General features: G+C 46.4%; 1 protein-coding gene across 2 annotated transcripts; it reads left to right on the top strand.

The window, feature by feature from the left end:
* The first annotated feature begins 22439 nt into the window (after positions 1–22439).
* On the top strand, positions 22440–57790 carry CNDP1 (carnosine dipeptidase 1). Of its 2 annotated transcripts, XM_010336720.3 has the most exons (12): positions 22441–22580; positions 28795–28920; positions 32191–32340; positions 33751–33913; positions 34946–35034; positions 40360–40560; positions 44263–44347; positions 49522–49682; positions 50810–50974; positions 52931–53072; positions 56295–56442; positions 57240–57789. In XM_010336720.3, exons 1-12 carry the CDS (start codon positions 22503–22505, stop codon positions 57331–57333), a joined length of 1602 nt encoding a protein of 533 aa, XP_010335022.2. In that variant the 5' UTR covers positions 22441–22502; the 3' UTR covers positions 57334–57789. The 2 variants fall into 2 exon arrangements, with proteins under 2 accessions (XP_039319786.1, XP_010335022.2); XM_039463852.2 differs by lacking the exon at positions 32191–32340 and having other exon boundaries at positions 22440–22580; positions 57240–57790.
* The last annotated feature ends 13709 nt before the right edge of the window (positions 57791–71499 follow it).

Raw genomic sequence — 71499 nt, 5'->3', positions numbered from 1 at the left:
GAAATTCCGTGTTTAACTGCTTGGGGAACTGCTAGACTGCTGTCCGAAGCAGCTGCGCCATTCTACGTTCCCACCAGCAGTGTACCAGGGTTCTGGTTTCTCCACACCCTCCACAGCACCTGTAATCTTTCTGATGGTGCCATTCTAGTGGGTGTGACATGGTATCTCAGCATTTCTCCTTGGACCCAATCAATACAAAAATGATCTCGCTTCCAGATCCTGAAGGTTAGAGATAAGACAGTCAAATGCCTGTAGAATCCTAGACTTGGAAGGGCAGAGGTAGGGAGCAGCCACGACTCCCGAGACAGAGCGCCCGAGGAAGAGCCCCTCCTCAGGGCTAAGTCCAGACCTTGCTGAAGACAGCGTGGCCCTGGCCCAGTGCCTGGCAGGAAGTCCCTGTGGAGAACTTGCTGGAATATGCCCCCCAGGGATGCCAGGGAAGGTGTGCACAAGGAGGTGTCTTGCTGAAGGCTCTGCATGAAGAAGGCACTTCCCCAGCAGGGTGTCAAGGGAACTGCTGCCTTCCGGATGCTGCTGGCCACCATGCTTCCAAGAGCTGGGGCCAGCTGCAGGAGCTCCTCTGCAGAAAGCTGTCCTTAGGGGGTGTGCTCTGTTTTGTCCCTCCACCGGTGCAGTATGAGGCTGCCTCATTCTGGGACTCAAAATAGGATTGTCTACACATATGATGCACACTTTAAAATATCAGCTTAATTAATTACAGTTCACTCTGCTGACTATTTTGACTCATAGGCCAGAACTTGGATGGGAAAAAGAGGTGCCATTGTCCAGACCTATTGCGCCTAGCACTTACTAGAAGAGGGGGAAGAAACTGGAATACCTCTGCCTCCCAGGTGCCTGCCAGGGGCTACTCCTCAGGGTCTTCAGCAGCAGATGTTTTCCTGTTTCCTGAAGTCCTCCATAAGCCCTGCAGCTTATCCTTAAAAAACAATTAGGCTTACCCTAAAAAAGCAATTTGATAGCAATTGTTTCACAGGCTTGTGTAACCCAGATCTTTGTGCTGTCTCCCTTAGGGGTCTTTACACTCCTGAACAAACAGTTTCAGGAGACACTGCTTTGGGAGCCCTTTCCCTATGGCCAAAAGCAGAAGCCTGTTCTGTATCCAGGTTACAGCAGGAAGTTGGTCACTAAGAAAAACACCGTAATCTTGATTGATGTAGAAAAAGACAGAACCTGCTGTGCTTCATTCTTAACCTGGAAGAGAGCCAGCTGAGTGAGCCCTTCTGACCTCAAGGAACAGTTAACTCCCCCATGTGACTTAGAGAAAGTCAAGTTCATCTGTTCTTGTTATTTATTTATTTATTTATTTATTTATTTATTGGTGTCTGGGCCAGAAAAAGTCATGCCAGAAATGTTCAGGATTTTCAATTAAGAGTGTATTAATTAGTGAGGATAAGTCTAGGCTACTGTGACCAAAATGATTGAGGCTTCCACAGGATGAAGGTTTACGCGTTTGTTCTTTACACAGAATTCTGAGCAGCAAGTTTGGGGCTGGTGTGGGGGCTTCCCTATCACTTGGGTCCTGGATTCCTTCCATTATGAGCCTCTTCCCTCCTCTGTTTTATCTCACAGACCATGATCTCTGCACCAGCTCCTGCTACAGCAGCCAGTGGGAAGGAGGAAAAGAGAGGGCAACACGTGATCCCTCCCTTTAAGGGCACAAGCCAGAATTAAAAGTTTCAACCACTTGCCTCTACTCTCCAGAAAACATTCACATGGCCACCTTGAACTGTATGAGAGAATGAAAATTTGCCCAACTAAAAATTCTATGTAGGAGACGGAAAAGAGATGTTGGAAAACAATAATCAGTTTTCTGCAAATTGGATGTCAAACTTTAAGTTCCTTATTACATCAATTATATCATAACATCTGCGCCAAGAAAAACAAATAAAAAAAATTAAGAAATAAAAGGCATCCAATATGGAAAGGAAAAAGTGAAATTTTCTGTTTGCAAATGACTTGATCTTACATAGAGAAAACCCCAAAAGAACTCCACCAAAATACTCTTAGAACTAATGAATAATTCACTTACTAAATGAACTCAGTAAAGATTTTGAATACAAAATCAGCACGTAAAAATTAGTTGCACTCCTATACACTAAAAATAAATTACTCAAAAAGAAATTAAGAAAATGATTTATAATAGCATCAAAAAGATAAAATACTGAGGAATAAATTTACCAAGGAGATGAAAGATCTGTATACCAAAAACTGTAAGACACTGATGAAAAGGAAGACACAAATGAAAGAGTATCCCATGTTCATGGACTGGAAGAATTAATATTTTTACACTATCCATAGTACCCAAAGTGATCTGCAGATTCAGTGCAATTCCTATCAAAATATCAATGGCATTTTTCACAGAAATAGAAAAAAAGCCTAAAATTCATATAGAATCACAGAAGACCCAAATAGCAAAAGCAACCTTGAAAAGCGGGTGGCATCACACTACCTGACTTCAAAATATACTGTAAAACCACAGTAATCAAAATAATGTACTGGCATAAAAAGACATTTAGACCAATAAAACAGAATGGAAGACCCAAAAATCAATTCACACACTACCCTCAATTGATTTTCAACAAAAGGACCAAGAACAAATGGGAAAGGATGGTCTCTTCAATAAATGACAATGGGAAAACTGGATATCCATATGCAGAAGAATGAAAGTGGACCTTTATCTCACATCATACACAGAAATTAACTCAAAATGGACTGAAGACGTAAATGTAAGATCTGAAACCATAAGACTCTTGGAACACAGAAGGAAAGCTTTATAACATTGGTCTTCGCAATGATTTTTTGTCTATGGCACCAAAAGCACAGGCAACAAAAGCAAAAATAAACAATTGGGACTTCATTAAAAATTTTCTGCTAACAAAAGAAGCAACAAAATGAGAAGACAATCTATGGCATGGGAGAAAAATATTTGCAAACCACACCCCTGATAAAGGATCAGCATTCAAAATATGTAAGGAACTCACATAACTCAGTAGGAAAAAAAAAAAAAAAAAAGAAACCAAAGAACAAACAAAAGTAGTCCAATTTTGAAAATGGACAAAGGACCAGTTTTCCAAAGAAGATACACAAATGGCCAACATGTATATTAAAAATTACTTAATATCACTAATCATCAGAGGAATCATCAGCAAGGGCTCACCCAGCTGACTCTCTTCTAGGTTAATCATCAGAGAAAGGCAAATCCAAACCACAGGGAGGTCTCACCTCACTCCTCTAAGGCAAAGACAAGAGATAGTAAGTGTTGGAGGTGACCTGGAGAAGAAGGAGCCCTGTTGGGGGGAATGTAAATTAGTGAAGCCATTATAAAGATTTCTCAAAAAAAACAAAGCTGGAACTACCATAGGATCCAGCCATCTGGCTTCTGTGTATTTATCCAAAGGACATGAAACCAGTATGTCAAAGAAATGTCTGCACCTCCGTGTTCATTGCATTATTCACAATAGCCAAGACACAGAAACAACTACATGTCCGCCAGCAGACGAATGGAGAAAGGCGATGTGGTATATATGCACCACGGACTTCCATGCAGCCACAGAGAAACAAAGATATCCTGCCGTTTGTGACAACACAGATGATCTTTAGGCGAAGTTAAGCCAGACACAGAAAGACAATGCAGTTCAATCCCACTTCTCTGTGGACTCTGAAGTCAAACTCATAGAAACAGAGTAGGATGGTGGTTGCCAGAGGCTGGAGGGTGGGGGAATGAGACAGTGACCAGAGGCTACAGCCTTTCAGTTACAAGATACACAAATGCTGGGGATTTACGATACCGTAGGGGCGGTGACGGCGTGTTCATTAATTTGATTGGGATAACCAGTACACAATGCATACATATATCAGATGATTACATTTGACACCTTGAAAATATATGATCTTTGTCAACTAAAAATTTTTTTTTTTAAGACAGGGTTTCACCAGGCTGGTCTTGAACTCCTGACCTCAGGTGATCCGCCCGCCTTGGCCATCAAAGTGCTTCGATTACAGGTGTGAGCCACCACGCCCAGCCTGTCAACTAAATTTTTTAAAGTATATATAACAGATAGAGGAAAGACTCATGGAACACACTTTGTTATCAGTTTTCCAAAGAAAATTCACCTTCTGCATCAGCCCCGAAGCTGTGGGAGGCATGGGGTGTGGGGAGCGTAGCCCTGGTCCACGGCGCTCACGGCCCTCCTGTTCTTTTCACCACTGCACAATCAGGAGGCAACTGTGGACCCCTCGGGTTGGCAGGTGGCTCCTCATTGGTTACTCCTCAGCATCGTAAGACACCTGTGTGTGGTAGACTCTGTTACTACTCTACATGGTGAGAAAGCGGAGTTTTCACTCACTTGTGAGTGAAAGTACGGTTTGCAGAATTCTGTCAGTCTGCGTTTCCTCAAATGGCCTTCGATACGAGGCTGGCTCGACGGACAGGTGCCAAGTCAAAAGAAACAGCGTTTCAGCCACAGCAGAAGTTCCTCAGCATCACAGATGCTCACGACTAAACCCCACTCAAAAGGGCGCAGAATGGGCTTTGACTGAGATGTCTGCATGAGAGGGTCCTGTGGCCTGAATTCCTGGGGTTCGGGGGACCAGCTAGGATGAGCCTGCTGGAGCCACTCAGGAGGAGGTCAGGGCCTGGCCTCCCTGTGGAGAGGAAAAGGCCAGGAGAGGCGAAGCCCCATCCAGTCCCCGGGTCTTGCGTCCTGCTCTCTGCTAACGGCAGTCCTTCTGAGGAGCTGAGTTTCCTGCTTGCCCGAGCTGCAGCTCCATCCCCACCTGGAAGCCCTGGCTTGCTCTGCCCAGCTGTTTCCCATCTGCCCATCCCCAATTACAGTGGGTCTGGGTGCGGCCTTTCTTCAGCTCCCAGGTGATTCTAGTATGCTGCCCGCTGGAGGGCCAACCTCTCCAGTCCCACCTGCCCTCCAGGATGGTTCACCTTCCCCAGCTCCCCACGCCTGCCCCCGTCTCTTCCCAAAGCGTCCTCTTCCACTTTCAAACCCAGGACTTCTGTCCACATGGGTCACTTAGCCGTTCGCCGTGTGCCGCTGGGCCATTTCATACGTTTGTGCTGTCTCCTTGAGGGCAGGGCTTGGACACCTGCTCAGCCATCATTGTACCCAACAGGGCAGCATCCAAGATGTGCTCGTGAAATCTTGCTGAGGTGGGTGAGGCCCGGAGGAGTCTGGGGTGAGCTGGAATCACGTCAGCACCACGCATTGTGCACCTACTGTGTACCGGGCCCGGCGCTGAGTGTGATGCAGTTTCCACTGCCCGGACAGGAAACACCTGCTCCCAGAGGGCAAGAGGTCACGAGGTGCAGCTCACACCTGGGCTTGCCTCTTCTGGGAAGGCTTCCAGAGAGAAGGCAAGGCTAGATTTCTGCGGGATTATAGTCGGAGGGACAGACAGGAGAGTGTGTGCACAGATGTGTTTCCCCAGAACTTGAATGGAAGTTGTTACTGTCAACTTTATCCCTTAACAGCCCTCTTGGGCATATTTTAATGTTCCAAGATGGAGCAAAAGATCTGTTTTCACCTCTAATCATAGCAATAACCAGCTTTGCCTCGTTGAACCCGGAGAAGGTAAGTTACTTTCTTCTCTTACTGGGGAAGTAAATGGAAGACTTGGAGAGGTGATTCCCGCCAGCTCTGTTGAGAGCCCTGGAGGCAGGGAGGACCGCAGACCGAAGCACAGCGCTGCAGCGCTGCAGGATTCACAGGCTGGTCAGCGCAACGGTGCACCATCACGCAGATCCTCGTTGGCAGTAACTTGGTCTACACTGCTGAGGAAGAGGAGAAGGTGGAAGCTGGGGAACACTGCTGGGGCAGCAGCTCCTTCCCTACCTCCTGGAGTGCAGGCTCCCCAAAGCCCATTTCTCTCTTCACTGGCTGTGACCACTGGCTGTGACCCTCTCTTCACCACGTGCTTGTGCTACACCAGATACGAAAAGACGGCACACTGCTGGAAGGGGCAACGGCATGCTCCAGAATGCTTAAGGAGCTCCAGCTAGCTGGGATCATGAGTTTCAGCTCTCCGCTCCAGAGGTTTCTTTTCTTTCTTCGTTTTTTTTTTTTTTTTTTTTTTTTTTTTTTGTTACAGGGCCTCTGCTCAGGCTGCAGTGCAGTGGCACAATCTCGGCAGCTCACTGCAACCTCTGCCTCCCAGGTTCAAGCAATTCTTCTGCCTCAGCCTCCCGAGTAGCTGGGGCTCCTAGTGCCGGCCACCACACCTGGCTAATTTTGTAAATTTTAGTAAAGATGGGGTTTCACTGTATTGGCCAGGCTGGTCTCAAATTCCTGACCTCATGATCCACCTGCCTCGGCCTCCCAAAGTGCTGCGATTACAGACGTGAGCCACCATGCCTGGCCTCAGAGGTTTCTTGGTTGGTAAAAATTATCTGTCCTTTCATTCAACAGTTACAGAGTAACTTCCAATATGTGGATCCCTGCAGCAGTTATCAAGAGAGAAACGATGCAAAAGAAGACAGCATGTAAGTGAGCGAAGTGCCGGCTGGGGAGGGATGATGCCTTATGAACTGTATAGAAGGCGCGAGGGCATCTGGGCGAAGAATCGTGATGGGATTTTGACGTAGTGAGGTCTGTAAATGGGGCCTGTCATTGGCACAGAACTTATTTAGCCGGCACAGACCCGGGCTGTATTTCTCTCTGCTGATGTGGTGTACGCCATACTCCGCTGACGGACACAGGGGGTGGCCTCTGACTCAGCAAGTTAGAGGAGAAACGAGCTCCAGGCATCCCCCCTCGTACTCTTAGATGGAAACCTGGGAAGCTGAAAGGCACAGCCTGGCTTGGTTCATGCGTGTCAGGGGTAGGGAACCCAGAGTGGCCCCTCAGTCTCTCTCTCCCTCACTGTCCCTCCCCCTCCACCGCCTCTCTCCACCACCACCTCTCTCCCCGCTCTCCCTTCCTCTCCTCTCTTCTCTCCACTGCATCGAGATGAAGATCCTTGCAGGTGAAAGAGAAGGCGAAATAACGCGTTCTCGGGGCGCACTTTCGCCTGGACCCTGTGTTTGCCTTCCGTTCTTGCTAATATCCATTGGCGTCTTTCCTTCCTACTTTCTAAACTGTATCAGCAATAGAATCAGATGTCTTCTTTTGTAATTAACTGACAAAACATTTTTTAAATTTTTATTTATTGATTTTTTATTTTTATAAAGATGGGGACCCACCCTGTTGCCCAGGCTGCTCTCCAGCTCCTGGCAAGGAGTCCTCCTGCCTCAGCCTCCCGGAGTGCTGGGATTCGAACAAAATATTTGAGCCAGTTGTTTTCCTCTTTCCTGTTTTCTAAAAAAAAAATATTGTGAGAACATTCATCTATCACATATTTTCTGCAAGGAAAGAGTAAAGTGCATTCGACAGAGGCCGGGAAAGAGGCACTCTCTGATCTGAATTACGTGCGTGGACTTTTGAAGCCCTGGGCTTGTCCCTGCCTCATGCCCTTGCCAGAGGTGACTTTGGCTGAGTAGGGGCACGGTTGTCCGCTGACAGCCGCTGCCCTCCCAGGGTCTCAGCCCAGCCTCAACCTCTCCTTCCTTTCTAGCCCTCGGAACTCTCAGTATGATCCCAGAAACTTGGTTTTCAGGAGAAAGGCCAGGCATTCTTCCCGGGAGCCACAGTGCTGGGCCTGGAGCTCGAGGGAGCCCAGCCTGGCAGGTGTCTGGGAAAAGGCGCAAGGATGGGGAGAAAGTCCAGAGACACAGCTGGTGGAGATGCTGCCCCTCTGCAAGGGAGAGGGCCGGGCTCCGATAGCCACAACTGGCCTCCACTAGCTGGGATAATGAGTTCCAACTCTGCCATTCTGGAGGTTTATTTGTTGGTAAAAATTATTTGTCCTTTCATTCAACAAACAGTTACAGAGTAATTCTCCAGTGTGCCAATCCCTGCGAGAGTTATTGAGAGAGAAATGAGACGAAAGAATCCTAGTTCCCCAGAAAAGCCCCAGGAGCCCTGAGCCCAAGGCTCTGGCCTGTGCCCAGGTGCCTCCTCTTCTCTCTAGGACCCTTAGGTCGTGTCCACAGGCCCAGCTCCCAGTTGGGAATTCTGGGTGCCCAGGGAGCAGGGCAAGCCATGATGCTGTGGTCCCAGTTTCCCTATCTGCAGAAGAGGGAGTTGCTAGAACAGGGGTTCCCAGTCCTGGCTGCACTTACAATCCACTGGGATCTTTCAGCAGGCAGAGACTCAGTGCTGCCTCATGGGGCGTGACTTCACAGGTCAGGGCCTGGGAGCCACAGCTGGGTGGGCAGCCAGGAGGCGCGGGGCGGCCTGCCGGGAGGAGTCACTGGAAAAGTGACCCAGGGCTCACCTCCAGAGACACGGGCTTGTGGGTTTGCGGCCAGGTGTATTTTGAAAGGTCTCTCTAGGAGCCTGAGAGGCTCACAGCCTGTTATGGGTAGAACTGCCCCCTGTACTTCCCACTGAAATTTACATGTTGACATTCTAACCCCCAAGACCTCAGAATGTGACCTTATATGGAGATAGGGTCCCTGCAGATCAAATCACTTATCTTTAGATAAGGTCATATGGGCATAGGACCCCTGATTCCACATGACTGTGTCCTTACAAGAAGGGACAATCACACACACACACACACACACACACACACACACACAGAGACACACACATGGAGAATGTCACATGAAGATGAGGGCAGAGATCTGTAGAAGGTTGATACGTAGAAGACCCTCAAAAGACATACTGAATCAAATACATGCAAACTCAAGGGTGGAGACACAGTGAGAAGACAGGCAGCACTCTGACCGCAGCCAGATTCTAGGAGAGGCTTTGCCCACCTGCAAGATCACAAGATTCCCATACTATGCTGCAAAATCGCTGTTCTAAGAGAAGGAAACTCACAGCCTGCAGCCTGGACACGCTTTCCATTGGTGACTATTTTTTTAAGAACCATGACTGTCCAGAGTACTAGGGTGGAGATTAGAAATAGATATTTTACTGAATATTGTTTTACTTTAAACAAAGTTTTAAATTGTGTCATATTAATATCTATTCAAAACATTAAAGTTAAAAGCAATATGAAAGAAAATAATTTCCCTGGCTGGGCACAGCAGCTTATGCCTGCAATCCCAATACTTTAGGGGACTGAAGCAGGAGGATTGCCTGAGCCCAGGAGTTTAAGACCTGGGCAACATAGTGAGACCCTGACTCTACAAAAAATTTTTAAAAGTAGCCAGGCAGGGTGGAGCACGACTGTGGCCCAGCTACTCAGGAGACCAAGGTGGGAGGATGGCTTGAACCTGGAGGTTGAGGCTGCAGTGAGCCGTGATCACGCCCCTGCACTCCAGCCTGGGAGGCACTCCACCCTGTCTCACACAAAAAAAGAAAGAAAATAATTTCTGTTGGACTCAATATAGTACCCTTTGACATGAAAGAGAAGAAGACATTGCAATATATATTCTCCCCTTTGCTATTTTTTAACTTTTATTTTAGGTTTAGGGGTACATGTGCAGCTTTGTTGCATAGGTAAATTTGTGTCGTGGGGATTTGTTGTGCAGATTACTGGATCACCCAGGTATTAAGACTAGGACTCGTTAGTTACTTTTGCTGGTACTTTCCCCCCTCCCATCCTTCTCCATTCAATATGCCCCAGTGTATGTTGTTCCCCTCTGTGTCCACGTGTTTCCATCATTTAGCTCCCACTTATAAATCAGAACAGGCAGTATCTGGTTTTCTGTTCCTGCATTAGTCTGCTAAGGATGATGGCCTCCAGCTCCATCCATGTTCCTGCAAAGCACATGATCTCATTCTTTTTTATGGCTGCATAGTATTCCCCATGGTGTAGATGTACCACATTTTCTTTACCCATCTGTCATTGATGGACGTTTAGGTTGATTCCACATCTTTGTTATTGTAAATAGTGCTGCAGTTAACATTCACATGCATGTGTCTTTATGGTAGAATGATTTATACTCCTCTGAGTATATAACCTAGTAATGGGATTGCTGGGTCAAATGGTAGTTCTATTTTTAGCTCTTTGAGAAATTGCCACACTACTTTCTACAATAATTGAACTAATTTACACTCTCAACATTGTATAAGTGTTCCCTTATCTCTGCAACCTCTCCAGCATCTGTTATTTTTTGACTTTTTAATACAGTTATTTGACTGATGTGAGATGGCACCTCACTGTGGTTTTGATTTGCAGTTCTCAAATGTTCAGTGACAGTGAGCTTTTTTTCATATGCTTGTTGGCCACATGTATGTCTTCTTTTGAAAAGTGTCTGTTCATGTCCTTTGCCCACTTTTTAATGGGATTGGTTTTTTCTTATGCATTTGTTGAAGTTCCTAGATGCTAGATACTAGACTTTGTCAGATGCATAGTTTGCAAACATTTTCTTCCATTCTGTAGGTTGTCCATTACTCAGTTGATAGTTTCTTTTACTGTGCATAAGCCCTTAAATTTAATTGGATTCCATTTGTCATTGTTGACTTTTGTTGCAATTGCTTTTGATGTCTTTGTCATGAAGCCTTGCCCATTCCTATGCCCAGAATGATATTGCCTAGGTTGTCTTCAGGGTTTTTATAGTCTGGGGTTTTACATTTAAGTCCTTAATCCATCTTGAGTTGATTTTTGTATATGACATAAGGAAGGGGTCCAGTTTCAATCTTCTGCATATAGCTAATGGCTAGCCAGTTAACCCAGCATCATTTATTGAATAGGGAGTCCTTTCCCATTGCTTGTTTTTGTTACTATTGCTGACTTATTAGCATCACCTTTTTTCTAATACTGAGAGAAAAAAGGAAGTCATCAGTTCTATTCTTGGGATCTTGAGCCCAAGATTGGCCAAACTCTTTCTTTTACTGTGGCACAGATCAAATGCCCACCAACAGCCAGAATGGATCCCTGACTGTGGTCCACGGGGACTGGATAAGGTTTCGTGAGGGGGACCACAAGATGCAGAGGTGGCTCTGTGCTGTGGGCACTCACCCTTTGGATGAGGCACATGCAATCAGCATGTGTGATGTTCCTCCTCTGTGCTCTGGTGCCTGGACACAGTCACTCTGGGCAGACAGTGGTACCTGGGATGTGGACTCAGGGACCAGAAAGCTTCTCTGGGGGGAATGAACCAGGTCATACTTCACTACACTTTCTCCACACTCCTCATTTCTTTTCACAAAAAGGGACATTCTTGTTAAAACTGTAGAGTAGAACTTCTAGGTGCTGAATACAAAAGGCAAAGTACAATTTAGACGAAGGTAAGAAGTTACCATCCAGGTACAATTTGCTGCCTTTTTCACTAAATCCCAAACTCAGAGTTTTTTTCTTTCTCAAACTTTAGTGTGAGTGGTTTTAGGGTAGAGGCCCAGGAATCTGCACTTTAAAGAGCATCATTCAATGGCTATTAGTATATTCACCAACATGTGCAACCATCACCACAGTCAATTTTAGAACATTTTCATCACCTCGGAAAGATACCCCACACCCTTTAGCTATGACCCTCCTAGTACACCCTGCTTCCCCTTATCCCTAAACAACTACTGACGTGCTTTCTGTCTCTATAGATTTCCCTACTCTGGACTTTCATATGAATGGTTTCATACAATATGTGACCTTTTGTGACTGCTGTCTTTTACTTAATGTAATGTTTTCAAGGTCCATTCATGTCATACCATATATCAGTGCTGCATTTCTTTTCATGGCAAAATAATCTTCCATTGTGTGAATATGTCATATTTTGCATTTATCCGTTTGTTTGCTGATGGACATTTGGGTTGTTTCTACCATTTAGATATTATGAATACTGCTGCTATAAACATTTGTGTCCCAGTTTTTCTTTGGTTATGTATTTTCATTTCTCCAGGGTGTGTGTCTGGGAGCGGAATTGCTGTTTGATATGGTAGCCCCATGGACCAGTGTCTGAGGAACCACCAGACTGCTCTCCACCCTGGCCGCACCATTTCACATCCTCGTGAGCAGTGTACGAGGGTTCCAATTTCTGCACATCCTCAAAACACTTGTTATCTGACTTTGTGATTCCCAGCATCCTCCTGGGTGGGAAGTGGTATCTGGTTGTGGTTTGATCTGCATTTCCCAATGTCTAATGATACTGAACATTTTTTCATGCACTTCTTGGCCAAGGGATCTACCATTTTAACAATGACCCTCCACCTCACCCCAGTCCAGGGATTCTGACAGAGGGCTTCCACCTATCACCTTTTGAGAACATTTTCAATTTCAAGTATAAAAGTCCCCCTAGATTTTTTCTTGGCCATTCCAGGGTGTATCTCTTGCTCCAAGGTTCTGAGACTAAGCTCAGTTCTTATTTAATCTAGGGCTCAGCTTATTTCTAATTAATCAATTCTGCTGTTGATTTGCACAAGATAGGAGCTGGTATTTTCTCTCAAGCAGTTTGTTAAAGCTGAACAGGGAGAGATTATGGCCAGAAAACACATGTACATTCTCTGCAAACACTGCAAAACACGACAAGGTATTTCCCCCCACCTCAAAAAAAAAAAAAAAAAAAAAAAAAGCCTTCCCTATCCATCAGGGATTTGACTAAGGAGATCTACACCTGTTTGTTCCCACCAGCTTTTAGTTCTTTATGTTAATAGACTGCCAACTTACTATGGAGGAACGCAGGCTTTTCCTGGAGCCTGGATTTCTAAGCAGGTGCATGCTAATTTCCCATTACCCATTTCTCCTGCACACAGTCTCATGAAGGGTCTGAGGATGCAGGACTGCGAGGTGGGCTCTTTCCAAGCTCCCGGAGGCTTCCTCATGTCTCATCCCTAGTGCCGGCAAATCCCAGAGGGAGGTATCCTGCGTGTGAGGCCACCCGCACCACCACCCTTCCTTGGCCAGCCCTGCTCATCCGCAGCTAGTCTCCCTACCTGCAGGATTCCTCAGACCAAACGCCCTGTCAGTGTTGATGGTGCAGATGGCCCCCAAGCACCACCACTTTCCTCCCCCTCCACTTTCAGAACCTACAAGTTTCCAGTGTGAACCCCAGAAAAGTATTTTCCTGTGTCCAACGACTCACAGGGCTCTCCCAGAATGCTTCAAGTGGCTGTCTGAAACCCGGATTTCACTGTCTACATCAGTCTATGCTAAACCACCCACGTTACAAGAAAATCAGCATCCTGAGCAGCAAGTGGTTCCTGGGATCAGTGTCGTGACCGCAGGCACGGCGGCCGTGAGCTCAGGGTGGCCCAGGGCACTGCCTGCTTGTCAAGGCTCAGCCTGCCCCAACCCTGCTCTCTCATTTTAATGGAAAGTTTCAAACATGCACAAACATAGATGAGGCTAGTGAGTCCCCATGTGCCAGTTCTGTCAATTACCAACACATGGCCCATCTAGTTTCCGGAGATCCCCTCCCAGGCCCCCCACACTCAGCAACTGGATAATCCTTCAGCAAATTCCAGACATTGCATTGTTGCATCTGTAGGCTGTTCAGCATATAACTTTAGGGCAAGCATGTGTATGTATATCAACAACACCATGAACACACTGTAAAATAGCAATAATTCCTTTACATCAACAAATATACAACTTTATCATATTGTCCCATAAAAATATTTTTACCATTCGTTTTTCAAATTGGATCTACACTTTACATTTGTTTGGTATACTTTTTTTTTTTTTTTTTTTTTTGAGACAGACTCTTACTCTGTTACCCAGGCTGAAGTGCAGTGGTGCAATTTTGGCTTACTGCAACCTCTGCCTTCCAGGTTCAAGTGATTCTTTTGCCTCAGCCTCCCAAGTAGCTGAGATTACAGGCACCTGCAGCCACGCCCCACTAATTTTTGTATATGATAGTAGAGGCAGGGTTTCACCTTGTTGGCCAGGCTGGTCTCAAACTCCTAACTTCAAGTGATCCACCTACCTCATCCTCCCAAAGTGTTGGGATTACAGGCACGAGCCACTGTGCCTGGTGTCTGACCTGAATTTCTGATCTGACCTTGAGTGCCTGGAATGGGCACCCTGCCACAGTTTGGCCGCCTGTACAGGACATAAAGGGAATGGCAGTGCTCTCTTGGGGACCTCAGTGAGAATTGGAGAGCTAGTTGAGAAAGGAGAGCCATGTTTGGATGGGTATGTGTGTAACCTGCTCGTCCTGGCTGTGTGAGCCCAGGCGATCTCTTGACCATTCTCATGCTCCAGGTCACTGTGAGGCCCTGCTTCACTGGATTTTCAGAGTGATTGGTGACATCGTGGCTGTGAAGTGCTTGGCCCAGTGCCTGTCCTCCATGTGTGTAAAGATGCAATAAAAATGTAAATGTGACGTTATTGCAAATGGACACGACTCCTACTAATCAACAAACCACATGATGTGTAGAATCCCTAACACTCCAGCACTAGCATCTGAGGAGCACTGCAAACGTCACATCCCTAGCTGGCTTCTCATGAAGTGATGCCAGTTTTCTTGTAACAGGTGCTTCAGCATAGACTGATGTAGACAGCGAAATCCTGGTTCTGGACAGCCACTCGCAGCGTTCTGGGAGAGCCCTGTGAGTCATTGCGCACAGGGACACACTTTTCTGGGGTTCACACCAGAAACTTGTAGGCTGGGGGTCAGGTGCCATCACCCCTGGAGGTTCATAGTGAGGGCAGTCCCCATGCACCTGGGGCAGGAGACGGGCGGAGTGCAGAGGCACCGTTTAGCTGCCACGGAAGCTGCCAGGAAAGGCACAGAGATCAGATCCTCCCCTAAGCGTGCGCTGGCTAGGGCATCTGTCCTAGCTTCTCAGCAGGTCGTCATCTGTGGCTCATCAGAGAGAGATGCTGTCCTGGTGACTGCCACTCTGCTGGCTTGGGACCCTGGCATGTTCAGAAGGTTCTCCCATGGCACCCTGGCTCTTACAGCACACCCTGTATCCCAGTGAACCAGGTGCCATCAGGAGCTCATGGCACCTGGGGGGTGGGTGGCATTTGTTGGCTGGAGCTGAGAGCCAGCTCCTGGAGGAATCGCAGAAGGAGAAGAGGTGGGTGGGTCCAGCCCACATCTACTGGTCCAGCACAGAGCTCCCGCCCAGGAGGAAATAAGTGCATGCGGTTTGTTTGTGGGAGGGAGGCTGCATGGGCTGTTGCAAGGTTGGTCTCACTGTCACACGGCAGGCAGCAGCAAGGCTGGAGCAGGGGGCCTGAGCCCTGAGGTCCTCCCCTGCCCTAATGAGGAGGTGGGGGCTCTCTGTCCCCAGAGCACGTCTCCGAAGGCCCCTCAATGTCCCAGTGTTCCCAGTCTCAATTGCACTTTCAAGCGGTTACCATCCCCCACTTCTTCAGAAGCACTGTGGTTGGGACAAAGGCGCCTTTCATGGCACAGAGAGCACAGACAGGGACGCATGCTCAGCTTCCGGTGCCACAGCACAAGAAGTTGAGGTGCTGTCCCCTGCTAACTTCAGAGGGAACAGGAAGCATTGTGAAAGGGAGAGAAACAGTGCTAAGACAAGGCACGCACAGATGAAAGTCCCCAAAGACTGCAGAGGAGGAGAGGCCCCCTGCTCCTTTGAGGACGAGCTCAGGTGACCTGGGATCCCAGAGCGCAGGGTGCTCAGGGAGAAGCGTTTGCAGGTTTCAACTTCCCAGTTTGCCTGGGGCAGTCTTGTTACCCAGCTCTGCACCTCCTCCTGCCAGCGGCGCTGGGAGGAGCACTGCCTGGCGCTCACCTGGAGGCTCTGTCCCTGCTGAGCAGGCAGGGTTTGCTGGTTGAGCTCCTGGTGTCAAGGTGCAGGTTATTAGTCATTCTTAGCCCATTCCTGGAGGCTGGGATTATCCAGGATACAAGCATTTATGCCTTGTAAGGTGTACTGAACAGAGCTTGTGAGCTTTTAAGTGGACCCTTTTTATCTTCACCTGAATCTTGCTCTCCCCCGGTTTGGGAAAGTTTGCATCAGGTGGTGTTGGCAGTGCTGAGCCTGGCACTGGACCTCCCAGGAAGAAAAGTCATCGTAGGACAGTCCTGATCAAGACACAGTATGAGTTTACCCTTAAAACTCCCCATCCACTTCAAGCAAAGCAATTGCATATACTTCAAAATTGTTATTATTATTATTATTATTTGAGACAAGGTCTCACTCTGTCATCCTCAAGCCTCCTTCGTTGCTGGGACTACAGGTATGCACCACCTTGCCTGGCTAAGTTTTTACATCTAATTTAGTTTATGTGGGCACTATCTTTATATTGCCTGGGCTGGTCTCGAACTCCTGGGCTCAAGTGATCCTCCTACCTTGGCTTCCCAAAGTGCTGGGATTGCAGGTGAGTGCCACTGGAACACTGTTTGAGAACTGCAAGCCACCAGCTTAAGACCTGCACCTGGAATGGGCATCGTAAAGCACCGGGTAGAGGCGGCCATTGCATTTTAGGCAGAACTCACAACAGAGAAAGAGAATAAAATGACTATCATTTAAGTCGAGGCTACAAGCCAAAGTTCTGAAGTGTGTGAGAAAGACAAGCCGAAAGAAAAATGGCTCTTGCGATGGATTTGGAAATGGGTTTACCACCACTGACGTCCAAAGAGTAAAATGTGTTCAAAATGGATACAAATCAAGTATGTTTAAATTCTCAGAGAGAAAAATGAAAGATTAACACCCAAATTAAAGAATGAGAAATGGGCCAGGCGCTCATAACCTGTAATCCCAGCACTTTGGGAGGCCCAGGCAGGCGGATCACGAGGTCAAGAGATCGAGACCATCCTGGCCAACATGGTGAAACCCCATCTCTACTAAAAACACAAAAATTAGCTGGCCGTGGTGGCGTGTGCCTGTAGTCTCAGCTACTCAGGACACTGAGGCAGAAGAATTGCTTGAACCCAGGAGGCAGAGGTTGCGGTGAGCCGAGGTCGCACCACTGCACTCCAGCCTGGCGCCTGGCAACGGAGCGAGACTCTGTCTTTAAAAAAAAAAAAAGAATGAGAAATGACAAAATGTAAACGGGCATCTACGAATCAGAAGCGGAAGGGGGTTGGGTGTGGTGGCTCATGCCTGTAATCCCATCACTTTGGGAGGACAAGACAGGCAGATCACTTGAACCCAGGAGTTCGAGACCAACCTGGGCAACATGGTGGGACCCTCACACCATGCCTATTTTTTATAAAATATAAAAATTAGCTGGATGTGGTGACATTCACCTGTAGTCCCAGCTACTTAAGAGGCTGAGGTGGGACAATCACTTGAACCCAGGAGGTGGAGGCTGCAGTGAACCATGATCAGACCACTGTCCTTCAGCCTGGGCAACAGAGTGAGATCCTGTCTCAAAAATAAAATAAAATAATAGATGGGTATGAAAATCAACCAAATTAGACATCCTAAAAATGTAAACTAGTCAGTGAAATAATTGAACAGTATAAATTCTAGACTGGGCACAGTCAAAGTGAGAATTGATGAATTGAAAAATATTACAAAGAATATGCCCAGGAAGCATAGCAGAGAGATAAAAAGAAAAAAGAGAAAAACTAAGAGATTTGGAAGATACGTGATAGATGGAAAGACTCCAAATGTGGCAGGAGTTCTGGAAGAAAATAGAGGAAATGAGGCTGGGCCCTGTGGCTCACACCTGCAATCCTAGCACTTCGGGAGGCTGAAGGATGAGGATCGCTTGAGCTCAGGAGTTCCCGACCAGCCTGGGAAAAAGAGACCTCATCTCTACAAAAAATTTTAAAAAATCAGTCCAGGCATGGTGGCTCGTACCTTTAGTCCCAGCTTCTCAGGAGGCCGAGGCAGGAGGATGGCTTGAGCCGGGAGATCCAGGCTGCAGTGAGCTATGATCACACCATTGCACTTTAGCCTGGGCAACATAGCAAGACCCTGTCTCTACAAAAAGTTTAAAAATGAGCCCGGCTTGGTGGTGCACACCTGTAGCCCCAGCCACTCAAGAGGCTGAGACAGAAGAATCACTTGACACCAAGAATTTAAGCTTGCGGTGGGCAATGGTTATACCACTGTGCTCCAACTTGGGCAACAGAGGGAGACTCTGTCTCAAAAGATAAATAAGTAAAATAATCGCGAGTTGGCATCTTTTCTGTGACAGACAGTACGTAGGCACTTTGGGCTGTGGAAAGAAGAGAAACGAAGTCATGGCCCTGCTGGAGCTTATGTTCATGACAGCCAGACAGATCATCATTAAGTAAACAAGTAACAGAATATTATATAGTGATAAGAAGGCCGGGTGGCTCATGCCTGCAATCTCAGCACTTTGGGAGGCCGAAGCAGATGGATCACCTGATGTCAGGAGTTCAAGACCAGCCTGGACAAGATGGTGAAACCCCATCTCTACTAAAAATACAAAAAAAGCCGGGTGTAATGGCAGACACCTGTAATCCCAGCTACTCAGGAGGCTGAGGCAAGAGAATCGCTTGAACCCAGGAGGTGGAGGTTGCAGTGAGCCAAGATCACACCACTGCACTCCAACCTGGGCAACAGAGTGAGATTTCATCTAAAAAAAAAATATATATATATATATATATATATATATATATATATATGTATATATATGTACACACACACACACACACATATGTATATATTATATAGTGGTAAGAAAATAATAACCAGGCTGTACTGGGTTAAATAACATTCCTCCAAAAATGCATGTCCGCCTGGAACCTCAGAACATGGCCTTATTTGGAAACAGGGTCTTTGCAGATGTGATTAGTTAAAATGAGAATACTCAGGAGTAGAGTGGGCCCTAAATCCCAAACCCAGTGTCCTCCTAAGATGAGAGGACACAGACACAGAGAGAGGCTGGCCATGTGGCAGGGAGGCAGAGGCTGGAAGGACCCGGCCGCAGCCAGGAGTGCCAGGGACTGCCGCCGACACCAGAAGCTGGAGGGGCAGGAAGGGCCCTCCCCCAGGGCCTCCAGAGGAGCCCGGCCCTGCCAGCATGTGATTGAGGCTTCTGGCCTCTAGAACTCTGGGAGAATGAAGTCCTGGTGTGTGGCCCGGTTGCAGGTGATTTGCTCCAGCAGCCTGAGGGAGCGAGCAGAGACGGGTGGAAGAGCCCCGCCCTCTCCTCCAATCTGCCTTTGTTCTTGACTTGACTTTTCGTTCGTTGAACTTTAGTTCAAAGCCAAAAGGTGGCCTGAGATGCCATCGCCAGAGGTGGCCAAGCCCTGGCGTCCACCCTCCCTTTTAACCAGGGCCCTTGGTTTGCAGACATCAAGGACGCCTACAGCTCTGCACTTTGAAGCCAGAGCGATTTTGCTGTGAGCTGAATGTGTGAGATAATACTTTAAAGGCTGTTACATAATTGCAGGTTTCTAGAAAAGAAACTTATTCTTTGGTGCTACGTGCATCTTGGTGTCTCACCAAATCCCTGCCAGGCCCTCCTCTCCTGACTCCGTGAGAAATCTCTGCTCTCTTCCTCGCCACCCCTCTCCCGTCCTCAGTCCGGGTCTCTCTCAGCTCCCCACTCCCTCTGACCCTTCTCCTCCTCTCTGCTGTTCTGTGGCCGGAACATCCCGATTTCATGTGCTGTCCCCCAAGATTGCACAGTCTCCCCTGAGGTATTCTGCAAATATCCTATCGACACTTTGACACAAAAATCACTCTAATGAGATCTAAAGGAAGAAGAGCCAGCGGCTCTGGTCTGGCCAAAGCTACAAGATCTCCAGAGGGGAAAGTTCGCCCTGGGCTTTGGCTCCAGCATCAGGCACGGCCTGATGGACCCCTTGGGATTTACACCTTCCACCCCTCGAAACCGAGAGCCAAGCCCTGTTCGCCGGTTGGAAACATGCTCCTGCCTCTGAAGAACTCACAGCCCAGCCGTATCTGATGACGCTACTGTCCTGGGTACAGCGTACTTCAGTGTATCGATTTAACTGTCATTAGATTCTGGCCTGTTGGAGAAATAACTGAAATCGCTGGTTATTTCATTCACTTTTTTTGTCACTGTTGTTTGGCTGGCTCTGTCATTGTGCTACAAGCCACTGTTTGGTTTCTAGATGACGGAATATTCTGGAAGTGGTGCGGAGTGGTGCTGTGCTGTCTCCCTGGCTGATGTCTGGCGAGGCTCAGCTTCCCATCCAGACTGTGGGGAGTCAAAGTGTCTGAAGGGACACCGTTCTCATGTAGCATCACACCAGCCTCACACCCTGACAATGCGAGCTCTTCCCCACCGCCTACCCATGAGGACCCCAGGCACAGGTGGGAGCACCAAGGGCCCACCCGGGCGGCTTGGTGGCTGACTCGCTGTCTTCTGCCAGGAGAGAATACGCTGTACAGTGCCTTGGGCTGTGGATGCCAGATGTGGTATTCTCTCGTGCCACCCCCCTGAGGGCGTGTGCTAGGTGCCACTGTCCCTGCTTCAGATCCTGAGTCTGGAGCCAGTCAGTTCCTAAGTGCAGCTTCTGAGCTCTAGGCCAGCTCTCCCTGCAAACCACGAAATCACCCACCCCGTGACTGCCACCCAATTCCTCCTCTGTCGCCTGGCTTCTGCTGGTCTCTGACTTCCTGCAGCTCTGCTCAGCGTTCAAGGAGCAGCTCAGTCAAGATCCTAGGGAACTGGGTAAACTTTCTCAGCATTTCCAGCCATTTCACGGTGTGCGGTCTCACATTCTGGGATTGAGTCTCAGCTGAACTTGGCCTCAGCCAATGTTCTTCTCCGGGGTCAAACTCACAGGTTAGGCCAGACGAGAGGCTGATGGAGAGTCTCACAGTTCTGCGGACTTTCTGGGGAGTTTTGCTCTCTGGAGTTTGTCCAGGCTGCTGGCTGAAGGAACCCATGCCCTCGCTGACTCCTCCACGAGGACTTGCTGCCAGAGGGAGTTGGTCAATCCACAGGAGCCACGCTGGCTCAGCTCCATGCCTACAGGAAATCAACAGAATCCAGCAAAGCCTGTTTTTGTTGTTTTTAAAAATCACATGACGGTGAGATAAACTAGGCTAATAAAACATTCTTTTCTGTATTGTAACAAATTTATCAGAGCAGACCTAAGAGCACCCTCTATAAACCAGTCCCACAAGGACTCTAGACTACCAGGTATATAGAATTCTTGGCATCCAGGGTGACTGACCCGGCACTGAGGTTTCTTACCCTAGATAGGGGCCTGGCTGACGGGCCATTGTGTGGACACCAAGGAGCCACCCTCGGCCTGAGGCTTTGTGGGGGTGGAGGCAAGAGTGCTTTCATTTTCCATTCTTTCTTCTGTTCAACACGCAAAATAAACAAAACAAGCAGTCCAGAAGCCAGAGCGGGGTTTTCCCACAGCACCCCTGCTGCATCCTCCTTTAGGGACGCCTGCTCCTCTCCTGGCAGAGACAGAAGTGTCCCTAGTTAAGGTATCCAGGGCCACTGTCAAGGCCTCGATCAGCTAAGCTCACAGGGCATCCAGCTCTCCGGTTGTTAGCGAGAGCTGGGAGAGAGGTGGAGGTGAAGCTCGGGCAGCTGTGGGAGGAGAAAGAAGGAATGAGCTGTTAGACACTCAGAAGACCCAGGAAGTGCCCCGGGACCTCTCGCTCGGGGGGAGGGACAGGCTGTGACAGTAACGGCAGAGGACGTAAACCTCCTCCTACAAGTTACAGTTTTTAGAGAGAAAGCTTAGCACAGGGGCACTTGGAACTTTTGTTCCAAATCTAAAAGTCTAAGAGCAACCAGCTGGAATAAACACAAGCTTATGGAGCAAGTGGGGTTCCCCTCAGGGTCCCCTAGCCAGTGGGAGCTTACCACCCTCAGCTGGCAACTGCCCACCCCTGCCAGAAAGACTCTCAGTCCGGGACTCACCCTAACCCCCCACCCGCACCCCCCAGTGCAGCTTCCTGTTCTCCACTTCCTCTCTCTTTCTTTTTGCAAGGTCAAAAGCCTGGCACAACTTTTCTAAATCCCCAGATTCTCACGGGGTGGTGACAGTTTGGATCTGTGTCCCTGCCAAATCTCACGTTGAGATGTGATCCCAGAATTGGCACTGGGGCCTGGTGGGAGGTGTTTGGGCCATGGGGTGGGTCCCACCTGGCTGGGCGCTGTCCTCACAATAGTGAGTGAGTTCTTACAAGATCTGGTTATTTGAAAGTCTGTGGTGCCTCCCGCTCTTGTCTTGCTCTTGCCATAGGAGGCGCCTGCTCTTGGTTCATCCTATGCCGTGAGTAGAAGCTCCTTGAGGCCTCCCCAGAAACTGTGCAGATGCTGGCACCATGCTTTTCCAGCCTGCAGAACCACGAGCCAGTTACACGGTTTTTGTATCTTGGAAGTAAATAACTTGTTTTTATTTTACAGGTGAAGAGGTAAGAGGAACTCATCTCCAGATGAGACTTTGCTCTTGGACTTGGGACTTTGGAGTTAGCGCTGGAATGAGTGAAGACTGGGGAATGGTTGGAAAGGCATACTGAATTTTGCAATGTGAGAAAGACATGAGATTAGAGGGATGCGTGTCTGCGTCTGACTCTCATGTTGAAATGTAATCCCCAGTATTAGAGGTGGAGCCTGGTGGGAGGTGTTTAAAGTGTGTGGCCCTTCCCCTGACCCTCTTGTGCCTGATCTGGCCACATGACGTGGCTGCTCCTGCTTCACCTTCTGCCATGAGTAAAGATTCCTTGGGGCCTCCCCACAAGCTGAGCAGATGCTGGCACCATGCTTCCTGTACAGCCTGCAGAACTGTGAGTCAATTAACCCTATTTTTAAAAATAAATTACCCTGCCACAGATATTTCTTTATTGCAATACAAGAAGAACAACCTAGTACGGGTAACTAGTTCAAGGTCAAGTGCAACTGTAATACAGAAAAACAAACAGAGGCATTGAGGAACAGGAGAAAAGTGGACGGAGTCTCAGATCCCTCTCAGATGATGAAGGGGGATTCATGCCCAAAGTCAATGTTCGTGAACCTGGATGGCAAATGGACGACAGCAGGCTGCCCTGCTCTGTGGGGAAAGGGGGGCGGAATTCATTCAGGGAGGGAGGATGAAGTCATGCCCTTCCCTTTGTCAGACCCCTGCTGTCAGGGCCACACCGTCAGGTCAGGGTGTCAGGTCAGTCTTTGATTGGAGACCCGGGCTCAGCTGCTCTTCCCGGCCAGAGGAGGAGGCTCCTGCTGAATCCGAACTATTTTTTCCTTACAACAATCACTGTTTTCCCATAGCTTATTTCCTTCTTCCAATTTTCTTTTCTTTTTAAAAATTATATATATGTATAGTTTATTGGACTTTAGGTTCTGGGGTACGTGTGCAGAACACGCAGGATTGTTGCACAGGTACATACAATGTGGTCTGCTGCCTCCATCCCCCCGTCACCTGTATCTGGCATTTCTCCCCATGTTATCCCTCTCCAACCTCCCTACCCACCACTGTCCCTCCCCTATTACCCTCAACAGACCCCAGTGTGTGATGCTCCCCTCCCTGTGTCTATGTGTTTTCATTGTTCAACACCCACCTATGAGTGAGAACGTGTGGTGTTTGATTTTCTGTTCTTGTGTCGGTTTGCCGAGTATGATGGTTTTCAGATTCATCCATGTCCCTACAGAGGACACAAACTCATCATTTTTTATGGCTGCATAGTATTCCATGGTGCATATGTGCCACATTTTCCTTGTCCAGTCTATCATTGATGGGCATTTGGGTTGGCTCCAGGTCTTTGCTATTGTAAACAGTGCCACAAGGAACATGTGTGCACATGTCTTTATTTTTCACTGGAGAGGAACACCACATAATTTTTTTAATGGAACTTGTCTGAAGGAAAAATAAAACCTCAAATTTAATGCACATGGATCAATCTCAAAACAAAGTAGCCTCTGTTGTCTTTGAGAGCCTTTATTGAAGCCTCCCTCTCACCTGAGCTCCCTCTTCACCCACCAGAGGCCGGAGGAGTCTCTCCCACTGGCTTCTTCTGCTGCCCCTTGCTCCGGGCTCCTGGCTCCATCCCATAGAGCTGAGCTGGATCGGGCTTCAGTCTTCTGGGTGCAGGGCAGCCAGGGAGATCATCAGCGGCTCATCAGCACCACCTACTGGACTCCGTTCTTAATCCACTCATGAATGGGCATTGCTCACCTTGACCTTGATTTTAACCACTGCGTAGCTTCCTCTATGACAGTTCTCAAACTCAGTGTATTTGTATTGCCAAATAGTGGTTGTAGCTATGATTTTTTTTTCAGACGGAGTCTCACTCTGTTGCCCAGGCAGTGGAGCAATCTCAGCTCACGGCAACCTCCGCCTCCCAGATTCAAGGGATTCTCCTGCCTCAGCCTCCCGAGTAGCTGGGACTACAGGCATGTGCTACCATGCCCAGCTAATTTTTTGTATTTTTAGTAGAGATGGGCTTTCACCATGTTGGCCAAGATGGTCTTGATCTCTTGACCTTGTGATTGGCCCACTTCGGCTCCCCAAAGTGCTGGGATTACAGGTGTGAGCCTCCGCACCCAGCCTAGCTATGATTATTTTTATAATGACGATATTATGATATAATTCTTATACTTCACAACTGGCCCATTTAAAGTGTACAATTTTAATGGTGTTTGTTTGTTTGTTTGTTTGTTTTGGTTGTTTGTTTGTTTGTTTGTTTTGAGACAGCGTTTTGCTCTTGTTACCCAGGCTGGAGTGCAATGGCGCGATCTCGGCTCACCGCAACCTTCACCTCCTGGGTTCAGGCAATTCTCCTGCCTCAGCCTCCTGAGTAGCTGGGATTACAGGCAGGCATGCGCCACCATGCCCAGCTGATATATATATATATATATACTTTTTGTATTTTTAGTAGAGATGGGGTTTCGCCATGTTGACCAGGATGGTCTTGATCTCTTGACCTCGTGATCCACCTGCCTTGGCCTCCCAAAGTGCTGGGATTACAGGCTTGAGCCACCGCGCCCGGCCAATTTTAATGGTTTTTAGTATATTCAGAATTGTACAACCATTGCCACAAAATTGGTTTTATAACATTTTCATCACCCAAAAGCCACCCCTATTCATTAGCACTCCCTTCCTATTTTCCCAGTAGTAATCAATAATCTACTTTCTGTCTCTATGAATTTACCTACTCTGGACTGTTATGTAAATGGAATCACCATACATGGCTGTTGTGTCTGGCTTATTTCCTTCGTACAATGTGTTTAAAGTTTGTGTACATTGTAGCGTGTGTCAGTACTTCATTCCTTTTTACTTAAGATGAAAATCATTTTGTATCGCCAAATAATATTTCAGTGAAATATACCACATTTTATTTATCCATTCGTTCATTAATGAACATTTGTCTTGTTTCTGCCTTTTGGCTACTATGAATAATGCTGCTATAAATATCCATGTACCAGTTTTTGTGTGGACATATGTTTTCCCTTGTCTTGGATATGTACTCAAAAGTAGAATAGCTGGGTTATATGATGACTCTGTGTTTAATTGATTAAGTAACTTTCAGACTGTTTTCCACAGTGGCTGCATGCTTTTGCATTCCCAACAGCAGTACATGAAGGTTCCAATTTCTCTATATCTTTGATATAACTTGTTAGTATCTGGCTTTTTAATTCTAGCCATCTGAGTGGGTAGAAAGTGGTATCTCATGTGGTTTGATTTGTGTTTTCCTGATGGCTAATGATGCTGTGTCTCTTTCCATGTGTTTATTGGCCGTTTGTATATTTTCTTTGAGGAAACATTTATTCAGTTCCTTTGCACATTTTTAATTGGGCTATCTGTCTTTTATTACTGAACCATGCGTGTTATTTATATTCTCAACATAAGTCCTTTATCAAAAATATGATTTGCAATCCCCCCACCTACATTCTATGGGTTGTCTTTTCATTTTCTTGATGGTGTTCTTTGAAGCACAAATGTTTTTATTTTTAATGAAGTCCAATTTATCCATCCTGTCTTTTGGCGTCATATCTAAGAAACCATCACCTAATCCAAAGGTAGGGAGATTTATAGCTTTTTTTTTTTTTAAAGAGTTTTATGGTTTTAATACTTTCATTTAGGCATTTGATCATTTTGGGTTAGTTCTTATATATAGTGTGAGAACGGGAGTGAAACTTTATCCTTTGCATGTAGACATTCAATTGTCCCAGCACCGTTTACTGAAAAGACTATTTTTCCCCCATTGAATGATCTCCTCACCCTTGATGAAAATCAGTTGATCATTAATGTGAGGATTTATTTCTTGAATTTTAGTTCTCTTTGATTGATATGTATGTGTGTCCTTAAGCCAGTTCATTCTCCAGATTATGTGTAATTATTCTTAAACTTTATAATTTCCTCTCGATTATTCTCCAGCAAAATTCACACTCTCTTATTAGAATGTTTTGATGCATTCTCCTACTTCAAAAAGAGAAAATTTCCAGAGGTTAACACTTCTGCCCTGAATGCCTGCTCTTCTCCAGGCTTACCCTTCCTCCCCGTCAGAGTTCAGCACCAGTTTCCTCCCAGACACTGCTGTTGACCGTCCCTACCCCACGATGGGACAGGGTCTGCATGTCACAGCACATCTGACTGCTTTCCTGGCAGCTGGTGAGCCCTCTGTCTGCTCAGAGCCACACTTTTTTTTTATAGCTCTTTGGGTCCTTGGCCACTGTGAGGCTTCCACTCCCTGATGACAGTGGAGGAATTCAGGCTGAGAGAGGAACCCCAAGGAGCCGTGCTGGAGCCTGGCAGGGCTGAAACTGGTGGTGGCCCTCCCGACTGTTCTGCCTGTGGTCTCTGCGTGATGCCACCCCAGCTGCCCTGCTCTGTGCACATTCCCTCACCGAGCATTGGCTCTCTCTCTGCCACCTTGTTTTGTGAACACAGGTTCTCTGTGTTCGCTCAGATTTTATGACCGCTGAATCCTAGCTGGAAAGTTCTTGAAGACTGAACATCCCTGTAGCATTTCAGTGATGATCTGACAGAAGGCAGAACAGCCTGAGAGTGGCTCTCCTGTTGGGCATGGGATGGACTGAGCCCACCGGTGCTGAGTGACATTCTGGTTAGGGAGATGCACTCCTTCTTGCTGTCTTGGACATTTTCAGCAGGACTAGACATTTTGTTGGGAGTGAATTCCTAGAAGAGACAGAACACAGCTCCCTCGCACAAATTCATTCAGATGCACTGCGCAGTGTGTTGGGGTGGGGGCTCCTCAGTTTGGATGCTCCCCAGCTCACCTTTGCTCTGTGGGGGCTTGAGGCCAAGGGCTGCAACAGAGGCAGGGAGGAAGATTCAGCAATGCATTTGGGAACAGATGAAAAGTGATGGAGGGGTCCTGCATGGTACCCCGACAAGGGAGGATGTCTGCTGGGAGGCAGGTGGGCTCCACCACGAAAGACCTGGGGGTCACGGAGATATCTGCTTTACCCCAAGGGCAATGGGACCTCTTGGAAGAGTTAAAACAGGGAGCCTTGCGATCTGCCCCACCTTTAAAAAGATCACCCAGGCTGCTTTGTGGAGAGTAATTTAGAGAAAGTCATGACAACGACAGGTTGAAAAGTAGAATACTCAGCCAACTGCTTTTCAAACAGCCTTGCAGATGCTCCATTGTAACATAAGCAACATCGGGGAGGGGGGCCGTCTGTGATGAGCGTCCTCTCGCTGTGAGCACATCTGTCTCTCAAGGCTAGGGCGGCCTCCTCCAGGTCTCAGGGATGGCTCTGAGACTTCACCAGCCTAGCTCCTCTGGTTCTCCCACAACCCCTGCTCACCTCCACCTATGGAAAGGTGGGCATTTAAGGAATCATAGATTAAAATAGTCATCATTTTATAATGTAAAATATCTCAACCATTTAAAACAATAGAAGATGGGATTTTTGAGACAAAAATAAGAGAGAGTCTGGGTTAAATTCTCCCCTCCCTCCTCCTGCTGCAGGAGGGTGGGGTTGGCTTCTAAAGTGGAGCCCAGCTGGTCTCCTGGGATAGCTGGTGGCTTTCCCAGCCAAGAACCTCATGCAGGGGTCTGACCGAGGGCTATAGCCCCTGCGGCCCTTCCCGCCCTCGATCCCTCCCTCCTCTTCTCCAGCCACTGGTGCCTGGGGCTGCACTGGGGGAGACGTGGCTGATGGCCTCTCCAGACATGCAGTTGACCCCTGGCCTGATGCTGGCAGCTCCCACTCCAGACAGGGCTCTGGGGGGCAGGGGGGAGGGGCTCTGTGAAGGGGTGAGCATTGCCCACTTTGCTAGAGGACCCTCCTGTTGGGGGTCAAGGAGGAATGCTGGTTCTCAGGCTCCCAAAGACACCCAGGTGGAGTCATCCCAGGTGTGGATGGACTGGGAGATTGAGAAGGGCTCAGGGAGGAGAAAGGTAGGGGGAGACAGGGTTGGGGGTGGGTCTCTCAGAGACGGGGTTTCACCATGTTGGCCAGTTTGGTCTTCAACTCCAGACCTCAAATATCCGCCCACCTCGACCTCCCAAAGTACTGGGATTACAGGCATGAGCCACCAGCTCAGACCTTTCTCTTCCTTTCTTGTTAAAGTGCTGCGACTTCAGGAGCCAGTGGAAAGAAACCCCACAACACTGGATTTTGGGCATTGCTCAGAAATTCCTTTGTCTAACGCAGTGGCTCATCACACGTGGAAGACTTTTGGGTGTTTGTTTTTGGTTTTCCCTCACTCTTCTCTCTCTCACAAAGATCGCCCTTCACTCCTGAGCTGCAGAACCGGCCTCCCCTGAGGGCCAGGAGGAAACAGAAGGTCCTTATTTAAAGATGAGCGTGTTAGCTTGGTTTCTGTCTTACTGAAATTCTTTAGCGTTGGAAATAAAGTGTTTGGGGAAAGACAGAGCAAAAAATACATGTCTGGTTCTACCACCTTGTGCTATTTTATTCCGACTGACTGGCGGCAGCTGTGGGAGATAACACACATTCTCGAGGAATTTGAAAGGTCCAAGTCCAGCAGCGGGTGTTGACTTTCAGTCGTTCCTCGTCAAACCCTTCCAGGCTGCGTCGCTGCTGGCTGTGCTGCTGCTGCTGGACGGAGCCATGTTCTCCTCGTCCTCCCCAGCCCCGGCGCCATTAGAGAAAGTCTTCCAGTACATTGACCTCCATCAGGATGAATCTGTGCAGGTAGGAGAAAGAAACTACGCACAGAAATCTTGGATTATATCCTTTGGTGTTTGGGTGGGACAATGACTTGCTTGGAGATGTGGATTTTTTTTTTTTTTTTTTTTTTTGCCTAATTCCATTTAAAATGCCTGTTGGGTTAAAAACCACCAGTATTCATGAAATGGATGGAAGAGATCCCCCCTAGCCATTCCTCCTGTCAAGGGCACTCTCTGCTCATATCCAGCGCTTGGTTCAGGGATGTCCACGCAGAGAGGACCAGCACCTGTGCTGAGCTCACGTCGGCCCTGCTCCATCAGGTCGCCCATTCCTAGGGCCACCTGCCATTATTATAAGGCCTACGCAGAGCTGAGGAGCCTGGGAGCTCTGCAAAGTTCAACGGCATCATGGTTTGTTTTGTAGCATGTGTGCAAGAGGCGCTTTGTCTCCTCCATTTATTTTTCACTTTATTTTATTTATCTATTTATTTATTTATTTATTTTGAGACAGAGTCTCACTCTGTCACCCAGGCTGGAGTGCAGTGATGAGATCTCGGCTCACTGCAACCTCCCAGGTTCAGGTGATTCTCCTACCTCAGCCTCAGCCTCAGCCTCCCAAGTAGCTGGGATTACAGGCACCTGCCAACACGCCCAGCTAAATTTTGTATTTTCTCAGTAGAGAGGGTTTCACCATGTTGGGCAGGCTGGTTTTGAACTCCTGACCTCAAGGAATCCGCCCCCCTCGGCCTCCCAAAGTGCTGGCATTGCAGGCGTGAGCCACTGTGCTTGGTTCTCTTTTTTTTGTTATAATTTTTTGAGACAGGGTCTTGCTCCGTCACCCAGGCTGGAGTGCCGTAGCACAAACACAGCTGACTGCAGCCTTGATCTCCTGTGTTCCAGTGATCCTCCTGCCTCAGCCTCCCAAGTTGATAATCCTCTGCTTAATCCCTAATTCACCATACAGCATCTTTACATATACAGGGTCCAGGGCAGGGGTAAAGTAGAGGGAGGGTGAGGAGGAATGGCAAAAATAGGGAGGCCTGGGAGCAGGAGGAGGCAGGAAGAGGAGCAGGAGGAGACAGGAGGAGGAGCGGGAGAGCAGGGGGAGGAGGGGAGAGCAGAAGGAGGAGGGGGAGAGCAGGGGGAGGAGGGGAGAGCAGGGGGAGGAGGGGAGAGCAGGAGGAGGAGGGAGAGAACAGGGGAGGAGTGGGAGAGCAGGGGGAGGAGGGGAGAGCAGGGGGAGGAGGGGAGAGCAGGGGGAGGAGGGGAGAGCAGGAGGAGGGGGGAGAGCAGGGGGAGGAGGGGGACTAGGGGGAGGAATGGGAGAGCAGGGGGAGGAGGGGGAGAGCAGAGGGAGGAGTGGGAGAGCAGAGGGAGGAGTGGGAGAGCAGAGGGAGGAGTGGGAGAGCAGGGGGAGGAGGGGAAGAGCAGGGGGAGGAGGGGAAGAGCAGGGGGAGGAGGGGGAGAGCAGGGGGAGGAGGGGGAGAGCAGAGGGAGGAGTGGGAGAGCAGGGGGAGGAGGGGGAGAGCAGGGGGAGGAGGGGGAGAGCAGGGGGAGGAGGGGGAGAGCAGAGGGAGGAGGGGAGAGCAGGAGGAGGAGGGGGAGAGCAGGAGGAGGAGGAGGAGAGTAGGGGGAGGAGGGGGAGAGCAGGAGGAGGAGGGGGAGAGCAGGAGGAGGAGGGGGAGAGCAGGGGGAGGAGGGGGAGAGCAGGGGAAGGAGGGGAGAGCAGGGGGAGGAGGGGGAGAGCAGGGGGAGGAGGGGAGAGCAGGGGGAGGAGGGGAGAGCAGGGGAGGAGGGGGAGAGTAGAGGGAGGAGGGGAGAGCAGGGGGAGGAGGGGGAGAGCAGGGGGAGGAGCGGGGGAGCAGGGGGAGGAGCAGGAGGGGGGAGCTTGATGTAGCCGCAGACTCACCAGCTCCTCCCCACTCCCTCTCTCCTGGGCTCTCTTGCCCACTCTCTGGCCATCTGGCCACCCCCTCCATCAGCCTCCCACACATGTGCACACTGGTGTGTTGCTGCTTGTGCTCACCAGACTAGATGTTCCTTGAGGTACCCCTGGACTTTGTACCCCAAGTCCCCACCTCCTGTCTGGCGCAGGACAGGCATTCAGGAGACATTTATTGGATCAATCAACCAAATTTAGGAAAACTCTTATGAAATTAGGCTAAAGGCACGAGGCTGAATGTCTAGCCCGCTGTTCCTAAATCTGACCCTCATGTAACCCTTCCTCTTACTGAAATATTAACCAGGCATCAATGCCTCTTAGATTTTTGAAAGCCGAGCGGGGTTTCCAGAATCGGTGTGTGGTGGGGATTTAATCCTTGTCCAGGCCTTTCAGCTGAAACGTCTCCTCTTCCTAAGTAAACATACCCACATCCACTGGGCTTAGGGAGAAACCAGCAGCCCCTGCTCTGTGAATTCCAGTTTAAAAATGTACGACACAACATTCCTTAGGGTTAAATAAGTGCCTTCATAATAAAAATGGAAGTGCTACAACCAGGATAGAGAGATCAAACTCAAGTCAGGAAGAGAAGTCCAAGATCAGTCATTGGGAAAATGCATCATTTTTCGTAAACATCTCGGTATGAGCCTCTCTGGCTCCCACACAGGCGTGTGAATCGTCCTTCTTAGTCGTTCAGCATCAGCAGCGCTGCTGGAGTGGCTGCCAGGTGCCAGGCGCCTTGCTGAGTCTTTTGCACACGTTAGGGAAAACTCAGGCTAAGGGATGTTAAGGAATACACCCAAAGTCACACAGCTAGGACAGGCTGAGATTAAGCACAAGGTCACAGTGCCTGTGGGATCCTAGAGGTGCAGGGAGGGTCATTTAGAGAATCTAAATGCAGAGTCTGTCACGGGGGGGCCTGCAGCCCAGTGAGACCACTGTGGGTTCAGTCACGGCCCGGAGGCCTCCATTTGTGGGAAGCCGGGAGTCCTGGAGAAAGCTAACAGCCCGCCAGCTGCTCAGTTCTTAATAAGTAGAAGCAGTGGGTGGGGACTTGCCCCTTTTTTGCAGCCCTGGTGAACCCAGGGAGGGCCTGGCCGCCACCTCTCCTGCAGCCCACGCTGCCCGATCTTCTGTATTCACCGGGCATCGCTGGCCTCCGGGTTCCTGATTAAACCCCAGCTCTTCTGTCTGTTACTCTTGAACATCACAGTGCCCGCTGGTACTGTCATGGGTCCTCAGGTCCTCCATCAACAGAAGAGCACCTAGGACTCGCTGTCTCCTGTGCTCCGCTCGCTCCTGCCCGGAGTGGATGTGGGACCCCCATGTGAATGCCCTGTTTGCTCTTCCTCCTAGATGCTGAAGGAGTGGGTGGCCATCGAGAGCGACTCTGTCCAGCCCGTGCCTCACTTCAGACAAGAGCTCTTCAGAATGATGGCCGTGGCTGCGGACATGCTGCAGCGCCTGGGGGCCCATGTGGCCTCGGTGGACATGGGTTCTCAGCAGGTGCTGTGGGGTTCCCTCCCACCAAGGGAGCTGACCCTTCTAGATGTCAGTCATGCCTTCCCGGGGGTGGCAAGGGAGAGGCTCATCCTGATCCTTCACCAAAACCCCTGTAACCCCACTCCCCAATGAAGATGAAACATTCCACCTGGTCTCAGATGAGGCTGTGTTAATTGCTTTCCAGTCATATCAGGACTCCAGGGGTTCGGTGAGCTTGTAGAAGCCAGTGCAGATGGCAAGTGAAGGTCACCTTGTGATGGAAAGGACTCCCTTGTACTCTTCCCTTCCTGCACACATGGTTCAAATCTTTTCTTTAAGAAAAGGAAATTGTCCTTTTCTTTAAATTCATATGCGTCTTTCTCGAAGCGGCCATATCTAGAGCTGCATTTTTTTTTTATCAGAACCATCTCCTAAAACTCCACTCCATCATAAATATCTGAAATCTAAGCACCCGATGCACTTATTTTAGCACTGAGGAACCTCAGGACTGTCCAGGTTTTCCAGGATTTGTTCACCTCATTTAACCCAGTTGTCATCGGCATTCTTACCGAAGAGCACATTCAGCTAGTGATGCTAACTGTCAATGTGGATCTAAAGAAGCGCTTCACTGGCCGGGCACGGTGGCTCACGCCTGTAATCCCAGCACTTTCGGAGGCTAAGGCGGGCGGATCTCCTGAGGTCGGGAGTTGGAGACCAGCCTGACCAACTTGGGGAAACTCTGTCTCTACTAAAAGTACAAAAATTAGCCGGGCGTGATGGTGCACGCCTGTAGTCCCAGCTACTCGGGAGGCTGAGGCAGGAGAATCTCTTGAACCTGGGAGGCGGAGGTTGTGGTGAGCCAAGATGGCGCCATTGCACTCCAATCTGGATGACAGAGCGAGACTCCATCTCAAAAAAACAAAACCAAGCACTTTACTTTTAATGAGCTTTTATATCTTAATTAAAAGTGTCTCAGCTGGACACAGTGTCTCACGCTTGAAATCTCAGCAGTTTGGGAGGCTGAGGTGGGTGGATCACTTGAGCCTGAGAATTTGAGACCAGCCTGGGCAACATGGCAAAACCTGTCCCTACCAAAAATACAAAAAATTAGCCAGACATGGTGGTGAGTGTCTGTAGTCTCAACTACTTGGGAGGAGGCTGAGGTGGGAGAATCACCTGAGCCTGAGGGTGCACCACTGCATTCCAGCCTGGGCGATGGCGGTGAGGCCCTGTCTCCAACAGGAAAAAAAAAAAAAAAAAAAAAAAGTGTTTTATGAGACTCATTTTAGAGACGGAGAAACTGATGCTAAGAAAAATGATGTGGGCTCTCCAAGGACTCAGGGATAGCCTGGCCGGGACTCCTAATGTCATGTCTTTGAATTTTCTGAAAGAACAACACAGCCTTTTAAAAAATGATTCCTTATCATTCTGCAGCTGCCTGATGGTCAGAGTCTTCCAATACCTCCTGTCATCCTGGCCGAACTAGGGGACGATCCTACCAAAGCCACCGTGTGCTTCTATGGCCACCTGGACGTGCAGCCTGCCGACCGGGCTGATGGGTGGCTGACGGACCCCTACATGCTGACGGAGGTGGACGGTCAGTGGGGAGCTCGGGCTGCAGGGCAGTATTGCTGTGCATGGATGGGGGCTTGCTTGCAAGATTGAAGGGGTGGAGATGCGGCTCTGTCCCTGGGCTTCGGGTCTCTCCCTGCCGTTATAAATGCATAGGCCAGGTGCAGTGGTTCACACTTGTAATCCCAGCACTTTGGGAGGCTGAGGCAGGTGGCTTACTTGAGGTCAGGAGTTCAAGACTAGCCTGGCCAACATGGCAAAACCCCATCTGTACTAAAAATACAAAAAATTAGCTAGGGATGGTGGTGGGTGCCTGTAATCCCAGCCACTTGGGAGAGTGAGGCAGGAGAATTGCTTGAACCTAGGAAGTGGAGGTTGCAGTGAGCTGAGATTGCACCACTGCACTCCAGCCTGGGCAATAGAGCAAGATGCCATCTTAAAAAAAAAAAAAAAACAGAGGCAGCTCTCATAGTCTCCCGATCAGTTCATTGAGGCTGTTCTTCTTCATTTGTGAAAAAAGCTATAACCCTTTGTGCCTCTGGATGGAGGTTCTTGGGTTGTGAGGAAAGTAGTTGTCTGAGTCATTTTCTTTTTTAACAGTATCAAACGTAATTTGCATTTTAAAAGAAAAAAAAGAAAGGTTAATAGAGATATACACATATCTTCTTTTCATTCTTCTACTAACTGTAAAATCTCAAAATGAGAGGCTATGCCACATGGCATTCTGCAACAAATCCCTGGTGGGTCTCTTTGGTGAACTTGGATAAAATACTAATTTTTCTTAAGGCCAGCGGGATCTGTCTATTGCAAATTAGCTTATCTTATCTGACTAGCTGATGACTATACTATTTGGCAGGGAAGCGATCCAAGGATATCTTATGTACGATCTTATTTGTATGTAAAAAATCAAACTTTGCCATTTCATAGCAAAATTTTTTTTGTTTATATTCTTATATAAAGCACGGCTAACATTATTGCCCCTGAAACAACATGGGCTTTTAACTCATGTGGCAGAGGCGTCCACACTTCTCTGAACATTCTTCTTCCCTTTTTAAAGGGAAACTTTATGGACGAGGAGCAACTGACAACAAAGGCCCTGTCCTGGCTTGGATCAATGCTGTGAGCGCTTTCCGAGCCCTGGAGCAAGTAAGTGGCGGCTGTGTCTGGGAGAGAGCAAGGGGAGTATGGTAATTACAACTCTCCCTGAGTTGTTTGCTGGGTCCCGAGCAAACTGCCTTCGGTCACCTACTCTCCCAGCAGTCTTTGGAGGGTGTGCTACAATTGCGTCCATTTTACAGATAAGGAGAGTAAGGCTTGGGAAGGGCACGAACTCACCCAAAGTGGTGCAGCTAGGGGCAAGGCTGATACCTCAAGGACGAATTCCAGCTGCACTGTTAAACAACCAGCCGGTGGCCAAGCTGCTATCTGATGGGACTTGTCTTTTTTTCTTTAATCTTTATTTTGTCTTGCCTTATCTGGTTTTGTCATCCCGTTCTTCTTATCACAAAATATGATTTGCTAGCAGAGACACACACACATTTTTTAAATGTATCAGCTACTTCACAAATGATTAAGATAGGAATCTCCATGACATTCCGCAGGAATCCTTGGATCTCTTCCCTGAGAGCATGATGGCTCTCTTCAGATGTCCAAATAAGGGCTCTGGAGTGGAGGCAGGGGTACAGATTTGAGGAGGTGCGTCCCCTTCTTCCAGCCTCCATAGGACATTGTAGGTAGACCCAGGTTTGCACCTTGATCTACCTCCTGTTTCAACACAAGGATGATTTGATCTCAAGCCACTCCTCCTGTCTCCTAATCAATGTGCTTGGACACCGGCAGAGGATCAGCTCTAGCTCTGTAGCTTTGGGCAAATGACTTGAACTCTTCGGGCCTCAGATTCTGTTCTGTGAAAATGTGTGCACCCCTCCAGGTCAGCCTTGGGGTCTGCTTCCATCTCCCCTGCCCTGGGCACCGCCTCAGACCTGTCCAAGGCTGAAAGGCTCTGAGGGCTGAAGGGCCACCCCGACACTCTGTCCTGCAGAGCAGACCTGGGCTTCTGGGGTGTCTTTTCCTGCGGGTTATTTCATCAGGTGTCAGATGTTTCACTCTCAGAAGTTTATTTTCTCATAAGACATAAGCAGATGAGAGGGGACTTCAGTACTCTGACTCCACTCCTGAATCTCACAGAAGACAGGCTCAGGAAATCAGCACGGGTCTCAGCGGGGTCCTACTGACCACTGCAGAGGCGCCTTCTTATCCATGATGCTCGAAGCACATACGCACTGAGCTTTCCATGGGGCCTTGGTTTCTCTCTCTGCCTGCCTCTCTCTTTTTTCCTCTCTCCTTTCTTTCTCTCTCCCTCTCTTTCTTCCTCTCTCTCTCTCTGTCTCTCTCCTTCTAAGGAATAGCAATCTTTATAGGATTGTTCCGATAAAAAAGCCAAAATCTGTTTTACTTTTTAAATTTCGACTCTGAGAATTACAAAAGCACAAAGAAAACAGAAGAAAATACTCACTGCCCTTGGACAAGTCAGTTTATCTCTGAGCCTCACTTTTCTCATCTGTGAAGTGGGAATGGTTGTTTCTACCTCACAGGCTTGCAGGGATTCAGTGAAGAAACATCTACATGGTGCTAGTACTTGAGGTTCTTCATGAGCATTCCTTTCTTCTCCGTTCCTGCCTTGCCTACAGAGCTCTTAGAACACATTACCTCCCTGGACTATTTTTAAGGAGGCAGAATGAGCACCAATATCCATATTTCACAGGTAGAGCAGTGAGCTGCCAAGGGTAGGCTTGGCAGACCCGGCAGCTAATGCACGCACCCTGCACGCTGAGTGCTCTGGTTTGTATTTTATTAAACGTGACTTGCCAGAAAATTCTTAGGATTTCCAAGTACTTCTCAGCAATTGTTTGCTAGTTCACTGTTCATATAGAATCTTCAGATATTCAGATTTCAGAACTTCAGATGAGCTTCCTAAGACACACAGAAGCACAAGGGATTTGAACAAATCACTATCCCCAAATGCTCTTATCCAAATGAATGACTGATTTTCTAATTTTCTCATTTTAATTACTACATAACTTATTATTTTCTGATACATCATCCTGTGCTCATGTTGCATTTGTTAATCTGTGGTGAGTCAAGCCCACTTATTAGAACTGATGACAGTGTGCGTGCCGGGTCGTTTATCTGCATGTAATCACTTTTAGAGTTCTACACGCATCCTGTGCCCCAGGAAAAGACTTTGACCTCTCTCCTTCATGTGGTTCTCAAAGATATGAAGTTATAAATTATAAAGATACAAAAAGATCAAAACCAAATGGGGAAGCAGCATGTTGTAAAAATTTTAAAGGAGCTATTCTATGCTGTGATATTAACTAGGAAAAAACTCAAGATCCATTTTGCTGCAAGATCAAAGCCTTTGAATAAGTTAAAAGGCATACTGAAATCATAGCTGAAAAATAACAGATACTTGAAATAAAAATTATCCTGAGGCTTAACAATCTTTCAAAGGAAAAAGTTCTCCTTTTTCATGCTCAGAATTATGAGGGCAGAAAAGCAATCTGTAATTGCCTAAACTTTCTTGAAAAAGTCCTTTTGGGGAGAAGGAGAAAAACCCCTCCCTCTGTAGCCACACCGAGGGTGTATTGAGAATGTGCTTTTCTGCAGATGCTCCTTTCCCCAATTCGTGATCATTGCAATAAATTGGCAGACCATGTTGGAGGGCACGCACCAGGCATTGCCTTGAATTCTCCTTCACAATCGTGGTTATGCCATTGCTGAAAGAGACCTGTGGGGAATGCAAATTCATACATTGAATGTAAATAATAATTTCATGTATTTATGCTCTATATAAACAAATAGTGTATCTTCAAAGGCAAATGGGCAATGTATTAGTCTCTTTTCACACTGCTGATAAAGATATACCTGAGACTGAGAGGAAAAAGAGGTTTAACTGGACTTATAGTTCCTCATGGCTGGAGAGGTCTCAGAATCACGGCGGAGGGTGAAAGGCATTTCTTACGTGGTGGCAGCAAGAGAAAATGAGGAAGAAGCAAAAGTGGAAACCCCTGATAAGCCCATCAGATCTTGTGAGACTTGTTCACTATCACAAGAGTGGCATGGGAAAGACTGGCCCCCATGATTCAGTTACCTCCCCCTGTAGGGTCCCTCCTACAACATGTGGGAGATACAATTGAAGTCGAGATTTGGTGGTGACACAGCCAAACCACATCATTCCACCCCTGATGCCTCCAAATCTCATGTCCTCATATTTTAAAACCAACCGTGCCTTCCCAACAGTCCCCCAAAGTCTTAACTCATTTCACCATTAACCCGAAAGTCCACAGTCCAAAGTCTCATCTGAGACAAGGTAATTCCCTTCCACCTATAAGGCTGTAAAATCAAAAGCAAGCTAGTTACCTTCTAGAGACAATGTGAGTACAGGTATTGGGTAAATACAGCCATTCCAAATAGGAGAAATTTGTCAAAACAAAGGGGTTACAGAGCCCATGCAAGTCTGAAATCCAGAGGTCAAACTTTAAAGCTCCAAAATGATCTCCCTTGACCCAAGGTCTCACATTCAGGTTACGCCGATGCTAGAGGTGGCTTCCCATTGTCTCGGGCGGCTCTGCCCCTGTGGCTTTGCAGGGTACAGCCTCCCTCCCAGCTGCTTTCATGGGCTGGCGTTGAGTGTCTGCAGCTCTTCCAGGCACATGGTTCAAGCTGTCAGTGGATCTACCATTCTGAGGTCTGGAGGACGGTGGCCTCTTCTCACAGCTCCACTAAGCAGCACCCAACTAAGGACTCCATATCGGGGCTCCGATGCAACATTGCCCTTTCTCATTGCCCTAGCAGAGGCTCTCCATGAGGGCTCCTCCCCTGCAGTAAACTTTTGCCTGGGCATCCAGGCATTTCCATACATCTGCTGAAATCCAGGTGGAAGTTCCCACACGTTAATCCTTGACTTCTGTGAACCCACAGGCTCAACACTACAGGGAATCTGCCAAGACTTGGGACTTCCATCCTCTGAAGCCACAGCCTGAGCTGTACATTGGCTCCTTTCAGCTACAGCTGGAGCAGCTGGGACACAGGGCACATGTCCCTAGGCTGCATGCAGCACGGGGACCCTGGGCCTGGCCCATGAAACTACTTTTTCCTCCTGGGCCTCTGGGTCTGTGATGGGAGGGGCTGCCGTGAAGGTCTCTGACATGGCCTGGAGACATTTTCCTGATGGTCTTGGGGATTAACATTAGGCTCCTTGCTACTTAGGCAAATTTCTGTAGCTAGCCTGAATTTCTCCCCGGAAAATGGGTTTTTCTTTTCTATCTTTTCTATCTGAACTTTTATGCTCTGTTTCCCTTTAAAAATGGAATGGGGCTGGGCGCGGTGGCTCATGCCTGTAATCCCAGCACTTTGGGAGGCCGAGGCAGGTGGATCACAAGGTCAAGAGATTGAGACCATCCTGGTCAACATGGTGAAACCCCGTCTCTACAGAAAATACAAAAATTTAGCTGGGCTTGGTGGCGCATGCCTGTAATCCCAGCTACTCAGGAGGCTGAGGCAGGAGAATTGCCTGAACCCAGGAAGTGGAGGTTGTGGTGAGCTGAGATCACACCATTGCACTCCAGCCTGGGTAACAAGAGCGAAACTCAGTCTCAAAAAATAAACAAATAAATAAATAATAAAAATGGAATGCCCTTAACGGTACCCAAGTCACCTCTTGAATGCTTTGCTGGTTTGAAACTTTTTCTGTCGGATACCTTAAGTCATCTCTCTCAAGTTCAAAGTTCTACAATCTCTACGGCAGGGGTGAAACATAACAAGAGTCACCTTCGCTTTAGTTCCTAACAAGTTCCACATCTCTATCTGAGGCCACCTCAGCTTGGACCTTATTATCCTTATTGCTATTAGCATTTTGGGCAAAGACATTCAACAAGTCTCTAGGAAGTTCCAAACTTGCCCACATTTTCGTGTCTTCTTCTGAGTCCTTCAAACTCTTCCAATCTCTGCCTGTTACCCAGTTCTAAAGTTGCTTCCACATTTTTGGGTATCTTTTCACCAATGACCCACTCTACTGGTACCAGTTTACTGTATTAGCCCATTTTCATGCTGTTGATAAAGACATACCTGAGGCTGGGAAGAAAAAGAGGTTTAATTGGACTTAACAGTTCCACATGGCTGGGGAGCCCTCAGAATCATGGCGGGAGGTGAAAGGCCCTTCTTACATGGCAGCAGCAAGAGAAAATGAGGAAGAAGTGAACTCTTGAGAAACCCATTAGATCTGGTGAGACTGACTATCATGAGAATAGCACAGGGAAGACTGGTCCCCATGATACAATCACCTCCCCCTGGTCCCTCCCACAACACATGGAAGTTCTGGGAGAGACAATTCAAGTTGAGATTTGGATGAGGACACAGCCAAACCACATCAGGCAACTTGTGCAGTTTTTTCCTTCTGTTGTTACTCAGGATCTTCCTGTGAATATCAAATTCATCATTGAGGGGATGGAAGAGGCCGGCTCTGTTGCCCTGGAGGAACTTATGGAAAAGGAAAAGGACCGATTCTTCTCTGGCGTGGACTACGTTGTAATTTCAGACAACCTGTGGATCAGCCAAAGGAAGCCAGCAGTCACCTACGGAACCCGGGGGAACAGCTACTTCACGGTGGAGGTACTTGCAGACAGCCGTGTGTGGGTGGAGGCCTGTGGAGGTGTGAATGGGAGCGCCAACCCATCTGGGATCTTGGAGAGGAAGAGAAAGCTTTCCAGAGGACAGAGGCCTTACCTGGGACCCACAGCCTTCGGGGGGTGGGGGTGAGTGCAGAGGTCTTGGGTTTGGAGAGGTTATGAACCTCCCGACACTTGGCATGGATGTGCCTGTGTGCATCGTTCTGGAGAGGAGATTCACAGGGGTTTGTGACTCACAAAGCAAAGTTTGGAGACTCTGGCTGTGGGATTTGCAGGCAGGTATGGCAGTCCACAGGGGAGTCGGCAGACTGCCTGATCAATGCGGGGTAACTGTGCTGTGTCCTGCTCCTGGTGCGGGCCCACTGGCAACAGTGGCAGGAGACCCAAGTGCCATGGTCACGGGGAAGGGGAAAGAGCATTGGTGTTGCCCGAGGCCAGCGCCTGAATCCTGGCTTCTACCACACCCAGCCTTGTGCGGGTGGCTTCACTTTGAGCCCTGGTTTCCCACCTTGAAAGATGGCACAATAACATTTCCAGCCTCCTCCCAGGATGGCTATGTCGTTACATGCAGTCTTTCATTCAGGGCTGACGTGCAGTCAGTTTCCTTCTCTCTCTCTTTTTCTAGTAATGCAGACATTCTGTGATAGCATGTAAGACTTAGACAGTCCCTCCCAGGTAAATAGCTAATTGTTTCATCACATCAATCTTTTTTCTCGTATTACAATGTATGGGCCAATAATCCCTGCTCCATCCAATCCCTAGACAGTTGTGAGACTCAGGGAAACCCACATGGCTATGCGTTTGAAAAACAGCGAGTGTCTCCTGTTTGCCAGATAGGAGGATGCGAAGTCCCAGGGCTACAGGACGGAATGAAATAGGCTCTGCTCTCAGGAAGTTTACTCCTAGTGAGATACAGACACTAAAGACATCTGGAAGTGACAAGAAAACAGGAAGCCAGGACTGTCCTCTACAACGCCCTTTCAAGAAAATGGCTGTGAGAAGTGGGAGAGAGCTGGGACGACTGCCCGAGGAGCCCTTTAGGAGGCAACAGACAGAGGGAGCAGTTGGAGACCTAGGAGGGAGGGAGGGAAGACTTTTGAGAACAAAGGCACTGAGGTGGGAGGGGTGAGCTCCCACCAAGGCGAAGAACGTAACCCCTTCTGCGAGGGCCTTGGGTAGGTAGAGAACTCAAAATCCTAGAGTTTCTTCCTTCTTTGCCTCTGGTTTTGTTTTTGTTTTTTTTTCTGTTTAGTAGGAAGTGAGTGTATCTGCAGAGAAGCGATGGCTTGAAGTGGTCGCTATGGGACACGGGGAAGAGAAGGGATGGGAGAATGATGAAGGGCCTGGCAATGTTAAGGTCTCGAGTCATCTGTCCATGCAGACTGATGGCTTTCGGCAGCATGCTCAGTGGCCGGGGACAGAGAAGACCCCGGAGGGCAGGCTGGCCCAGGGCTTGAGGTTACTCCAGAGGGTTGTGGTGGAGAAAGTAGGTAGAGCTCATCAAGGTGTTGACCACAGAGGGGCTGACATGATCAACGGTGGTATTTTGGTTGAACAGGGGAAAAAAACAAAAGCAGGAGGCCAATGTGGGACATCTTGGAAGGGTCAAGGGACTGGACGTCTTGATGAGGGCCAAGAACAGGTGGTACAGCAAAGTTACCAGAGAGGAGGAGAGGAGCTGTCATCAGGATGTGAGACAGCCAGCTCACCATTTCCAAGTGAGACCCTCCACATTCCAAAGTAATTTAGCTAGCCTTATTGCCTAGTGAACTGAAAGTCTTATGCTAAAGGGACCAAACCGAAGATTGCTCTGGTGGTACACTGAGGACGGAGTGAAACAGAGAAAGACCAGTTGGACCAGAAGGACGGGCGGGAATGAATGGAAGAATCAACTTCACAGAAGCCCAACCTGTAGAAATTGGTAATGGATTGGACGTGGCGTCCATTGGAGAAATCATGCTGGTAGGAAGTAATTGCAGAAGAGGTTGAGTTTGGGTCTAGATCTGAGTTTCAGAAACTAGAAGCACACTCAAGTGGAATACACTGTAAGCACCTCCGAGTTTTAGGTCTGGTGTTTAGGGAGAAGGTCAGACCTCCAGGGATGCACATTTAAGGGCATGGAGGTATTAATAGTATCCCTGCTTCACTGCATGGTCAGAGATAAACAGGTCCTCACGTGTTTGTGTCTTTCCAGAATTTCAGGCTTTCACTGATGCTATCTCAGTAATAAAACCATGGGCTCCACAGAGTTCCCAAGAAGGCAGTTCTCCTTAGTGCCTCCCATTCTCTCGGGAGTCAGAGTTGCAGGCACACAGGCTCAAGCTACTCCACAGGGCAGTCAATATTGCAAAGCATGCATCGTGGTATACCTAACCAATATGTAAATGTTATAGACTAAGCATTCCACAGCAAACAAAGCAACATTTACCATGAAGAGAGAAGGAGTCGGGCATAGTGGCTTATGCCTGTAATCCCAGCACTTTGGGAGGCTAAAGGCAGATGGATCACCTGAGGTCAGGAGTTCAAGACCAGCCTGGCCAACATGGCAAAACTTCAGATCTACCAAAAAAAAAAAAAAAAAAATGGGCACGGTGGTGTGTGCTTGTAGTCCCAGCTACTTGGGAAGTCGAGGCAGAAGAATCACTTGAAGCTGGGAGGCAAAGGTTGCAGCGAACCGAGATTGTATCACTGCACTCCAGCCTGGGTGACAGAGTGAAACTCTTCTCAAAACAAGAAAACAAAAACAAAAACAAAGAAAAGGGTTAGGAAAACAGGTTAATGACCCAGTCCAGGGAGAGTGATATAGACAGAAAGAATATCCTGGCCTCGCCCGAGTGGTCCAGTGATCTTGCAAGGAGGAGTCTTTGATCTGTGCAGAGCCTTTGGTGGCAGATGCTGGGTGCTTAGCAGAAGTGACAGCAGAATAGTGTCAAGTTTTGAGCTGCTGACATCCTGGTCATTTTATGACTGTAGAGTCCTCTGGTAAGAACCAACAGGGGAAGAATGTCTTTGGTTATGTCCTTATCCAGCTGGATGCAGTCTTTAGTGATCAGGCAGAACATCTAGTCTCCGTTGGGAAAGTGCCTCATAAAATGTAAGATGGAGTCTTTTTCTAAGATGGAGTCACTTACATTAAGGGTGCTGTATACATAAACACTATCCCTCTACGTGAGCTCTTGAAGCTCATGTAGAGGAAGGATGGGCCAAGTATTAAGCTTTAGAAGTGGAAGGAAGAAAAGATGTTATTACAGGAGATAATAATAGAATTGTCCTGCAGGCAAGAAAAGAAGAAAGAGAGGAAAGATTCTCAGAAACCAAGGGAGGAAATTTTTTCCAGAAAGAGGAGTGATCAACAATGTGGGATGAAACCAAAAGGAAGACAGCTGTGTAAACATCAATCATTCGGCCAAGGAGCGCCTGGTCATCTCGGCTAGAATAGAGTTGGTGGAAGAGCTGGGGAATTAGCCAGTTTCAGGGGATTCAGGAGACAGTGGGATTGAAGTAACGAACAGTGGGTAGGAAATCCAATCCGTGTGACTGAGAAACACGGAAAGTAAAGTCAGGTGTGGAGGTCGCCTCGCTGAGTTCTGAGGGACACACCAGATACGTCTTCCACCACATGAGATGCTTACAGCAGGGGAACCAGGGCAGGAAGCATATCTCTTATCTTTTATCTACTGTACAGGTGAAATGCAGAGACCAGGATTTTCACTCAGGAACCTTTGGTGGCATCCTTCATGAACCAATGGCTGATCTGGTTGCTCTTCTTGGTAATGCCTTGTTTTGTTTCACTTTTTAAGCATCAGAGATCAACTAAAAGACAGTTCCACCTGATTCCATGTGCTTCGCCTTCTTGCTTTCTGAGCCAGCTCTGAACAAGGGTGTAGATGCTGACAGTTTCCTCCCCTGGGCTGACTGTTCCCTCCGTTTATAAGTCAGGCTGCATTATTTCTTTTCATGGACGGAAACTCTTCTTCAGTTCACCTGTTTTCTTTTATTGGACATTGTGACACATCCAGCTATATTCAAGGACAACAGGGCAGAGACTCAAAGGATACAAAAGACCGAGAGGTCACCTTGACTTCCTTACTGCTGCTCCAAGAATGCCAGGCTGGGTGGGGGTGTGGTATTCCCAAGCCAGCTGAACCACAAGTTCAACTTCAATAAACTTGGTGTGACTTTTTGACTGAAGATAAATCAACAAAGGGATGATCAAAGGGGAAAGGAACTCAGTGATACACCAGGTGAGGCCTTTCACCCACTTTCTCAAGAGTGTCTCGTTTCTTACTATAGACAAGCCCTTCTGCAGACCAGACTACGCCTTGAGGCATGTGGGTTCTGGGTGAGGGTGACCAGGTATGTCCTCGCTCTCACAGACCACCTGCATGACCCTGGCAAGTTACTTGAATTCTCTAGTCTTCGGTTTCTCATTTGTAAAGGGGCACCATCGCCTATTTAGCTAGGATTGTTTTGAGAGTGCCAAAAGGTGCTGTGTGCAGAACACTTGCCACAGAGGCTGGAATGCAGCATGTCCATCTGTGAGTAATGGCCTGCACTGGCCTGACTCCAGAGATGGTGTCAAATAAGATAGCACCACGTGGCTTCGTTTTTCAAGGTTGCTGTGACCCTGAGTGGCACAGCAATGCTGGTGAGTTCCCTGATTGTCCCAGTGCTGTCCTTGATTTCTTGCGGATTGCTGGTTTGTGCAAGAGGGAGTTGTGTATTTTTCTCAGCGAGGCTGTTTGCCCAGGCTCAATTCACCTACAGCTGTTCTAGGCATCAGAGCTGCCCACGATGGGTTCCCAGGGAAGCAAAGGAAGTTTAAACTCTAGGGGCCTCACTTATAGTAGCTCCTTCCACAGTCCTGGCTCATCATTTTATGACACTCATCATTTTATATTCATAATCCGGTGTTCTTTTTAAAAAAGAGGTTCACACGTTACCTATGCTTTAGACCCTGCAAAACCTCGCTCTGCTCCTCCTGGCACACATAGCTTCTTTATGCAAATTTCACAGCATGGCCAAGGTGGGTGAATTGCTTGAGCTCAGGTATTTGGGACCAGCCTGGACAACATGGTGAAACCCTGCCTGTACAAAAACTACAAAAATTAGCCAGGCGTGATGGTGTGGGCCTGTAGTCCCAAGCTACTTAAGAGGCTGAGGCAGGAGGATCGCTTGAGCCTGGGAGGTAGATATGGCAGTGAGCTGAGATAATCGTGCCACTGCATTGCAGCCTGGGTGACAGAATGAGATCATGTCTCAAAAAAATAAAAAGAAAAAAGAAAAGGCAAAAAATATTTAATAACATGCCCTTTTTGGGCAGACAAATTGCCAAAAAGCATTTACACTGTTGGCCTCAGTAGTCTGAGACAGGGTAGAATAGGCCCAGATGGTCCAGGTCTGGGAGGATATCCTCAAGGTCTTCAGCATCAGTTTTAGTTATACAGCTTTCTCCTCCTTCATTCTTCCAAACCGAATCATGAAATTTATCTATATTTCTAGCATCTGTCTATCCAGGCAGCCATCTATTATCTCTCTATCCATCTATCATCTGTCCATTCATCCATCCATCCATCCATCCATCCATCCATCTGTCTATCTCTCCTTCTATGGTCTTACAGTTTTCCCAAAATATAAGTCTTGGATGATATTTCCCATGCCTGACAATTTAGGCAGAATACAACCAGCCATTTAAAGATTTTAAATGGTTTCCAGAAGAACTCAGATAGTATGCAATTTACTATTTTGGGGAGTAGAGGTTAATTTTCTGTCTTACCAGAATGAATATTTTCTTCCCCAGGAAATGCATCTGAAATCTTTTGCAGCACATTTAGCTTTTCCCACCAGCATGATTGCTGCATGGCATCTTTCTAGATCGTGTGGCTTTAGCCAGGCACAGGATCCAGCCTGTGCACGGTGCTCTGCTAAGGAAGATTCAGCTCAGGCTTGTGAACAAAAGTAAAACTGTGGTTTTACTTTCTTTAGTTTTTGATACAAATCAAATAATTATTCCACAGCAGAGTAATTTCTGGATTGTGTCCTCTATGTGGTTTTCGTATGTTTTGTACAAAAACACAAGGACATAGTGTTGAGCTTTGGTGTTTATCAGATGACAAGCAGGAATTTTGCTTGCCAACAGGCTGGGTTGTAGTGGAGATGCCCGGACTCCCAGGGTCCCCGATGTTAAGTGAGAGTTGGTTCTGCTGTGTCCACTCCTGCAGGCTGACAATCAGCCACACACACTAGCCAGGGTACAGGGAATCCACGGGCAGCCCTTGCCTTGTGCCAGCTCCTAACCCTCTGTCTCTGCTGAGATTATGCACAGACAATAAATGCCAGTGAGCACCAGCTCTGTGAAATGCAGATAACCTCCACTAGGGGTACAAAGCAAAACCATGTAAGTTCCCTGTCTGAAAAGAGGCTTCCTGTGCAGGGGAGGCAGGAGCCGGTACGAGGATACTTGGGTTTACAAATCGAGCTCTAACCTTCTGTAGTTCCCGTTTGCAGACATTTTCCTACTTCTTCATTCCTCTAAAAGCCATAAAACAGAAGAGGCCATTGAACCAAAGGCATTTTTTTTTTTTTTTTTTTTTTGAGATGGAGTCTCTGTCGCTCAGGCTGGAGTGCAGTGGTACAATCTCGACTCCCTGCAACCTCCGCCTCCTGGGTTCAAGTGATTCTCCTGCCTCAGCCTCTTGAGAAGCTGAGACTACAGGCACACGCCACCATGCCCAGCTAGTTTTTATATTATAGTGGAGACAGGGTTCTACCATGTTGGCCAGGATGGTCTCCTGGCCTCGTGATCCACCTGCCTTGGCCTCCCAAAGTGCTGGGATTATAGGCGTGAGTCACCATGCCCGGCTGAACCAAAGGCATTTTTGTAAGTGCCAAATATGCAATGTTATTTCAAATGTTCAAATCCAAGACAGCTGCTGGGCATGCAGGATTCTGTTTCCTGTGGGCAGTTTTCAAAGGTACCCTCTGCCTTCCTTGCATGCCCCAAGACAGCAGTGGTAACTGTGGAAATGACATCACATCATGATTGTAAGAGGAAGATAAACAGCAGGGGAGGGGACAAACTTTTAAGCATACTATTTTCATTCAAATGCTTTCAATATTAAAGAACTAGGCTACTTGGGAGGCCGAGGCAGGCGAATCGCTTGAACTGAGCGGCAGATTGCAGTGAACTGAGATCGCACCACTGCACTCCAGCCTGGGTGACAGAGTAAAACTCTGTCTTAAAAAAAAAAGAAAGAAAGAAAAAGCCATTTCTGCCAAAATCACAGCCTCATTCATTAAGGACATCTGGATCACCCCCACCCCCACAACTGGCAACATCTAACAATACCAGCTGAAATGACTGGGAAAATGTCACAGTTCAGTTTCACGGTTCCAACATGAGCCACTGGCGCAGGTGGGCTCTCTCATGTTGGGGCCTGTCGTCCTCAACTCTTTCTCTCAAAAACATCAAATGTCTTGCCAAGTTACATAAAAATTCTGACCACGAAGATGGTGCCCATCCCGTCCTAGGCAACCTCCCGGGCCCACCCGTCGAGCTGAGGTCTCCTTGGCTTCCTGGGTTTGCCGGTGACCTCGGAGTTGGCTTCCTCCATGCTCCCGCACAGCCCCTGCCTCTCGGGAGTGCTCCTCCTGCTGACCCCCCTGCGTTTCTCTACCTGTGGCTTTCCAGCTGGGTTATGAGCACTTGCGTGTCTTTCATGTTCGCAGCTCCATCCTGACCCAGAAGACTGTCGTCAGCAGAAGTTTAGGGACATAAGCTCAAGGGAAGATTTCATGATTACATTATCAGTGGGGACTCACTGAGCCGCCCTGGAGACATTTGTGTGTCATTTATATCAGTGTACTTCCTGGTTGCCTTTTGCCTTTGATAAGCGTTTTGTACAGAGCGTGAGTGGTATTTACTAATCTCAACCTCTACTGCTTTTATGGATATTTAGTGATGGTTTTGCCCATGTGTGTTGATCCCTGAACTCTTTCATGAAGAGCATGCTAGCGTATATAGAGGATTTTGTGGTCATGATGGTATCTCATGGAGTAGATCTGAAGGGTATAATGCTTTTATTCAAAAAGGAGTCTTTATTATAATGTGTGTGTGTGTGTGTGTGTGTGTGTGTGTGTGTGTGTGTGTGTGTAGGGGACGTTGAGAAGGGATGATGAAAATTTTTGGTTTCTTAGGTATGGATGTATGTAAGTGTGTATACGTGTACTTGTCTGCGTGCATATATATATAATTTTTTTTTGAGACATGGTCTCTCTTCATCATACAGGCTGTAGTGCAGTGATGCGATCGTGGCTCACTGCAGCCTCAACTTCCTGGGCTCAAGTGATCCTCCCACCTCAGCTTCCTGAGTCTACAGTCATGTGCCACCACGTCCTACCAATTTTTGTATTTGTTGTAGAAATGGGGTCTCACCATGTTGCCCAGGCTGGTCTGGGACTTGGGCTCAAGCAATCCACCTGCTTTGACCTCCCAAAGTGCTAGGAACACAGATGTGAGCCGCCATGCCCAGCATGTATTTTAAATGTTTTATAAAGAACACGTATTACTTTTTAAACTCAGAATAAGATAAAACCAAAACACAACCTTGTTTATGACATAAAAGGCATAGCTGAGAATGTGAATGTGATGCAGGTAACTCACTCTGGCTTCATTTGTGGCAGGCCCAGGTGTTTTTAGCCTCACCTTTGACAAGGTGAACCCTAAGGCAGGGCTGACTCTGGCTGTGTGAGCCTGGTGACCAGTTCCTTTCTCTGACGGTCACTTCTTGGATGGAGTTGCTGCCGATGGCTTTGGCCATGAGGACCCGGACAGTCGCGAGGTCTTCTGCAACCCCAAGCAGTCATCCATGGTCTAGCTCCAGGGCCACAACATGGGCACGCTCCTTATTTCTACCTGGCTGTGTTTTCTGTGTGTGTTTTGCAGGTAGCCTGGTAGACTCGTCGGGTCGTATCCTGGTCCCTGGAATCTATGATGAAGTGGCTCCTCTTACAGAAGAGGAAATAAATACATACAAAGCCATCGATCTGGACCTTGAAGAATACCAGAATAGCAGCCAGGTGGCGAAATTTCTGTTCGATACTAAGGTATGGCCACAGATTGCTGAATAACCTGGAAGAGGCATGAGATTGGTAGATCGCATTTGCCCACTGTCCAGATCATGGTCTGGTGCTAATCTGTGCATCTTAGAACCCAAAGCGGATGTTGATTCCTAGGCAGGTTTGACTTTCACAGCCATTTCCCTGAGGTCTGGATCAACCAGTCCTTTTTCTCTGGGGTCTAGTTGGCACTGGCTTCTGGCACTTAACCACCAGCAGTTACCCATTTCACAGCCCTGTTTTTCCAAAGCTGTTTATTAACCTAGATCCCACGCCAGCCTTCAGCCAGTGAGCTGGACTTCTTACCTGTCCAAAGACTGAGAAAAGTCTGAGATGATGCCAGCTCCAAGACCTCTAACTGTTCATTTTTCCAGACAAAACCAAGAGCCTTAGGGTCTGATCTGTAAGTGAATACATGGTTGCCTCAGCGGACTAAGTAAACACAAAGCCAGAAGCATTCCTTACAGGCGAATGAGAATTGTTTTGCTTTTCTCCTCCTCTTTCTGTGGAGCTTGCTTGCCTGACAAGGTGTTTGGTGGCCAGGCTGGTTCCTGGGAAAGGGACCGAGAGGGAAAAGCAAGCTGAAAAGAGTGATAGAGTGAGTTACTACAAAGCACGCATCTTCCCGCAGACCAGCGCGAGGATGGCCAGATGAAGAGAGAAAACTGGCCGGAACGTCTGCAGAGTTCTTTGACATCTTCTGAATAAGAAAATGCATTCACTACACAAGTTATTATTATTATAATGAGTGGAGATGGAAATTTATAATTGAACCCAAATTTCTGAAAGGGCCCCTTTATCATGGCCATATCACCCTGACCATGCCCAGTCTCATTGAAAGGGCCCCTTTGCCGTTTGTTAACTGGAAACTGCAGATCTTGGGCAAAGGCGGCACTCTGGAGTAGGGAATGGCTTGGGTAGGCGGAGACGTCTGAGGACAGCAGAGAGTTTGTGTCCTGAGGGAAAGGTCCTCTGTGTGTCAGGCGCAACTGACTAAGGTGACAGTTACTATGTCCTGAATGGTGTCTCAGAGGGACGGTGGGGTGGTAACACACGCAACCCAGGTCCACTGGGCTCTAATTAGGCCTCCTTTGGATAATTGTATTTTATTATAGGAGGAGATTCTAATGCACCTCTGGAGGTATCCATCTCTTTCTATTCATGGGATTGAGGGCGCGTTTGATGAGCCTGGAGCTAAAACGGTCATACCTGGCCGAGTTATAGGAAAATTTTCCATCCGTCTGGTCCCTCACATGAATGTGTCCGAGGTGGAAAAGCAGGTAACAAACGCTGTCATTCTGTCTAGCGGCATGGTCTCTGACTCCAGCACGTCATGGCGTAGTGAGCAGTGCGGCTGCTACTGTTGGAGTATCATTTTTTCCAGTGCAAGAGAAGCGCGGAACAAATGCCAAGAAACCAATATTGTCCAGCACAGTGGCTTGCAACTGTAATCCTAGCATGTTGAGAGACCAAGGCTGGAGGATCCCTTGAGCCCAGGAGTTGAAGGCTGCAGTGAGTTAGATGGTAGATGAAAAGCAAGATTGGTTTACACATCGAGGGAGGACAGAGTAGGGAACTGCCTGTGCTTGGCCAGAAGCAGGAACTCTCAGGCCTCAATCATCAGATTTCCATCGTGTCTGAAATGAACACTTTGGAAGTCGCCATTTTTTGTTTGTTTGTTTGAGACAGAGTTTCGCTCTTTCACCCAGGCTGGAGTGCAGTGGCCAGATCTTGGCTCACTGCAACCTCTGCCTTCTGGGTTCAAGCAATTCTCCTGCCTCAGCCTCCTGAGTAGCTGCGACTACAGGTACACACCACCACACCCAGCTAATTTTTGTATTTTTAGTAGAGACAGGGTTTCACCATGTTGGCCAGTCTGCTCTTGAACTCCTGACCTCCTGATCCACCCACCTCAGCCTCACAAAGTGCTGGGATTACAGGCATGAGCCACCATGTCCAGCCTAGAAAGTGTTTTAAGGAAAATGTTTTCTGGAAGGAGTTATGTATCCAAATTACCAACCAATTATCAATTTGACTCAAGCTAGTTTGAAAAACTCGACTCTGGAATGAATGAGCTAAAGGAATACCTCATCCCAACCCTCAGCCCCTCTCCATCCCATTAGCCCCCTTTATTATCTTCTTAGCACTAATTACATTCTAAAATAGTCTCTCTTTCTCCCTCCCTGCCTCCTCCCATGCTTCCCTCCCTCCCTCCCTCCTTCCCTGCCTCTCCTGCCTTCTCTCCTCCCTCCCTCCTCCCTTTCCCTTCCCCTCCCCTCCCTTCCTCTCCCTTCTTCTCCTTTCTCTTCCCCTCTTCTCCCGCTTCCCTCCGCTTCCAGTCCTGTCCCTCCCTTCCCCCCCTTCTGTCTCCCCTCTCCCCTCCCCCTCTCCTCTCCTCTCCTTTTCCTTCCCTCCTGTGTCTTCCTCCTACCCTCCTTCCATCCTCTCCTCTCCTCTCCCCTCCCCACTCCCCTCCCCTCCCATCTCCCCCTCCCATCTCCCCCTCCCTTCCCTTTCCTCTTCTCCCTCCCTCCTACCTCCTGTCCCTTCCTTATTTTTGGAGCTATTCCCCCTCTTTCTCATGACATATAGACTCCAGGGCAGGGCCTTCCTTGTCTTGTTCACAGCTATATCTGCAGCACGTGGAACAGTCTCTGGCACGTGACAGGCGTTCTATAAATGTGTGCTGAGGGAATTAATGGACGAACTTTGAGTGTGGCACCTCCCCGGGAGGCTTTCACAGTAACAGTGAAAAAGGAGCAGGAGGGGAGAGAATGAGGCCGAAATGAGGCTCCTACAGTTGAGCCTGGAGTTGCTTCCACTTCTAGGAAATTCCCCAAATGCTTAATGCTCCCCCAAACATTCAGAGGGTACTGAGGAGTCCAAAAAGAGAAGGTTTCAAATGAGAAGTCCTGCTGGTGTCCGGCTTCCTCACTTTCAACGGTGATGCTCCAGCACCTCCGTGTGTGAGACACGGGTTGGAAGGGAGTGGGGGGCCAGGATTGCAGGGTAGAAGACAGAGGGGAGTCTCCCTCTGGGTGGGACTCCAGGAAAGCAGCCCAGGCTTTTGTGCTCTCAGCACTGAAGAAGGATCTCACTCTTGCCCTCTGGCAGAGCGAAGGGAAAATCACAGCACTTGAACGTGTCAGATCGGGGCTTCTTGATGGAAGACTGTGCTAACTGTATAAGAGAATAACTTGACATTTTCTCTTATTACTGAAAACCTCACCTTTTAGGTGACACGGCATCTTGAGGATGTGTTCTCCAAAAGAAAGAGTTCCAACAAGATGGTTGTTTCCATGGCTCTAGGACTACACCCGTGGATCGCAAATATTAACAGCACCCAGTATATCGCGGCAAAAAGAGCCATCAGAACAGGTGGGACCTTAAGATCTTCTGACTGGCCAGTCTGCAGTGGGCCTCAGGGGTGGTACCCACAGGATTGCGAGTAAAGCAGACACTTTTAAAACTCAGTAATCGACTCTCCTTTAATATCGAGCACATTGGTGAATGCATGGCATGCACAGGGCACGCTATATACACCATCTCAAGTAATCCTCCCAATGGCCTTCCCCATCTGACAGAGGAATAACTGAAGGCTTACAGACACCAAGTATTTAGACAAAAGGCACCCAGCTCACAAGTGGCAAAGCCCGTGTTCAAATTTAAGTCTGGAGACGTGAATTTTGCGGAAGATGATGGACTAGAAAACCTTCAACCCCCCCAAAACAAAACTCATGGAAATGCTGCTAGCATGTAAAAACATCCTTTCAAAACACAGATTAGGCCAGGTGTGTGATAGCTCAAGTTTATAATCCCAGCAGTTTGGGAGGCAGAGCGGGAGGATCACTTGAGTTCAGGAGGTTGAAAACAGCCTGGACAATATGGTGAGATCCCCCCCATCTCTACAAAATATATAAAAACTAGCTGGGAGCGGTAGCACATGCCTGTGGTCCCAGTTACTCAGGAGGCTGAGGCAGGAGGATTGCTTGAGCCCAGGAGGTTGAGGCTGCAGTGAGCTGTGATCATGCTACTGCACTCCAGCCTAGGGGACAGAGTGAGAAACAAAAAATGGAAAAACACAGCTTAGTTTGTGTGGCATCAGAGGAAACCCTTTAGGGTTAAAAATGAAGGCGAACCTAAACTCTAGGGGAGTGAATGAGCAGACCCTGGGCTGGCCTGCAGGGATCTGCTCTTCCTGGTCACAGAGAAGCTGGGGCTTTCATGGCCTTTGGCCAGAGTGAGGCAGGAAGTTGAAGACGAGACCCACTATATACAGGCAGGGCATCCCCCGAGAGCCACGCCCATCGTGTGTGTGTGTCTAAGCGCAACTGTCTCTGCTTGGACGTTGGACGGGCACAAGGTCTCCCCTGAGAATTTTTAATCACGGACTCTTGCCCCTGTGGGTCCGGGTCTTTAATGTTTACCTAGTGTGTGGTCCTGGTCTCCCCAGTGCCATGGCTGGACTGCCTCTGCTGCAAGCACAGCACTGCCCTGGAGGACACAGACCCCAGGCAGGCCAAAGAGATTCCACAGGAGCTTCCTGAAGATGAGCTCGCTGGATAAAATTACAAAACACACAAGAAACCCCATTCCGGTGTGTCTGACCCTAAAGCCAGTGGTCTCTTCACAATGCTGCATCACTTTTCCGGAAGGCTGTGCAGCTCTATTTGGAACTTCTTTGGTGGTTCCTGCTTTCAGTCCGGGCACTTCACTGTCCTGGGTACAGCCATGTGGCGGGCTGAGCAGAGGGCATGCACTTGGGTGCTGGCTGTGGCATCAGGGAGCAGGAACACTCAGTCTCCTTGACTTCTACACCGGGAGGGGGACCCTGCCAACAACAGCAGAATTGGGGTTCTCCCCAAAGCAGGAGGTTCTGGGTCTCTCCAAAAGCCAGGTGGAAAAGCAGTGGCACGTGTTTAGATAGACCTATGGCATCCTGTTACAGATGAGGCCTGAGGCCACATTGGCTAATGGTAGCAAAGCCGGAATGCGAAGCCCAGATCGCCTTGAAGCACTAACTCTCTCTCTTGGGGTTATCAGTACAAGGGAAACAGACACGGAAAACCAGAGAACAGTCCAAGACATGGAGCCATGCCTCTTTACATCAGCATTCCTGCTGCCCCCAATTTAGCAGGTATTTTGCCAGTAAACTTTAGGATTGAAGAAATGTGATGGCAGCTGAAGAGAGGTGTGTGTTTGAAATATCAACAGAACAATAGACCGGTCTGAAATAGCCTTTCAGGAATGCAAAAGACACCTTCCGGTCTATCTGTGTGCTCAACTGGTTCTGCTAACAAGGTACATTGCTTTGATTCATATCCACATCTTGCTCTGTGAATACAGACGAGGCAGCATGTTCTCAGGTTTCTTGGTTTCATTCTGCATTCCTGCTCCCTCACTGGCAGCATGTCCTCTAAGCTAGAAGGCTCAAGTTCATCTCTTTCTAAAACCTGGGATAGCAGTTAAAACTATTTTATGCAATGCTTTGAAAATTGCCAGAAACATTGTGACATTTGAGTGATAGTACAGCTACTGGCATATCTGTCACCAAAAAAGTCCCACTTCCATAGTATATAATTCATGAATAAACAAGAAAGGTAGGAACATTGTCTTGTGTCATGCCAAAAATGCATAACCTCTTCCAATTACAAGATAACATCAGACAAACCCAGAATGAGGGATACTTTACAAAACTACTAATTGATAAGCTTCAGGCTGGTCAAGGTCATGAAAGACAAGGAAATACTGAGAAACGTCCACAAAATACAAGAAACTAAGGAGCAATAATAAAAATGCAGTTTGGGTTCTGGGTCAGATCCTGGAATGGAAAAAGGGAAAGACTGGTGGAATTTAAAGCCTGGAGAGTGTTTAGTAGCATCGCACCATCGTCAGTTTCCTTGCTTTGATTGCTTTGTGTTAGTTACATAAGGTTAGGGAAAGCAGAGTAAGAGATAGATGGGCGTTCTCTCTCTACCATTTTTGCAACTTTTCTAAATTCTAAATTTTTCTAAAATTAGTTTAAAATAAAATTTTTATTTGCAATATTATTTATTTATTTATTTTGAGACAGAGTCTCGCTCTGTCACCCAGGCCAGAGTTTAGTGGCAAGATCTCAGCTCACTGCAACCTCCACCTCCCACATTCAAGCGATTCTCCTGCCTTGGCTTCCCAAGTAGCTGCGATTACAGGTATGCGCCACCACGCCTGGCTAATTTTTCTATTTTTAGTAAAGATGGGATTTCACCATGTTGGCCAGGATGGTCTCAAACTCCTGACCCCAAGTGATCCACCCACCTCAGCCTCCCAAAGTGCTGGGATTACAGGCATGACCCACCATGCCTGACTCTAAAATATTTTCTAAAGTAGGGAATCGTGAAGAAGATATCCACAGTTTTCTTCTTGATTGTAGCGTCTATATTAGAATATAAATTGCATGATATCAAAAGGGTTCCTTACTCCAGGCACCAAATCTAACGGTAAAAAAGAAAGATTAGCAAGGAAAAAGAGAGAGGAAGGCAGAGCGGCGCTGCCCTTGAGGAGCTTACTGGGAGTGGTCTTGGCCTTACTCCATCCAAATGCCTTCTTTTCCTGTTTCAGTGTTTGGAACAGACCCAGATATGATCCGGGATGGATCCACCATTCCAATTGCCAAAATGTTCCAGGAGATCGTCCACAAGCGCGTGGTAATGATTCCGCTGGGAGCTGTTGATGATGGAGAACACTCACAGAATGAGAAGATCAACAGGTCAGCTGATGCCTGTGCAATGTGCCTCTGTTTTCTTCCTTCACTGCACACACCCTGGTTTACACGTGGGTGAGCACCTGTTCAATTTATGCAAGAATGGAAAATCATACAGGCTGGGGGCTTAAACGACACACATTGATTCCTCACAGTTCTGGAGCCTGGATGCCCCGGATCAAGTGACAGTCCCTTTGGTTCCTGGTGGGTGCGGGCTGTCTTCCTGGCTGTCCCTGTGCTCACATAGTGGGGTTAGGGGGCTCTGATGTCTCCTTCTTTTTTTTTTATAAGGGCACCAGCCCCATGGGATTAGGACTCCCATTTTGACCTCTTTTAATCTTCATCTCCTCCAGCCCTGTTCTCCAAGTACAGATACATTGGGTGGTTAGGGCTTCAACATAGGAGTCTGGGGTAACACAAATGTTCAATGCAAAACAAAAAAGGTTATTTAGGAATGTTTGCTGTATGTGCTATTGGCAGATACTAATTATCTCCTAAGCCTCCCAGACTAGCGAGAAACAAGACAATGTTTGACTTTGATATCCATGTCATATCAATGATAAGAAATCAAGGGAAATGGACCTTTGGATTTGAGTCTAGGACTGATTCTCATCTTCTTAGTAATAATAATGCAATTTTCTCATGGAACTTTAGTGCCTTTCATACTGGGATCTCAGAAGTATGCTAAATAATTTAGATGGAATTTATAACATCAAATCTTCCTGTCTAAATGACAGAATATTTTCCTCCTTCATTTGAATGGAAATTTTAACAAAATTTCTTTCTGTTTTTCTTCTTCTTAGGTGGAACTACATAGAGGGAACCAAAGTATTTGCTGCCTTTTTCTTTGAGATGGCCCAGCTGCATGAATCACCAGAACCTTCTAGCCTGATGTGATCCACTGACAGATTCACCTCCCCCACGTCCCTAGACAGGGATAGGGTCTAAACATCCAGAGAATTTGGGTCTGCTATAGTACACATTCCCTTCCATTTAAAATGTCTTGGGGATATTTGGATCAATAATAAAAATATTTCAAAGGCACAGATGTTGGAAATGGTTTAAGGTCCCCCACTGCACACCTTCCTCAAGTCACAGCGGCTCGCAGCAACTTGATTTCCTCAAGTCCTGTCTGATAGCCCCAGGATTGGATTCTAACCTTTTAGCATGTCTCCGACCTTGCAATCTGATTGGCATCATCACTCCGGCTTGCTTTCTAGGTCCTCAGGTGCTCGTGACACGTAATCATTCCATCCAATGATCGCCTTTGCTTTACCACTCTTTCCTTTTATCTTATTAATAAAAATGTTGGTCTCCACCACTGACTACAATGATTTCCCCATGGATTCATTTTCAGAGGAGTTCCTAAAGCATGGTACTATATTAACCTCTTGCCTCCCCTTCATTTATTTTTTTTCCCATTTCTTGAAAAGTTCTGAAGCTGAAATGATCAATATTCATACTTGTATGCCATTTGGGAATCCTTGTGCAAAGATGAGTTTTTTTTTTTATTCCAAGCTTCTTTATTTTTCCTGAGATTGATGCCACCTTGCAGCCCCTCTGCCTCCCGTTCCTTCTTCTTGTCCCATCAGAAAAGGCCCACTCTCTATTCAACATCTGTGCACGTGCTGCACCATGGCAGAATTCATCCTGATAGAATTTATCTCATCCCATTGAAATTTTACTCAATGACAACATCTAAATTGCTGAAAGCTTTTAATAGCATCAGTTTTAGATAGAGAACTAATCAACCCTGACATCAGTAACACATGCTAAATTTAAAGCCATCAGCTAATGCTGCATTCATTAATCATTTTAGTTAACCATCTTGTTTGGCTTGATTGGATTTGATGGTGTAAACAACAACAAAAAAGTCATTTTTCTACAATTGAGTGTCTATAAACAAATCAATTCAATCTTTATGAATTTATTATTTAAATCACATTAATGGAGAATAATTTGGGGACTTACTAAAATTTTTTTCTATTATGACTACAAATGAAAACAAAGCAGAACACATTTGCATTCAACTTTTCCATCACTCTGTTGGTTCTGGAGATATCAGTTTAAAAATGTGCTGTACCACCTTTAAAACGACTGGAGCAGGCAGTCAATGATTCACTCTACCCTGACTCTCGTCACGGAAGAGGACCAAACTCAGGGCTCAACCTAGTTGTGGGCTTTTGTGAAGGATTCTGGTTGGTGTTTGCTTTGGAAGAAGGAGACTTCCAGCCATCATATCTCCAATCCTATAGAATATCAAGTCCTTGTCACAGAGTGTCGGCAGGTTTTGGGTATTTTGTGCCATTAAGCATAGTTTGTGCTTATCTAATGACACAGGATTTCACGGTGTTCCTCGATTCTGCTGAACCTACCTGACGTATTTGGCATTGTACCCAAGGACTAGCAGTGCAAAAGAGTTAGAGTCTTCATGTTAGTCCATTAACCACAGTTTATTATAAAATACACTGTAAGCATTTCTGACTAATGTACCATCAGATTTAAGAAGTCACCAAACGACACGATGTATTCACTGACCTTCATTCCTGCTGAATCTTCCTGAGACCAGCAGTGTCTCAGTTAATTATTCCATTGCCCCCAGGAGAGAAGGGGAGGAGGATGAATAGTTATGGAGGTTGTAGAATCTAGGATATTCCAATCCTGGATTGCCAGAGTTGGAATATCCATGTTTTTCTGTCGCCCAGGGTCAGGAAGGGTCTCCATAACTTTTCCCTCCAGATTTTCCACCCAATTCTGATCCCGGTGGTGACCCAGACACTACTCTGATGTGGGAGTCAGAAAGGAGTATCTTCCAAGCTCCTTATACTCAGTTGTCAGTTATTTAGACTCATTCACCAGTTGTACGGAGGCAAAAAAGTTAAGGGAGAGAGAAATTAATTTTTTTTTTAACATTTTAATGATGAAATACATGCATATGGACAAAAGCAATCACGCAGTATAGTTGGGGGTACATTGTGACATGCCCATCGGGGAGACTTTATTGTATTGGAAGAGGGCAATGTATTTGCTTATTAGTAGACACAGCATATTAAAATGTAACTACTGTGATGAGGTTTAGGGGTTAGGAATATCATCTGGGTTTGGTAGATGCTCTTATGGAAAACAATGAGGGCTGGGTATGTTTCTGGCTTTAAGTTGTATTAATAAAAATAAAATGTACTGGGCTGGAAAGTTCGGTGATCGTGCAGCGGGCAGCGTGACAGCCCTGGTTAGCGACACTGCTCCTTCGCACTTGCTGCTGGGAGAACGGAGTGAGCCAGGGCTCCCCCGAGGGCTTGTTCCCGGCTGCTTCTCACGGTCACACTCATGCTGGGGACTCCATGGCCTTTGTACTCACCAGATGCCTGTGACTCCCATCCCAGTCCCTTCTTCCGAGAATCCGGCCCACTGACCTTCCTGCCCATTTCACATCTGAAACACTACTCATCTACTGCAAAAACCTCCATCCATTCCCCTAGCCTGGTTCCCCTGCGGTGCTCCCGACCTTGGTCAGTGGCCCACCGGCTGGCTGAGAGCAGAGCCCTGCACTGTTTTCCACACTCCCCCTTTTCAATCCAATTCAATATCAAGGCCCGTCCAGCCCATTTCTCAAAAGCCACCACTTCCTCCTAGTTCCACTGTCACCTCGCATAGCTCATAAGCCAATACCTCTAAGTTTTGCTGGGTTATTGCGAATCCGCTAACCAGACTCTGCTTACACGGCATCCCCTCTAACTGTATGTGCCATGCTGCAGCCGGCTTGCCCCTCCCACCCTGTTTAAAGCTCTAGACTGGCAACTCAGTCTTAGGATGAAGTCAGACATCCCAGGAAGGTCTACAAGTCCTGCACAACCTGCTCTCTGCTTACTCTTCTGGCTTGCTCTGCCCTCACTAGATACACCCTGATAACCCCATCTGTCTAATCCTCCCAGCTTCACAAATATCCAAGGGCTTCCCTGCCTCAGAGCCTTCTCGGATTTTCTCCCTCCTCTAGCAACACCCTTACAACCCCCTCGGCCTCATTAAAACCCCTCCCACCTGTCCTCATTATTCTTCAAATCTCAGCTTAGTTGTAGTTTTTCAGGGAAGCTTTTTCTGATTCCCCATGAGTAAGTGGGGTGTCCCTATTATCTACCGTAGTCTCCATAGTTCCTTTGTAGCATTTATTATCATTGTCCCTAAATACATAGTCGTGCACGCGTACTGACAATTTGGCTAACAATAAGCATACGTGACAGTGGTCCCATAAGATTACAATACCGTATTGTAACTGTTCCTTTTCTATGTTTACATGCATAGATACTACTGTGTCACAACTGCCTACAGTATTCAGCACAGTAACACACTGCACAGGTTTGTAGCCTAGGAGCAAAAAGCCACACCATACCGCCTAGGTGTGTAGTTAGGCTACACCGTCTAGGTTTGCGTGGGTACACTCTAGGGTGGCTGCACATGTCCAGGGACGCATTTCTCAGTTTCCCTGTTAAGTGATGCATGACGGTATTTCTACAGTTTGAAAACTGCCAGCTCTCCTGCTAGACTGTAACATCTTTACAGGCAGAGATTATGTGTGTTTTGTCTATCGTGATGTCTTGAGAGTTCCAGGCATACTGTATGTCTTCAGGAAACATTTAAGTGCTGAAATGAATGATTTCAACGTTGGTATCCATTCTCATGCTGCCGTGCACACTCATGCATCTCTCTCCCTCCTGTTAAACTTTAAGCTCTATAGCAGGCGTCCCCAAACTACGGCCCATGGGCCGCATGCGGCCCCCGAGGCCATTTATCCAGCCCCCCACCGCACTTCAGGAAGGGGCACCTCTTTCACTGGTGGTCAGTGAGAGGAGCACAGTATGTGGCGGCCCTCCAACGGTCTGAGGGACAGTGAACTGGCCCCTTGTGTAAAAAGTCTGGGGACGCCTGCCTATAGTATCAGAGACCATGTCCTGCTATTCTCTGTACTTCAGGTATCCAGTGGCAGGCGCTGCACACATTAGATGATCAGTATGACTGCTAAACTTCTCCTCTCGACTCTGCAGCTGCAATTTTTGGGGTCTTCCCCACCAGGTCTGCTATACCCTTCCCAGACTTCTCTGTCTTTATACTTTCCACTTCACATTGTTCCTAGTTTGAAACCTTGGGAGCAGCTAGTACTGGGGAGAAGCACAAAAACAAGCCATGCAGAGGTGTCAATGGCTGGTAACTGTTCAATGTGTTAGCGTTCCCAGCAGGGCTTGTATCATATCAGGGGCCACACCTCATCCAGAGGCCACAAACCAGAAGCCTGGGAGCCCTGCATGGCTCCCTTCACCCCTGCTGATGTGGCTTTCACAGCGTCCTAAGCACTTTTGAATGGAAAGCAGACATTCCAAAACTGGCAGAGTACATACACACACACACACATACACGCACACACACACGTGCACACACAGGCACACACACGTGCACACGCACACGATTCCTCTTGAGCAGAGGACGGAGTGAAGTGATGCTGCTCTGCAGGTGACAAGAGGCTAAGTTGAGGAGAGCAAGAAGCCCAGTGCCTGACCCTTAAGATGTGCTCAATGAAGTTCTTAGAAGAAGCAGAATAAGGAGAAAGCTCTTTTTTCAAAAGAAAACAAGTGCTATTCTGTCTGGCTTCTCACTTCTGTGGATAGCTGTTTTCACTTAAAAACAAATCCCCAAACTCGTTTCATGATAGGGCCAAATGACTTTTAAACACAATCTAGTTTAGAAGATAGTATACTACACTATTTTAAGGGCCGGGCATGGTGGCTCACACCTGTAATCCCAGCACTTTGGAAGGCAGAGGCAGGAGAATCCCAAGGGTTTGAGACCAGCCTGGGCAACACAGGGAGATCCTGTCTCTAAAAAAAAAAAAAAAAAAAAAAAAAGTGAACTATACTATTTTAAATGTCTACTTTTAAATGAATTCAGTGTTATCTGTTATTTTAATGCCATTTTTTAAAAATCAAGTTTGAATAGTAATAGTACATGTAATGGCTAACAAATTAAGTCATGATTTGAGGTCTTGATTATACAAGACAAAATAAAATATTTGTTTCTATCTTAATGTACTATGGTTAGATCTAGCATAACTATGTTAACGATCTGTAATACTACTGCCTTTTATAATGAATTAAAACTTAAACCAAGTCCTAACAGCAGCACATATCCTTTCTGCTCTTCCACTGACCAGCTCTGACATCTACATTCTACATTGCAGAGCACTTAACGAGTAAGAAAGCTCATCTTCCTCTTTACCATGTGGAGAAAAGTTTCTTCTTCAGGACGTAAGCTCTGGGAAGGCAGAGGTTGGGTTGGATTTGTTCTATACTTTGCTCAGCTGTTCAAAGCCTTAATCAATTGATTAAATACAAAGATAAGAACACAGAAATTTTCTGGAGCCACAACAAAATGATGCGTTCTTTTTAATTCCCAGCATGATGTAGAAGAGAAGTGATGACAGGTGTAATGAGTATTAATTTCTTTTCTTTTCTTTTCTTTGGAAATGGAGTTTTACCCTTGTTGCCCAGGCTGGAGCACAATGGTGCAATCTCCGCTCACTGCAACCTCCACCTTCTGGGTTCAAGTGATTCTCTTGCCTCAGCCTCCCAAGTAGCTGGGATTACAGAGGCCTGCCACCACATCCAGCTAATTTTTTATATTTTTAGTAGAGAAGGGGTTTTACCATATTGGCCAGGCTGGTCTTGAACTCCTGACCTCAAATGATCCACCCATCTCCGCCTCCTAGGATTACAGGCATGAGCCACCGTGCCCAGAGAGTATAATTTCTTAACAGTTATGATAAGTAAATAAATGCTTCTGAGCTATTTTAGTTTGGATAGAATTGAAAAAAAAATGTCATTATGTGGACAAATTTCATTTAAAAACATTATTCTAGTGTAATTCCTTATGCAGAATAAAAAAGATGTCAGAGAAATTATGCCTTTGACTATAATAGAAAATTTGAAGCTTTAAATCATCTCACCTCCCACATTGAAATTAACCAAAACAGCATTCAAAAAGAACTGAGATTTAAAATTCTAGTGTGGGTGGTTAAGTGTTCATAGCATGTTCTCATTGCCATTGTAAGCAGGCATTTGAATGGAATGACAAAAAATGCTAATTTAAAGGAAATCAGAACTTTAAATGAAACTGTTAAATTAGTCATCAAAAATGACTAGTCACCAAAATGACCAATGCTTCCTTCAAATTTTAAATAATTATAACCAAATAAAGGAAGCCATATAGTTTATTTAAAATCCCACTTTCAGACCCAGAAGGCAGAGTTCAGTGATACTTTAGTAGGTAAAAGTAAGGGTAGGGGCTCCAAAAAGGAGAGAGCGACAGAGAAAAAGCACCAAATTCCACATACTTCGCCTAAATCACTGGCTGATCGCTCAACTATGCATATGTGAGGCAGATTCAATCCTTTCAGTGAAGGCTAAAAAAACTACATGAGATTTTGGTTGCTCCCCATGAAAGGAGAGACATTGTATGGAGTATGGACACAGCGAAAGGAAGTGCCTGATAAAACAAAGAAACAGAAAACCCTTTAACGCTTGTCAGAAGAACCTAATAGAATCAGGAATCTCTGCACTCTATTTCTCAAATGTCTAGGATACAATCATAAGATGACTAGACATTTAAGAAATAATAAAACATGAGTCATCATTAAAATGAACGAGAAAAAATTAATGGAATTAACCTCAAGATACTCCAAATATTCGAATCAGAGGGCAAAATTTCAAGGTAGCTATTATAACTGTGCTCAAAGACATAAAGGAAAATGTGTCTAATAAATAAGCAAATATGAAATTTCATCAGAAACAGAAATTATAAGAAAAAACAAAATTTGAGAACTTAAAAACATAATATCTGAAATAAATCATAAGATGATGTTAACAGAAGGTTGGAGGTCACAGAAGAAGGAATCAGGGAACATGGGAGATAGATCAGTAAAACTTATCAACCTGAAAGTCAGATAAAAAATAATGGAAAAACTGGGCAGAGGTATGGTGAGTTGTGTATAATATCAAAAGGTGTAACATATTTAATTAGAGACCAAAAGAAACAGAAAGAGTAAAAGAAAATATTTGGAGATAATGGCCCTAAACTTTCCAAATTTGGTGAAAGACATATATTTACAGATTTTTAAAGGTCAGAAAGTGCTGAGCAAGAAATCTGATGAAAATCATGTCTAGTCATATCACAAATTATAGAAAACAAAAAATAAAGAGAAAATCTTTAATGCACACAGCAAAAATGGCAAATGACATATAGGGAAACACAAAGGCAAGCAAAGATCTTGCATGACCTCTGATTGCTTATCAGAAGCAAATGGAGGCCAGAAGACAGTTATATACACCTTTTAATTTAACAAACATCTCTTATAGACATCAGATGGGCTAAGATTTGCTTTTTAATCCATTCTGGTAATCTCTTCCTTTTAATTGAAGTGTTTAGTAACTAACATTTGATATAATTAATAACAGTTGAATTAAGGCTTCTCATTTTACTATTCATTTTCTCTATGCTTTATCTATAACTTTCAGCTATAATCCCCTTTGGAGATTATACGTAAAAAATATAGGGAGCAAGACAAAAAAAATGAGTGCAAAAATATGAATAAGGTCTGGTTATTAGATAAACGTTTAATAATCTGATTTTGATAATTGCATTGTGGTGGTTCAGAAAAAATGTCCACAAAATCATAAAGTAAATACGGTAAAATGTGAACATTATAGAATCTGGATGAGTAGTATACGGGAATTCTTTGTCCTTTTAAACATTTTTATGGTAAGTCTGAAATTATATTAAAATAAAAATTATAAAGAAAAACAATGAGGTCAGAATTTAAATGCTCTCTAAATTCCAGGTGAGTCTGAGTGATTAACTTGTAAGAAGAAAATGAAACCTAACATTTTTCCTTGCTTTTTTATCTTAATTAGGGAAAACACACCATTGATCGTGAATTCAAAAGTTCTTCTGAGATAGTCCAGGTGTCCATTCTTCCTGTTGACAAAAGCCTCCTGTAAGATTTTTAGCTTGGGATTGGTGAGAAAGTAGTGAAAGGGAAACTTGAAATTAGTTCCCCAAAAGCAGAACTCCTGAGGAAGAGGATCACTTGGGAATGAGAGTGTATACCATAAGACAGGCGTCCCCAAACGTTTTACACAGGGGGCCAGTTCACTGTCCCTCAGACCGCTGGAGGGCCGCCACATATTGTGCTCCTCTCACTGACCACCAGTGAAAGAGGTGCCCCTTCCTGACGTGCGGCGGGGGGCCGGATCAATGGCCTCAGGGGGCCGTAGTTTGGGGACGCCTGCCATAAGACATCATTCACTGTTCCTGGCCTTGGAAGAAAAGATTCTGGTTTAAATTCCTGCTTGAAGAGGCAACATAATACAGCACAGTGGTTCCCAAACTTTTCTCCGCATTGGAATTACCTGGGGACTTTACAAAGTACTTGTGCCTGGGTTCCTCTCCCGCTGCCCGACTCTAATTTCCTTGCTATAGGGTATAACCTGGGAAGTTTTTAAAGTTCCTAAGGTGATTCTAATGTGCAGCAAATTCAGAAAGCACTGGTGTAGAGGTGAAAGTGTGTTGAATAGACTCTCATTCAAGTTTGGACTCCAGATTTTACCAGTTGGATAATCTTGGGCAAAATCTGTTATTTCTCTAAGCCTTGGTTTCCTTAGCTGTAAAGTAGGAATGGGAAAATCTTTATTGCAGAGTCATTGGCAGCACAATGACAATATATGCAGAACACTTAGCACAGTGCCCAGCACGCAGTAGACACTCAATACGTGGCATTATTTATTTTTGTTGTTTTAATTTTCTATTTTTCCATTTATAAGCAGGAGAGAAATATTCCACAATTTCTTAAAGAGGAATAATTAGAAATCAACTTACGTCTGCTGCTGGGGTGTGTATAACGGAGTTACAAGTTGGGATCTTCTTTGTTCTGAAGCTGAAATCTCTTGCTAGGGAGTGTCCAGTACAAGAAGACAGTGGCAGTGGCAGTGAGGACCCAGGTCACCACAGGTTCTTGGTCGGTTTACCGCTCAAATCTCAACTGAGCATGACAGATGTCACATTGCCCTTGCACTTTCTTTTACTTCATTGATTGAAAGTATTAAATTAGATCATCACATTTATAAAGATGAAATAAATCGTATTTTGTTGAGATAACTAAACTATTGGCCGCCTACCCTGGATCCATTTCCCCCTTTCCTTCCTAATTCTCACTTTGTTTTCTTTCCATCGCTTTCCCACTCAGCCAAGTGCCACAGGTACAGCTGACACCCTCCCAAGATCCAGGAGGTCACTGAGGCCTACAGGTGATCCCATTCCTATCTGCAGTGCTTAGCTCAGGGTCCACAGGTGAACCGCTTCTGGCCATGGGCTATGAAGGCATACTTGCTGGGGGCTTTTGGGAGGTTCCTTTTCTCTTAAGAGGACAATCGTAAGTAAAGGAGTTCTCTTTTCTTCCTGGGACATTTTTCTCTCTAGGTGTTATCCCTGGAATCGCTCTAGCCATCTTACTACAGCCTGACATTCAGGCATTGAGAATTTAGTGCAGAGTCATGAGAACCATCTAGGTCCTTGATACCAACATTCCACTCTGAAGTCAATAAATTCTGAAGCCTCCTTTACATCTGGACAACAAATTTGTGAGCCGATACACTTTTTTATTGATTAAAGTAGTGGAGATTCATATCTATTATCTGCAGCTAAAAAGCCTGCTGGTATAACTGCTTTTTGTTAGCCTTTCAGTTATTCTATATTTCACCATCACTTTCAAAATAGTAATATTATACATTTCTAATTTGCATAACTTTTTACAGTTTTCAAATTTTTTTTACCCTACTTAACACAACATCCTTGAAGTGATTACCATCTTTATCATTATTCTATTCTGAAACTGAGGTTCAGAAGGTTTACATTACACAGTAGGATGAAACGATGAAACTGAAACAAGAAATCATGTCTATTTTTCCTGTTTTTTCCTGTAAAGACAGTCATTACCGCTCTTCACCAAATGTTTTCATTTCTTCTGACACATGGTCCAAGACTGCACTTCCCCATCCTTTTGAAGTCACTTGTGGCCATGATAGTTGCCCTGGTCCAATACAGTGTGAACAGGTAAGATCTATTTTACATCTTGCCAAGGCTTCAAGAACTGGTTCATGTTCTGTTGTCTTTTTCTCTTTAATGCAGATAGCAGAGGTCCCATGAGCCTGGGTCCCACAGAGAGGAGACATGGAGTGTAGCATCCAGCAATGTCGTGATGAATTTGTAGTGAGAATTAACAATAAACATTTGTTGTTATAAACTACTAAGATTTGGTTATAAACCACTAAGCATAATCTAGCCATCGCTCACTGATAAATTCATAAAGTGGCTATACTACTTGCTGTGTTTTTCAGTGGCAATAATTTAACTCAGTTCTCTATTAGATACCTCGACTCTAAATTCTTTTCTGAGAACGTATGAAAATTTTATCCAGAAATAATAAAGTTTTGAAAATGTTATTTCAGGCCGGGTGTGGTGGCTCATGCCTGTAATCCCAGAACTTTGGAAGGCTGAGGTGGGCAGATCACAACGTCAGGAGATGGAGACCATCCTGGCTAACACGATGAAATCCCATCTCTACTAAAAATAAAAAAAATTAGCCAGGTGCATGCCTGTAGTCCCAGCTACTGGGGAGGCCGAGGCAGAAGAATAGCTTGAACCTGGGAGGTAGAGGTTGCAGTGAGCTGAGTTCACTCCACTGCACTCCAGTCTGGGCCACAGAGCGAGACTCAATCTCAAAATTGAAAAAACAAAAAAAAACAAAAAAAAAAACAAAAAAACCCACAACATATTATTTTGATAGTTTTTGTGGAACAGGTGGTTTTTGGTTACATGGGGGAAGTTCTTCAGTAATGATTTTTGAGATTTTGGTGCACCCATCACTCAAGCAGTGCATGCTGTATCCGATGTGTAGTCTTTTATCCTTCACCTCTCAACTCCCCAGAGTCTACTGTATCATTCTTACGCCTTTGCATCCTCATAGCTTAGCTCTCACTTATGAGAACATAAAATGTTTGGTTTTCCATTCTTGAGTTACTTCACTTAAAAGAATGGTCTCTAACTCCATCCAGGTTGCTGCAAATGCCATTATTTCATTCCTTTTTATGGATGAGTAGTATTCCATAGTGTATATATATCACATTTTCTTTATCCACTCATTGGCAGATGGACAGAAATAATAATTAGCGAAAACTACATCCACACAGTCATCATCAAACCAGGTATATATTTAGGTTGATAAAACTGTAGTTCCTGATAGCTTTGTTTGAGACAAACAGACTTACATCAGTTTTTCTCAACAGCTGAATCCTAGACATTCTCTGTGTATTCAAAAATGCTGCCTCATATGGAGAAGATGTTAGGGTGAAGTGCTAGTGCCTCATCTGAAAAGTATCTCCCTCCTCTCAGCGAGCCGCTCTGTTGGGATTATATCCAGCGCAGAGGTCCAGAATAGTAGAAGCAGCATGCAGGTGAACATATGCTTAGGGTATTAGAGGGAAATCGCCACCAGGTACCCAACATAGACAAAATCAGAGAACATGATGTCACTTATTTGAGCCTCATTTTTCTCATCTGTAAAATGGAAATAATCTATTTAGAGTAGTTATAATAATTATTTGAGATAATGCATATAAGGTTTGTAGCATAATGCCTGGCTTTTAAAAATAGTTGATGTATTTTCTTTTGTACATTCTCATTTTAATTTGTCAACCTGCTATTGTAAAAGTGTTTACTATTCATTATCCACTAGAAAAATATCATATATATCCAGAAAAAGATGTGAATATGTGGATTGCTTTCTTTGCTCAGACATGATTAAAGTATAAATTTTGAACTTATGAAGACTGAAAATCTTTGCTCTGAGTTTTTCCTTTGAAACTTTCTTAAGACTGTAACTGGTAGATTTGGTATTAAAACCTCTGTATCATTTAGGTTGCTTCATGATGCAAGCAAAAGAAAGTTTCATGATGCAAGTAAAAGGACTTAAATAAGACAAGGAATTTTTGGTTTTTTTTTGGTTAACAGGTCTCAGGTGGGGCTGGCTTTGAGCAAGTCTTGACCCAGGTGCTCCTTGTATCATTTTAAACACACAACTGGTTCATCATGCCCGTTGCCCAGAGTGAATTCATCAAAACAGAGGAATTGCAATAAAGAGTTGAATTCACATAGAGCTGGCTGAACAGGAGACTAGAGTTTTATTATTACTTAAATCAGTCCCCTGCAAATTCAGAGACTGGGATTTTTAAAAAGGAGAATTTGGGGAGTAGGAGACCAGGGAGTGAGAAGAATTGATTTCTCCTGTGTGACATGAAATTATAGGAAGATGAAACTGTCCTCTTCTACTGAGTCAGTGCTTGGGTGGGGGCCACAGGACTAGATGAACGAGTTTATCCATCTGAGTGGTACCAGCTGATCCATGTGTGTAGGGTCTGAAAAACATCTCAAGCACCAATCTTGAGTGATGTTATCCTTAAGAGCAACTGGAGAGGTTTAGAATCTTGTGGCCTCCAGCTGCCTGACTCCTAAAACATAATTTCTAATCTTGTGGCTGTTAGTCCGACAAAGGTTCCCAGGCAAGAAGGGGGTTTGTTTTCAGAATTAGCTGTTATCATCTTTGTTTCAAAGTTACGCTATAAACTAAGTTCCTCCCAGAGTTAGTTCTGCCTATGCCCAGGAATGAACAAGGACATTAAAAGACTGTATGAAGTACTAAATTTTTAAATAAATCTAAAATTTCAAGAGAACTCTTTGAAGGCAGAACCCAGTTTTATTTTTTATACAACAGGCACCCAATACATGTTGGTTAATGGAATAAAAGTAACATCGGCAGGCTGGTCAGTGTTATTGTTGTGAGGAAATTGTTGTCCATATTTTTCTCTAGAATTTTAAACTATTAATATTAAACTGAGTCCACGATAGATGGGAAAGGTCGACTCTGGGGTTGAAAGTTGAGTTCCACTTTTACTAGCTGTGTGATCCTGGAATAGTTATTAGAGTCTTCTAAATTACTATTCCTTGGTGTGGATGATAAGAGAATTCATGTGGATTACAATCAGAATTCAACCAGACAATGTCTACGAAAACGTGTCTATGAACTATTTAAAAAGGTAAGGAATTATCACTTGAATGTATTCTAATTTGAACTGAAGTAAACTGAACTGTGTTGGAATTAGACCTGAGAGATGATTTGGTCTTGAAAGCCTATCTTTAGAACATTAAAAAAAAAAAAATCCATTTACTTACAATTATTATTATTTTTTGAGACGGAATCTCGCTCTGTTGCCCAGGTTGGAGTGCAGTGGCACGCTTTTGGCTCACTGCAGTCTCTGCCACCGGTTCAAGCGATTCTTACGCCTCACCCTCCTAGTAGCTGGAATTACAGGCTTGCACCACAACGCCCGGATAATTTTTTAAAATTTTTAGTAGAGACAGGGTATCACCATGTTGACCACGCTGGTCTCGAACTCCTGGCCTCAAGCAATCCACCCGTCTAGCCTCCAAAGCATTGGGATTCAAGGCGTGAGCTACCACGCCTGGCCAATTATCTTTCTCAAGAGAAATCTCATCACATAACATCCCATTACAGAGTTTAACCCTAACCCTATCCCTAACCCTGTGCCTACAACTTAGCCAAAACTCTTCAGCAAGGCAGATGACCTGGAGCAGGATTTCACTGTGTCTTTGTCACAGCACTTAACAAGCTGTGACGTATTTACTCGTCTACACAGGGCTTCCCTACTAGATTCTGAGTTTCAGAAGAAAGATCTCTTAACTTGAGGTTCATGTGTGCACCTGCACAAGGGGGCAGGCGGGCTGCAGCCCACATCCTGGAGTCCCGCCATTTTTTCCTTTAAGAAGCCCGTGTGCTGTGCCGTGAACGTTCATAAAAAAAGTCCTTGTCGAACGTTTTAAATATCCAAGGTGTTTCAGCTTTTATTGCCAAACCGGCCACCGAGCCACATTCCGCTTCCAGGCCTCCTC

Source organism: Saimiri boliviensis, chromosome 13 (assembly GCF_048565385.1).
Source record: "Saimiri boliviensis isolate mSaiBol1 chromosome 13, mSaiBol1.pri, whole genome shotgun sequence".
In the NCBI taxonomy this organism is placed as follows: domain Eukaryota; kingdom Metazoa; phylum Chordata; class Mammalia; order Primates; family Cebidae; genus Saimiri; species Saimiri boliviensis.
Note: the sequence above shows the minus strand (reverse complement) of the source record. Positions and strands in the feature narration are given on the sequence as shown.

Bases quoted from the DNA above. Each gene is read 5' to 3' on its own strand.
- CNDP1 (XM_010336720.3), top strand. From the start codon at position 22,503: ATGAGTAAAGATTCCTTGGGGCCTCCCCACAAGCTGAGCAGATGCTGG. The intron at 49,683-50,809 runs GTATGGCCACAG...ATTTTATTATAG, and splicing joins AATTTCTGTTCGATACTAAG to GAGGAGATTCTAATGCACCT. The intron at 56,443-57,239 runs GTCAGCTGATGC...TCTTCTTCTTAG, and splicing joins CAGAATGAGAAGATCAACAG to GTGGAACTACATAGAGGGAA.